General features: G+C 43.5%; 8 protein-coding genes, 11 non-coding genes and 1 pseudogene across 20 annotated transcripts; 14 read left to right on the top strand and 6 right to left on the bottom strand.

Annotated features, from left to right (window-relative positions):
- Window positions 1-3,353: 3,353 nt before the first annotated feature.
- Window positions 3,354-8,803, top strand: LOC100839518 (ribonucleoside-diphosphate reductase large subunit). Its single transcript, XM_003570287.4, has 17 exons — window positions 3,354-3,885; window positions 4,011-4,072; window positions 4,145-4,232; window positions 4,811-5,074; window positions 5,154-5,394; window positions 5,467-5,543; window positions 5,736-5,906; window positions 5,981-6,073; window positions 6,189-6,338; window positions 6,433-6,519; window positions 6,596-6,760; window positions 6,840-6,959; window positions 7,368-7,570; window positions 7,650-7,799; window positions 7,881-8,028; window positions 8,208-8,291; window positions 8,406-8,803. Exons 1-17 carry the CDS (start codon window positions 3,658-3,660, stop codon window positions 8,505-8,507), a joined length of 2,433 nt encoding a protein of 810 aa, XP_003570335.1. The 5' UTR covers window positions 3,354-3,657; the 3' UTR covers window positions 8,508-8,803.
- A 120-nt stretch (window positions 8,804-8,923) lies between these two features.
- Window positions 8,924-12,742, bottom strand: LOC106866421. The gene is made up of 4 exons (XM_014900587.2): window positions 12,618-12,742; window positions 11,684-12,563; window positions 10,498-10,650; window positions 8,924-9,487 (listed from the first exon to the last, which is right to left on the bottom strand). The coding sequence occupies exons 1-4, from the start codon at window positions 12,740-12,742 to the stop codon at window positions 9,095-9,097; spliced, it is 1,551 nt and encodes a 516-aa protein (XP_014756073.1). The 3' UTR covers window positions 8,924-9,094.
- A 1,073-nt stretch (window positions 12,743-13,815) lies between these two features.
- On the top strand, window positions 13,816-21,912 carry LOC100841335 (chaperone protein DnaJ). The gene is made up of 11 exons (XM_003570293.4): window positions 13,816-14,230; window positions 15,502-15,570; window positions 16,703-16,795; window positions 16,956-17,077; window positions 17,564-17,759; window positions 18,232-18,407; window positions 19,226-19,355; window positions 20,275-20,435; window positions 20,559-20,638; window positions 20,802-20,901; window positions 21,497-21,912. Exons 1-11 carry the CDS (start codon window positions 13,943-13,945, stop codon window positions 21,540-21,542), a joined length of 1,461 nt encoding a protein of 486 aa, XP_003570341.1. The 5' UTR covers window positions 13,816-13,942; the 3' UTR covers window positions 21,543-21,912.
- Window positions 21,913-21,948: 36 nt separating this feature from the next.
- On the bottom strand, window positions 21,949-23,044 carry LOC100832056. The gene is made up of 2 exons (XM_003572864.4): window positions 22,702-23,044; window positions 21,949-22,361 (listed from the first exon to the last, which is right to left on the bottom strand). The coding sequence occupies exons 1-2, from the start codon at window positions 22,882-22,884 to the stop codon at window positions 22,170-22,172; spliced, it is 375 nt and encodes a 124-aa protein (XP_003572912.1). The 5' UTR covers window positions 22,885-23,044; the 3' UTR covers window positions 21,949-22,169.
- Window positions 23,045-23,046: 2 nt separating this feature from the next.
- Window positions 23,047-25,174, top strand: LOC100846610 (cytochrome c oxidase subunit 5C). Of its 2 annotated transcripts, none has more exons than XM_003570311.4 (2): window positions 23,047-23,176; window positions 24,665-25,174. In XM_003570311.4, the coding sequence occupies exon 2, from the start codon at window positions 24,696-24,698 to the stop codon at window positions 24,885-24,887; it is 192 nt and encodes a 63-aa protein (XP_003570359.1). In that variant the 5' UTR covers window positions 23,047-23,176; window positions 24,665-24,695; the 3' UTR covers window positions 24,888-25,174. The 2 variants fall into 2 exon arrangements, with proteins under 2 accessions (XP_003570359.1, XP_010235932.1); XM_010237630.2 differs by having other exon boundaries at window positions 23,048-23,176; window positions 24,689-25,174.
- A 1,149-nt stretch (window positions 25,175-26,323) lies between these two features.
- On the bottom strand, window positions 26,324-27,054 carry LOC100844075 (histone H2B.3). Its single transcript, XM_003570302.4, has one exon. The coding sequence runs from the start codon at window positions 26,945-26,947 to the stop codon at window positions 26,486-26,488; it is 462 nt and encodes a 153-aa protein (XP_003570350.1). The 5' UTR covers window positions 26,948-27,054; the 3' UTR covers window positions 26,324-26,485.
- Window positions 27,055-33,168: 6,114 nt separating this feature from the next.
- LOC100842240 lies at window positions 33,169-35,915 on the bottom strand (annotated as a pseudogene).
- A 284-nt stretch (window positions 35,916-36,199) lies between these two features.
- On the bottom strand, window positions 36,200-39,069 carry LOC100841945 (18S rRNA (guanine-N(7))-methyltransferase RID2). The gene is made up of 9 exons (XM_003570295.4): window positions 38,859-39,069; window positions 38,697-38,772; window positions 38,444-38,527; window positions 38,293-38,348; window positions 37,720-37,776; window positions 37,561-37,610; window positions 37,329-37,481; window positions 37,089-37,227; window positions 36,200-36,643 (listed from the first exon to the last, which is right to left on the bottom strand). The coding sequence occupies exons 1-9, from the start codon at window positions 38,952-38,954 to the stop codon at window positions 36,479-36,481; spliced, it is 876 nt and encodes a 291-aa protein (XP_003570343.1). The 5' UTR covers window positions 38,955-39,069; the 3' UTR covers window positions 36,200-36,478.
- Window positions 39,070-39,199: 130 nt separating this feature from the next.
- LOC100846307 (40S ribosomal protein S30) lies at window positions 39,200-39,787 on the top strand. The gene is made up of 2 exons (XM_003570310.4): window positions 39,200-39,322; window positions 39,399-39,787. Exons 1-2 carry the CDS (start codon window positions 39,319-39,321, stop codon window positions 39,581-39,583), a joined length of 189 nt encoding a protein of 62 aa, XP_003570358.1. The 5' UTR covers window positions 39,200-39,318; the 3' UTR covers window positions 39,584-39,787.
- Window positions 39,788-40,169: 382 nt separating this feature from the next.
- LOC112272108 lies at window positions 40,170-40,274 on the top strand. Its single transcript, XR_002965805.1, has one exon. It is a non-coding gene; the product is annotated as a small nucleolar RNA Z107/R87 (small nucleolar RNA).
- Window positions 40,275-40,348: 74 nt separating this feature from the next.
- LOC112272159 lies at window positions 40,349-40,445 on the top strand. Its single transcript, XR_002965853.1, has one exon. It is a non-coding gene; the product is annotated as a small nucleolar RNA R30/Z108 (small nucleolar RNA).
- Window positions 40,446-40,621: 176 nt separating this feature from the next.
- On the top strand, window positions 40,622-40,716 carry LOC112272102. The gene has a single exon (XR_002965798.1). It is a non-coding gene; the product is annotated as a small nucleolar RNA snoR31/Z110/Z27 (small nucleolar RNA).
- Window positions 40,717-41,098: 382 nt separating this feature from the next.
- Window positions 41,099-41,245, top strand: LOC112272121. The gene has a single exon (XR_002965817.1). It is a non-coding gene; the product is annotated as a small nucleolar RNA snoR2/U65 (small nucleolar RNA).
- Window positions 41,246-41,302: 57 nt separating this feature from the next.
- Window positions 41,303-41,423, top strand: LOC112272151. Its single transcript, XR_002965846.1, has one exon. It is a non-coding gene; the product is annotated as a small nucleolar RNA SNORD14 (small nucleolar RNA).
- Window positions 41,424-41,497: 74 nt separating this feature from the next.
- On the top strand, window positions 41,498-41,618 carry LOC112272150. Its single transcript, XR_002965845.1, has one exon. It is a non-coding gene; the product is annotated as a small nucleolar RNA SNORD14 (small nucleolar RNA).
- A 44-nt stretch (window positions 41,619-41,662) lies between these two features.
- On the top strand, window positions 41,663-41,783 carry LOC112272149. Its single transcript, XR_002965844.1, has one exon. It is a non-coding gene; the product is annotated as a small nucleolar RNA SNORD14 (small nucleolar RNA).
- Window positions 41,784-41,951: 168 nt separating this feature from the next.
- LOC112272162 lies at window positions 41,952-42,047 on the top strand. The gene has a single exon (XR_002965856.1). It is a non-coding gene; the product is annotated as a small nucleolar RNA SNORD96 family (small nucleolar RNA).
- A 118-nt stretch (window positions 42,048-42,165) lies between these two features.
- LOC112272163 lies at window positions 42,166-42,256 on the top strand. The gene has a single exon (XR_002965857.1). It is a non-coding gene; the product is annotated as a small nucleolar RNA SNORD96 family (small nucleolar RNA).
- A 3,284-nt stretch (window positions 42,257-45,540) lies between these two features.
- On the top strand, window positions 45,541-45,693 carry MIR396C (microRNA MIR396c). The gene has a single exon (NR_126876.1). It is a non-coding gene; the product is annotated as a microRNA MIR396c (primary transcript).
- A 5,101-nt stretch (window positions 45,694-50,794) lies between these two features.
- MIR396E (microRNA MIR396e) lies at window positions 50,795-50,995 on the bottom strand. The gene has a single exon (NR_126883.1). It is a non-coding gene; the product is annotated as a microRNA MIR396e (primary transcript).
- Window positions 50,996-52,421: the final 1,426 nt, after the last annotated feature.

The following is a 52,421-nucleotide window of genomic DNA, read 5'->3' as shown; positions in this document are numbered from 1 at the left end:
AGGAGCTGAAGTCGTGCTTCGTTCTTCCTTGAGAACAGCTTCACCAATGTGTCCCAAGCCTCCTTCGGTGTCTTTGCATCTCTGATGTGCTCCACTAGGTCCTCCTCAATCGTCGTCTTTAGCACGAACATAGCTTTGCCTACCTTGATGTGCCACTTCCGCAAAGCTTCTGCATTCTCTGGAGGAGTTGTCTCGGTGCCCGCAATGACCTCCCATAGGTCATGACCTTGCAAATAGGACTCCATGCAGGTCTGCCAATAGCCATAGTTATGACTATTAAGCCTCCACATGCCATTACCTGCGATCATGAGATCCGCCATCTCGATTGACGCCCTGCGTCCACTTCACTTGGTCCCAGACCAGTGATCTCCACAGTCCCAGACTGTGTTCCAGCAGAATCTCCCTTAGCGCCTCTCAGTGACACACCGAGCTATGTAAGCGCCCTACGCTTACCATTGCACCGGCTGATGATTCCTCCCCAAATGGTCCCGACCAATCTGCTCTGATACCAAACTTACTCTTGCTCACACCTTGTTCTCCACCTTCTTCACCTCCTTGTTCTCTACTACTAGGCATGAGGCAAGGGCCTCTATTTATAGGGCTACATGGCCATTGGATCTTTGACATGTGTCAAGATCATAGCCATTGATACAAGTATTTAAAACCTTCCACGCACTTCTACCTAAATATCTAGCTACTAAAAGCTTCCCTATTTTTAATTTATTTATCTCCTATTCTAGAGTATTCCAAAACTTGTAAACAAATCCTCATACATATCTAAATACTAGAAGGTTTTTACTTTTATTTATTTCACATTTTAGAGTATTCCATAGTAATGTCTTCTTTCTTGTAATATTGAGAACACTCTAGAAGTTTGCATTGTATTCTCCAACATAAGTACTCCTTGCTCTTGTCTGTTGGAGCTCCTTTGCTGAATAGTGTGATTAATTAGGAGTAAGTCTGAACCTGAACTTGTCAACAATGACAATATTTCAACATTCAATGAGTGACACTTCACACTTGTATTTTATTTTCAGCCGGGGAAGACGACGCTAGCCCTGAAGGAACCAGACCCATTCAGCTGAAAACTCAAGTCAAAAGCGAGCTAAAGGGGGAGGATCCCAGACTCGTTGAGGTAATATTTTTCAATGCCTTGGTTCGTTTCTGTATCAGCACTTGTTAAATCAGAAGACTTTCAACCTGATTTGTGTGTTTCTTTAGAAGTAGGTGTAGATTTATCCTTCACAACTTCTGTTGCTTCCTGTTATTACCATGAACTGTTACTATATTGTTGTGCACTTTGTTTCTTCTTTGGCAATTGAAGAAAGAAATGCTTTGGAATCGTGCGCTGGCCACCAGTGCAGTATGTTTATTTACCTTGTAGCTGTGGGGGATACTTTGCTTGATGATTTCCTTGTGACGGCATGGAACAATGCGTGCAAAGATTTGAACTTTCGGTAGTAAAAAAAGCTGTATTCTTTGGGATCCCTTTTTATCACGCTCTGTTCTGTATTTACTGTCTTTTATGTACCTGTTTGTGCAAAGTTAGTTTTTGACAATGGAGCTCCTGGAGCGTTTAGAGTGGTGCAGGTCGTGCTGTTCTTCTTCTTTTTCTTCTGAGTGGTTTGAGGTTCCATGTATGGAGAAGATGTGATTGATTTCCTGCTGGGCAATGATATATCAGATGTTCAAATTATGGATGCATTTCAGGTTAATCATCTTTTATCTTTGCTGGTGCTTCAGGTACAGCTGCTGTGACATTCAGAGAGGGAATAGAAGATGGCTCAACGTGATCTTTACAGTTCACAGAGTTTGGGAGACAAAAAAAGTCTTTGCTCATTGTTCTTGTAAATATCTGAATGATGAATGTTGCAATCTGAATGGCTACTGTACTCTCCTATTTATCATGGCTTGAAATATGAATGCTTAATATTGTGGAAGACGGGACTTGCACAGTACACCATCCAGCGTTTTTATCTGGTAATTATTTGTGAGGTTGGTTATATATTTGGAGTTTTGGACTGCTGGGAATTTTGTGATTTGCATGTACAGAGTTCTGTAATGTGATGATTGATTGGTCGTATATCTTAGCAAAAAAAAAAGATTCGTCGTATATGAGAACATGTGATTGATTTACATGTACAGAGTTCTGACGTGTGACAGGGTCCTGGTCGGCTGAGTGTGTGCTTGTGTATTATAGTCGATTTTTTCTGTTCAAACAACTACTCTTGGCTTGATTTCTTGAAGAAGATCGACGCGGGTCAGCTAGGTGACCCTAGCCCTGAGATTTTGTAGCAGGGTGAGGGGGGTCAGCTGTAGGGTCAACCCGCCCCGCCCCATTTGCAGCCTGAGCGTTCTCCACGTAAGCAATCAAGCGTGCCGTCCGCCTCCCGGAACGAGATCCAGTGCCTTGCTTCCGACGGCTGGAAATCCTGCACGAGCGCAACAAAGGAAACAATCACGGAAAAAAAAAAAGGCTACGCGGGCTTCTCAGGAGAAACTGTGCGGCTCCGCCGCCGCCGCTGCCGCGGGAGGGTCCTCCGCCCATGGGGTCACCTACCCGTCGCCTAGAACGAGCGCACGCAGCCGCACGGTCCTCTCGGGGAAAATCGTGCGGGCTCTCTGCCGCTCTACTGCCGGTGCTGGCTCCGCCCACCTCTTGCTGCTCCTCCTGCGACCACTCCTCGATACATCTTCCATGCATCTTCCAGCAGTGGCCACCGAAATTGTTCAGAAATTTGACTGCCATCTCCCAGAAATCGTTCAATCGTTCAATTCAATACTCCAGTAGTAATATAATAAGATGATTTGCTACATCGTGGTTCATACATGATTGGAAGAAACAGAAGCTACTGCCATCTTTCAGCAGGAAGGTTCAGAAATGAAGCACATGCACATTGCAATCAGCTAATGGCCAAAGCATGTTCGATACATTCCTTTCCGCACGGACGCCTCTAGAGGACAACCAGAAATGCAGACCCTGGCCTGGAGCTCGAGGTGGGAGCATGGGGAACTTGAGGGAGTCGGCGGCGCGGGGAGAGCGGTGGCGCCGGCGCGGGGTGGATGAGGCAATCTACCGGGAACCTGCTGGCGCTCTTTCCCGCGGTTCTGTTGACGCCGTTTTGTTTAGTGGTGGCCGCCGGAGTGGGGCGAAGGATTTCCCCAAGAGAAACCTGTCTGTGCTCGGGAGGAAGACTAAGGGGAAGGAGGAAGAAGATGAAACGGTGGAAATCGCTGCTGGCCGTCCGATTTAGATGGACGGTGGATACTTGGGGGCAGGGCACGCCGTGCCCTGGCTGTGGCAGGGCACCGGATCCCAGTCCCGTTCGCCTCCCACCAGCAACGAACCAACCCAAAAAGTGCCAAAACCTCTCCGCCCGCCCAAACAATCACGCGCGAAAAAATCCCGCCCCTCTTGCGCTTTCTCCAAAGCGGCTCCGCTCCCCCTTTCCCGTTTCAAATTTATTTGCACGCCGCAAGCGCACCGATCCCTCGAGGCCGTTCGAATCTCTCGCCGCCTCTTCCCTCTTCTCCGTTCTCCAAATTCCCAAAGCCCCAGGCGCCCGGCGCACCAACCGTCCGCCGCCCTGGTCCGTGGCCGCGACGTGTTCGACGGAACGCCCCGCCCGGGCAGCAGAAGCAACGCCGTCAGCGGAGATGTACGTGGTAAAGCGCGACGGGCGGCAGGAGGCCGTCCACTTCGACAAGATCACCGCGCGGCTCAAGAAGCTCAGCTACAGCCTCAGCCAGGACCACTGCGACCCCGTCCTCGTCGCCCAGAAGGTCTGCGCCGGCGTCTACAAGGGCGTCACCACCAGCCAGCTCGACGAGCTAGCCGCCGAGACCGCCGCTGCCATGACCGCCTCCCACCCAGACTACGCCTCGGTAAATCCCTCAGCAGACCTGATCCGTCCTCTGATTCTTTGCGTGTTGTTGCAATCAGTCGACTGCCTGCACGTTTTCGGTGATTATTAACTGGTTTTTGGCGTTTCCTTGTGCTCGCTCTGAAGCTTGCGGCGAGGATCGCGGTCTCCAACCTGCACAAGAATACCATGAAGTCCTTCTCAGACACGTACGTGGTTCCCTTTTGGGTATAATTTTGATGATCCATGTCGTGACGTGGCTGTTTGGTCTCTGGATGCAGGGTGAAAGTCATGTATACACATTTCAACGAGAGGTCTGGGTTGATGGCTCCTCTGATCGCTGATGATGTCTATGAGATCATCATGAAGGTGTGATGCGGCTAGCAATGTCTTTTATGGGAACAAGTGTTGTGCTTGCTTTCCATTTTTTATATTATTACATAATTTGTGCAATTGCACCATATGTAGTCATAAGGCGATTGTAGGTAACATGTATTATGCTTAAGATGATCATCTAGCACAATTATGAACTGTTTAGTTTAGTTATTCTGGTTGTGTTATCTATATAGTAGTAGAGTTTTATAGAATAATACAACTAGCTAGTTCTCCATCTGATCTCCACTTAATCGTTCATGTGTAGTGTTGCAACTTTATGTAGTCCTTTATTTCATATCTGTCTGCATATTGTAGCTTCTGTTCTCCTTAATTTTTATTTGTTTTAAGCTGATTATGTGATGATCTTAGCATGTCAATATTGTAGTTCTTGTGTTTTGTTGTCCTGTAGTAATGCTATCTTGCCCTGTTGCTTTATTTGCTGCTCTGTGGAATGATATATTTCTTCATATGCTTCATTCTATATATTAGTGTATCTCTGCATTTTACTTTTGTTTTTTGTACACAATATTACAATTTGATTTGTGCAATTTCTGATTGCTGTATCATTTCAGAATGCTACTCGGTTGGACAGTGAGATAATTTATGACAGAGACTTTGACTACGATTATTTTGGTTTTAAGACGCTTGAGAGGTCTTATTTGTTGAAAGTTGGTGGAAAGGTTGTGGAAAGGCCACAGCATATGTTAATGAGAGTTTCTGTTGGAATACACAAGGATGATATCGAGTCTGCTGTGAAAACGTACCACATGATGTCCCAGCGCTGGTTTACTCATGCTTCCCCAACCCTTTTCAACGCTGGCACCCCAAGGCCTCAAGTACTTCACCTTTTACCATAAAAGAATTCAATTTTGTTTGTTAAGTTGTGTATTTATTCTCCTATTCTGTGTGATGCAGTTAAGTAGCTGCTTTCTTATCTGCATGAAAGACGATAGTATTGAGGGAATTTATGATACTCTCTCAGAATGCGCTTCCATAAGCAAATCTGCTGGAGGAATTGGTGTCTCAATTCACAACATTAGAGCTACTGGGAGTTATATTCGAGGCACAAATGGAACTTCTAATGGAATTGTTCCCATGCTACGTGTTTTCAATGATACTGCACGCTATGTTGATCAAGGTGGAGGCAAGAGAAAAGGTCAGTAGCATCAGTTAGTCATATTTGATTTATATTACTCTTGAGGATTTCTCACAGGCTCCTAATATTTAGGGGCATTTGCTATATACTTGGAGCCTTGGCATGCTGATATTTTTGACTTTCTTGATCTAAGAAAGAACCATGGAAAGGTAAACATTCTTGAGTATAACTGTTAACTAATCACACACTTTTGGACATAGATATTTGAAACTGTTTACTAGCTTGAATTTACCTTTCCCATTTTATCACTACCACTTTGCTATAAGAATAGGAGCCTGTCGGCTGTCACTGTTATTTCTATACCAGCCAGCCATCTCAGCCTCATTATGTCAAATTTATAGGAGGAGAATCGTGCAAGGGATCTTTTCTATGCTCTCTGGATTCCTGATTTATTCATGGAAAGGGTGCAAAGAAATGAGCAATGGTCACTGTTTTGTCCCAGTGAAGCTCCAGGTTTGTCTGATTGCTGGGGGGATGAGTTTCAGAATCTGTACAAGAAGTATGAAAGAGAAGTAAGATGGATGCTGGATGCATACTTTTCTGAAGTAACTAAAAAATATTTACTAACCTAGTTATTCAATTTCAGGGTAAGGCAAAGAAAGTTGTTTCAGCACAGTCCCTCTGGTTTGGCATTTTGAAGGCACAGATAGAAACTGGAACGCCATATATGCTTTACAAGGTATATAGTTCATAAGGAAACCAGCTTGCTGCCAATTTGCAATTCTATCATAACATGCCTTTTTCTTAATACATGATCCAATCGATTGGCTTTAAAAGTACTTAATTATACGCAGGACACTTGCAATAGGAAAAGTAATCAGCAAAATCTGGGCACGATTAAGTCCTCAAACTTGTGCACAGAGATAATTGAGTTCACAAGTCCCACTGAAACTGCTGTCTGCAATCTAGCATCAATTGCTTTACCTCGTTTTGTAAGGGAAAAGGTAGGTGCTGATGGCTACTGAAATTCTTCTTTGGTTATTTATTGTAACCTGTAACTTGTTTGTATTACATGGCACCATATGTTTGATGTTTCAGGATGTTCCCATAGAGTCCCATCCAGCTAAGCTCGTTGGTAGCAATGGGTCAAAAAACAGATACTTTGACTTCGATAAATTAGCCGAGGTTTGCTTGGCTTGTCTTTACAATTTATTCTACCCCACTAGTCTGAGTGCTACTAACATAATGTTGTCATCAACAGATTACTTCAACTGTTACATGCAATCTCAACAAAATAATAGATATTAATTATTACCCCATTGAGACAGCAAGGAGGTCAAATATGAGGCACAGGCCAATTGGAATAGGAGTTCAAGGCTTAGCAGACACTTTCATTTTACTTGGCATGCCATTTGATTCACCAGAGGTACATCACAAACTAAATTTTTTTTAGTTGTTTCATTTATTACTTTACTGATATGCATTGTAATGGAATCATTTCTCAGGCCCAGCAGTTAAATAAGGATATCTTTGAGACCATTTATTATCATGCTCTGAAAGCTTCTGCCGGGCTTGCCGCAAAAGAAGGTCCTTATGAAACTTATGATGGGAGTCCAGTCAGCAAGGTTTGTCTGTAAATATGCATGCCATTTGTGTTTTAATATGCTGTGTGATTATTTTGAACTACACATCTTTTTGCATGCATTTTTTTTAGCTGACTAAAAAAATGAAAACTATTTCTGCGCTCACCATCAGTGGCAAGGAATAAGGAGAATATGCTGACCTTTGTATGGTTAACTTATCAACTATGGAGAAGTCAACAACTAATGCTTCTTTTAGCATTAATTAATTGTCTCAGTACTGCAACATTTGTATTCAATAATGATATTGTTTCTAGATGGGTTTATAAGAGATAGTGAAACTCTTGGCAATTACTGAATTAGGAATGTTCAATTGGCACTTGATTTTGTTCCTTGATAGGATTTTTATAGCCAATCTTGTGTCTAAGGTTGTCCTCAATACATTCTGTGCAGGGTATTCTTCAACCTGATATGTGGAACGTAGTGCCATCAGACAGATGGAACTGGCCAGCTATAAGGGAGATGATCTCCAATGTTGGAATAAGAAACTCTCTTCTCGTTGCTCCAATGCCAACTGCTTCTACTAGTCAAATTCTTGGCAACAATGAGTGTTTTGAACCGTATACGTCAAACATATACAGTCGAAGAGTTTTAAGGTTTGCATATCTGCTCCTTGTAGCATTGAGTTGTTGATGTTCTAATGGTTAGGCATGCATAATTACTTTTGTTTTGCAGTGGTGAGTTTGTTGTAGTGAACAAGCATCTCCTCCATGATTTGACCGAGATGGGTATCTGGTCTCCTGCTCTGAAAAACAATATTATCTATGAGGATGGTTCTGTCCAAAAGATATCTGAGATCCCAGATGATCTAAAAGCAATTTACAAGTATGTAATCTGCAATCTTATGGTGTAGCTCACAAGATGCCAGTTCATGTGTGTCAAAATGTTTCTTTATCATTGAACCAGGACTGTGTGGGAGATCAAGCAGAAAACTGTTGTTGACATGGCCGTAGATCGTGGCTGCTATATTGATCAAAGTCAGAGCCTTAACATTCACATGGATCAAGCAAACTCTGGGAAGCTAACTTCCCTCCACTTCCACGCTTGGTCCAAGGTTTCCTATTCCTTTCAACACTACCTACTCTAGCATTTCGCATTTTACTGAAAAGTTCAACAGTTAGTGTTTTGTTCATAACTTTGCATGAAAACACCTTGTTTGCGTTGCTTGTTACTTCGTAAATGCAAGTGTCTCAATAGAAACATGTTAACATCTTTTTTCCTGTCTGGTGCTAGGGCCTGAAAACCGGGATGTATTATCTAAGGACACGAGCTGCTGCTGATGCAATCAAATTCACAGTGGACACTGGTTTTCTCAAGGTGATTGGAGAATACACCATGTCCATTTGTCTGATACTTTGTATATTTTACATTGTTCTTCACTCACAACTGCTTAGACATGATTCTTACATTCGAGTAATTCTGGACGCGCAGGATAAGCAGCAGAGCAGGGAGGCAGAGGATCTCCAGGCTAAAATGGCGCAGGTTGCCTGTTCCTTGAACAACCGGGAGGACTGCTTGGCCTGTGGAAGTTAGATTCGCCTGTGTGGCAACCCTACGGCTGACCTATACAAATCTCTTACTGATGGCTTGTCGTCTGACCTGAGTATCTCCCTTATGCTAAGCTGCCTGTGCACGATGAACACTCTGCCCTGTTCTAGAAATTCACCGTTGGGTATGCAATCATGCTTAGGGCTACTCTACATGTATATATATGTGTGTGTGTGTCATCTACCTCTATGTATAATATTTGCTTGGGACAAAAAAAAATCCGTTCTTGTATGGTTTGCAGCTGGGATTATATCATATGAATGGCATATTATCCCCGACGATCTGTTCGTGTGGTTTCCTTTGTATGACCATGTTCCTAAAACGGAGTTGTTAGATAGGATCGCCGGTGCACAACTCATGAAATCTTACGTGGGTGGAGAGGGTGTGGATGTTAGTACATAGGACAAAACTATGTAACATCTTATATTTCAAAACAGCGGTAGTATATCCCAGTACCTACCAGATTTCAGTCCAACAGCAGCATGCCACGGAACGGCTGCTAACCATAAGAAACACCAAATTAACAAGCAACCAAGCAACGCAATAGCATAGTCGACCGAAACCAAACCAAATTAACCAGATCGAAGTATGGTTATCCGGGCAGACGAGGCGAGGCCACCCATAATCCTCTCCACGAGCGCCTGAGCATCGTCCCCGCCAGCTCCGGCGCCAGCCGGCCTGCACCGGGACCTGGCAAGCTTCGGCCGCCGCTCCTCGGCGGCCGCGCACGCGTTGCACCCGAGCTCCTCCACGCTCAGGGTGACTCTCTCCAGGTTCACGGCCATCCCCACGACCGTCCTCACGAAGGGTGCGTCCATGGCCACGTGGAACGCGCGGCGGATCGCCACCTCCTTGAGACCGCGGTGCGCGAACCCCGGCGACGGCGGCGGCGCAGCCTCCGAGTGGTCCGTGTCCGAGGGAGCGAGCTTCTTGTGCCAGTCGGGCTTGCACGCGTGGTTCAAGACCTGCAAGCACTTGACATGATCAAGCTAGTTGACGTAGTATCTAGTATGTACTGTATGAGCATAAGAGATGAGACTGAGACAGAATGACAGATATATATTACTTTTGGTTGATGCTTTAATTTGATCGGTCTGCTAAAATTTGGTAGCCTGTGATGTTTCGAGTTTTGCTTTCCTAGTAGCAAATAATTGATTGCGGATAGAATTTTGTCAATCAACCTCAGGTTACTTTTACAATTCTTGTCATGCATAATTTTGAAAGTAAATTTCACAAAATAATACTCCTTCCATCTCATATTAAGTGACGAAATATTACATGTATTTACACGCTTTTTAGGTATAGATACATTCGCAAATTTGATTCACTTAATATGAGACGGAGGGAGTAGTTTTTTTGGAGACCACATGTATCACCGAACCACACCTGCCACTCGTGTCATGGAACCACGGTTTTTTAGGCAACTCTTCACAAGTAGCCCAATCTCGTTGTTAAGATTGTCTGACGAGATTCCTGACAGGTGGGTCTCACGTGTCAGGTGCCACATCGGAAACGACCCGACCATGACACGATTAGGGACAAGTGTGGGTTCGGTCATACGGATGCCAAAAAACTTTGTGAAATTTACTTTGATTTTGACGAACAAAGAGTCATGGAATCTCTGCTAAATTTGTCTGGCCAAAAAGTTAATAGAACATAAATTACATGAATCAAACATACCCACAATACCGGAATGCAAAAAAGGTGGAGATAGCCGGGTAGGAACCTTGATGTCAAAGTACCTCGATATAATTTGAGACTATCGTAGAATTGTTGTTTGTGTCTGTTCAGTTTTTTAAAGGAATTTCTTCAGTTTACTCAACGAAAAGACCTCTCTTTTTTTAGTGTTACTGTTTTTTCTTTTAAAAAAAACTGCAGATCCTCCCACTAAAAAACGACTAGCTAGCTAGACTGGTGCGTTGCAGAAAATCCACAATGATTAAGCAAGCAACGCATGAGCAGCGGGCACACGTACCTTGACGCGGAGAGTCTCCAGGAGTGGCGCGGCTTCGAGCAGAAAGGTTGCCCACGAGAGGTTGCAGGACGGATGGATCTTCTCCAGATGCAGCTCCTTTAGCCTGCCGAATGCTACTCTCAGGTATTTCGGAGCTTCAGGTTGCACCCAAATCTGCAACAGACGGCGAAGGGATAGTGATTTCGGAGAACGTGCATGGCAATGCACACTGAGAACGTGATGAACAATTCATGTGACTTTCTAATTTATTTATTTTTGAAAGAGAGGGTTTCTCCTCCGATTTCTTCTATTAGAAACCGCTGGTGTTACAGAGTTCAGTCAGCATCCAAGGTTTTTAAGACGAGCAGCTAATTTCTATTACATGTTTGTAGACATTTTTTAGACATAAGTACATTCATATTTGATATTTGAACAAATTTGAGTCACTTGATATGAGACGGAGGGAGTACGTCGATCTGTCATTTAGCATATCCTTCAACTTTTATTAGGCCGGGCTAAATGAATAATTTCATATGTGGTGGTCACTCATGCATATGTGGTCTTTTTTAGTTTTCAAGAATAGGAAAAAAGTTAGATCAACAAAATAGGAAACAAAAATCATAGATACATGTACTCCCTCCGTCCCATATTAAGTGACTCAATTTTTTGTGCAATAATACTTAATATGGGACGGAGGGAGTATATAGCTTATATCATCTCTTGTGCAATAATACGGGGAGGGACCGATGAGATAAATGAATAACTTCATGGTGCTTGTGACGTACAGATGATTTTGTTTCATATTGGCTATAAATTAATCGTCTCTACTCATAAAGTCTAGAGTTGATGGTCGTTCGTTCACTTTTATTTAACTATTTTCTGCTTAACCCCGATAAGTTAGACTATTCAAAGTCATGAGTTGGAGCGGCAAGCCTCCCTTTCCTAGTCTCCTATTAGTGTTTGCTTTCCAATCTCCATGAGTTTTGAGTTTTGGTTCATAACTCAAATTAATCCAGCAAAGTCATCATCAAGCTTTAATGGCATTATTGGTAATCTGACCCATAATCTAACCATGATGTTGTTGATTTATTTCTTGGCTTTCCGTAACAAAGCATGGGCATGGTGCTAGTTTCCTAATGATTTTTTTGCAGGTGTACACGGCAGTTGTGACTTATGTATGACCCATATATGTGTGCATAGTCCGTACCTTGGTAAATTCAAACGAGAGCGTGAGCAACTCTAACTGGCGCGGGATGTTGACCAGAAACTCGCTCAGCAGCCACAGATCCTCCTGGTCCTCGTACTGCTGGTAGTGCAGCGTGAGTTTCCTGAGCTCCGGCGCGTGCCCGAACGACGCCGGCGGGGCACCATCGACGAGCCGCCACCCGCAGTGGAGCTCCACGAGGCTCGGCGCCCGCACGAGGTCCACGCCCGGCACGTGGCACTCGACGCACAGCAGCGTCCTGAGCCGCGACTCGGGCGGCAGGTCGATGGCCATGGCGGCCGCCGGCTCGAAGCCGCAGAAGCGCAGGGAGAGGTGCTCGAGGGCGACGCAGCGGCGGACGAGGTCGCTCACGGCGGCCCGGTCCTCGAACCAGAGGTTCTCCACGGAGAGCCTCGTGAGCGCCCGGAACGCGCGCGGGCAGCCGCGCTGGAACCGGGCGAAGAGCGCGCCGTAGCCGAGCATCACCTCCGCCGGCTCGTCCTCCGCGTCCTTCAGGTTCGTCTTCTCCGTGAGGAGCTCGAGCTCCACGATGGCGCCGCCGGTGCCGTTGCCCCCCTTGATCCTGCCGGAGCGTTTGGCTTCCCCGACGAGCCGCCCGACGCGGCGGAGGAGCTCGTACTTGGTGAGGATCATCTTGAGCCGCAGGCTCCCGATGACGCGCACGCTGGGCGGCGCGGCGAGGAAGCTCCAGAGCGCGCCGATGAAGCCGGCCGTGGCGTGGTGCTGGTACGCCTGGAACTGCTTCTCCCAGCGGCGGCGGCCGCCTCCCCACGTCGTGTGCGTGGACACCGCGGCCGCGGGGCACCAGCCGGCGTCCGGGTAGAAGTCGCCGACGTCGAGAGAGAGGTCCGGGATCTGGTACCTAGGCAGCTACCGCCACCGGCGCGAGAGGATGCTGGTCCGGCCGGCCGTGTACACATCGCCCGCCATCACCAGCCGCGACAGCACGTCGAGGAGGACGTCGTCGGGGAGATCCCCCAGCCCGTCATCTACGTCGTCGGCGCCGGTGTCCGCGCGCTCGCAAGCCATTGATGATGCCATCTCTCGGTCTCGATCTCCCGTGTGCAGCCGTCTCGTTCGTCTCCGGTGCGGTGGCCAGCGGCTATGGCCGGTGCCTGGTAGTGTTGGATCGAGCGCGTAGGCCGGCTGTGCGAACTCATCCGGCGGCAATGTATATATACCAACACGGCGCAATCAATTAACGACGCCGTTGGTGTAAAGAATCTTCCTACGTTACGACCGACGAGTTACAATTCTGGATTTCTTTCCATTGCAAGCGATGGATTTGTATAACACTTCCGTTTGTCGTGAACTCGTGATCGCGACTTCAAAAATATACAACCATAATTTGAGTAAATTTATGTAAAAGAAAAACATAGGATCGACCATCTTTTTCCTAAAAGAAAATATGTCCCCGTATGTTTGCTACAAATTGACATGATAAAAGATTAGTGCTTGTGGAACATTCGTAGTTTCCAGCAACTACAAATACTATAGTACTTCTGATTCTAAATTGTTGTCGAAATATTACATGTATTTAGACTTTTTTAAAAAGTAGATACATCCATATTTGAGCAAATTTGAATCAAGAATTTAAGATCAGAGGGAGTATTTTGCATTGGTTGAGAGATTTGTTTTGAAAGAACAGATCACTTCATTAAAAAGGAAAAACACAGAGGATAAAAAAAGAGATTTCTAGCCAAATAAAATATAAATAAGTGAAACCAAAAGAACTTGTTAAGAACAACTGCAAATCACTGGTATAGAAAAATAGTCACATGGAATATACAAATAATTGATACTTCCTCCGTCCAGTCAAAATTTGGATATGTCTAGATACAGGATTTTTCTTAGAAGGCATAATCAGTAGACTTGTCAAGAACAACTGCAAATCACTAGTAGAAAAAAAACTTGTCTCGAAAAATATGATGGTTCGGAAACAACCACACGTAAGAACTTTCGCGTCGTGGGCCGCGGGCCGTACGCGCGATTTGTCGGGCTGGAATCGCGTACGGACACCGAACAAAAGAACAAAAGCCTAGGAAGGCCCTGGATTCGAACGGACACTGACAGCCGGGGCCCATCCCATTCACACATCGTCCCTTCCCCTGCCATCGCAGCTGCACAGCTGTCTTGCCTCCTGCGCTCAGGCGAGACGCGGACCAACGCCCAGCACACGCGCCCGCGCCCGCGGGACAAGCAGGGTTCTAGAAGGGTGCCGACCCTCGGGGAGAGGCGCTAATGGCGCTCGCGTTCTCCACGGTCCCGTTCGCGCCCTCCAATCCGGCGCCTTCCTCCCGCTCTGCCGCCGCCGCCGCTCTCCGCCCTCACGGGGTCCACTTCGCCGCCGCCGGTAGGAGCGGCGGCTTAGGGATCCCGCTCGCCTGCGCGGCGCCGAGAAATCGTAGGCAGCGGCGCGGTGTCCGCCTGGTGGTGTGGGCGTCGGCTGACTACTACGCAACGCTGGGCGTGCAGCGCTCCGCGAACATCAAGGACATCAAGGCCGCGTACCGGAAGCTCGCGCGCCAGGTGTTCGACGCTTATCCCCCTCTCAGTAGAGCCTCAATTTACTCGTTTTATTGGACCATCATACTATTTATTTAAGAATAGTGCCATTGAGCTTGGAGCACATAACTGGAGTTCGTGGAGTCACGCATGGATGTGTGTTGTTTAGATTGGATAAAGCGTTGAGAAATGCGGGGGTTTTTTGCGAGCAAGAAATGCGTTGTTGTTAACTGCACATAGCGTCATAGCCTGGGCGATATTACAAACTGTTGCTAGACATCCAAGTAGATAACCGTTTTCCCTGTCTTGTAAAAATTGTAATCCATATTGGTGTTTGTGAATACTGGATAATATGGTAGAGGTGTGCACGTAGTTTTTATGCAATACTCCATTGTTTTCAGTCTCATTTTTGCTATATTATCAGTAGCTTCTGGAACTTCATAGTTGCAACTAGCATTGTAGACCAGTCCAATCCTCTGTTGATTATTAACCAATGTGTTGTACATTCGTTGTTCGTGTGTGCTGGGTTAATTTCACTTGCACATCCAAGGTTTTTATGGTTGGAGTGTAGAATAATTGTCCTAATTTCTCTGTATCTTTGATACTTGAGGAGAAGTTAGACACCTAGTTTGCTTTTAATATGTGAAGTCCCCTTAGTACTGTAAATAACACCATTAAGGTTCTGTAGTTTTTTGGATAGGATGCATCTGTCTTATAGAGGTCAATGATGCATTGTGCATAGAGCCTGAATCCATTAACACATGAGGGAGGTCAAAAGTACAGTCAAGTGAGTCTTGATCTAATTTAGAAGAATTAGTTGCAGACTTGCAGTTACTGGACACATGATCGCATCGTGGTGTTTCATTTCCACTGCTCCTGCAATATTGACACCCATATACACTGAGGTTAACACTTAACACCTACACAGAGGCAATATTGTGCCATGTAGGAGCCACCAGCATCATTGCTAATTGTTGCCATGCTAGAGCATGGGTCACATATTGAGGCTATTTTCGTGCAGCTAGGCCTAGATTATACAAGGGTAATGGACCTGTAACATGCTTCCTAATAGGTCTACAAGGTTTTCATTCATAGCTTTTTCTTAGAACATAATTAAGTTTCTGTTTACCAATTTGAATGTGTGATTTACCACTTCACCAAGTAACGTGGTTTTGCTCTATTAACAGGTTTCTAACACATTTTTCAAATTGCTCTAGCGCCCTCACATTATATGCATAACAGAAAGAGAACCATAAATATGTTGTAACAATTTGCTTTTCATCTTTACTTCGTAGTATCATCCTGATGTCAATAAAGAACCTGGCGCAACTGACAAGTTCAAAGAGATAAGCTCAGCATATGAGGTATGCACTATATAGTCCCATAAGGCATAAATATGTTTGCTCCAATGTTCCTTTACTGTTCTGACTATCTTGAGGATAAGTTTTCTTTTTATGAGGACGAGGATAAGTTATATGGCTTGTAGCCTGTATGACAGAAGGACTCTTCTGGAAATGGGCCTAAAATACCCCTTCCTTGTTCCTAACAGGCCCTCAGGTCTTAATTCATAGCTGGCTTTCCTTGTAAAAAGTTCAATAGATGAGTTATCACCTTACCAGCTGACAGTTTTTCAGCTTTTACTTTACAACCTACCAAACTAATGTATTTATGATTAGAAAAACTCCCAGAAACCAGTTTGCACAAAACCTAAACCACTATTCTTAGTAATGGAGTAGTGGGTGGTTGCATCAAGCCCTTCGTTTATATTTGTGCTTTCCACCTTTAGTGAGAGAGAGGTGCTCTTACAAATACATTGAAATATGTGTTTTCCATGTGATATTTTACAATTACGTACTGAGTATAGAATCTTCCTCAGAAGCATGTTGATTTATTTATTTTCTTAATTGTTGCCACACTATATTTTGACTCAGATAATGATGTTAACATTGTCAGGTAGACTAATTGAGTACCTTCCTGAGTTCACATTTCCTTAAATATGATAGAAACAGTAGGCGGCTGGGAGTTGGGGGGGGGGGGGGGGGTATTTGTTTGAGATGACATATATGACTTGGATGCTAAAATAGCGGGTTGGCAAGCTCTGCACTCGGAAAATGGGGTGTAGTCTTCTGCTCACCCAGGCTACAAGTATTGGTTGATGTGGAAAAATTATATGTCTTATCTGTTCAATTTCTCCTGTCTTAAGATATGGACCCCCAAAACTTACTAACATCTATCGCTTCATGGGACTGACACTACGGTATGAATATCTCCACTCGCTCTAATAATGTACGTGTATTATACCAAGCTCTGTATGCTCAACCTATTGGTAATCAACTTGGATATCTGCATCCAGTTTCATTTTTATCATTCATATACTTATGGTTCCTTTGCCTTGCTCCAATATTTACTAGATTTCATCAAGAAAAAAAACCTTGTTTTTGGTTCGCCATCGTCTTTTATTGCCTGATCTGGAGTACCGAATCTCATTACCGCCAGGTGCTATCAGATGAGAAGAAAAGGGCGTTGTATGATCAATACGGTGAAGCTGGAGTTAAGAGTGCGGTTGGAGGATCTGCGGGAGCTTATACGGTGCTGCTTTTCAACTCTTTGTTCTAGCATTTGAATGTGGTTATATGTATGTTAACTCGAGTTCCTTGGCTTATAAGTACTAGGTGTTACTATGTGCAACTTCGTCTGTGTGTCTTTTCTTCTTAAACAAGCCCTAAGTTCCTCCCTTGTCTCTATGCAGAGTAATCCATTTGATCTGTTTGAGACATTCTTTGGAGCAAACATGGGTGGCTTTTCTGGCATGGACCAGAATGCATTTAGGACACGCAGGAGGAGCACTACTGTTCAGGGTGAAGACATCAGGTTTGTTATAAGACATGTTGAAGTGAAAAGGGGTCCACCGATTAGACAGTAAATGAATAACAGCTAATTATTATGGTCGCTGATTAACATGAACACATCCGCATACTTTTAAGGTCTAGCATTATTTGCCTGAAAGTAATACTTAAGCATTTATGTCGTGATACTGCATGGGATAAGAGGTTACCTGGACACCACTGTATATTACTAGCATGAAGTTATGTTTTGGATGTATTGTTTTTGTGGCAAGTCATCTGTAAATGTTTCCCTATCCCCCTTTTGTTCTTTGCATTTTTTACACACAATTAATATCAAATATCGTGGTTATTGGTGATTCTGGCATACTGCTTGGTCTTATGATCATGGATAGTTTCAGGAAGGGTATCGTTCCACCAGATTCGTGTACAACCATTTTATGTAGCTATATTTTGTAACATGTTTTTATAGATCTAGTGAAATTTCTAGACTTACACATATTTATTCCACCAGATATGACGTGAACCTGGGGTTTTCGGAGGCAATATTTGGAACAGAGAAAGATATCATATTATCCCATTTGGAGACTTGTGATACTTGTAGTGGTTCTGGTTCAAAGGCTGGCTCAAAGACAAGAATATGTTCCACATGTGGTGGGCGAGGGCAAGTAATGCGAACTGAGCAAACACCATTTGGTCTATTCTCCCAGGTAATATAGGAGCTTACATGTTTGAACCATTTGTGCTGTTATTCCAGAGTTTCACCATCAAGACATACTGGCTTGGCTAGTATGCGACTGCTTTTAATGTGCAACAATGAATAGGTTGTGGCCTATATTTCATTGGAAGCTGGCATTATTGGGCACTATAACTAAGGAAAATAATCATTAGGGAAAATAAGGGAAGATATGAAGCAATAAATTGAAAATGAGATGTCATGGAACTAAATTAAAAAGGAGTCATAGGGTATGAACAAGTTCATTTCTGTTGAACAAACAAAAAGGACTGAAAATGTAAAATGTGCTTTATCTAAGGTTGTGGAGGCTCGGGGTTTTATTCCATTACAGAGTCCAAAAATAATTATGATTAATTGATTATATATTTGAGTTTTGTTTAATCTGATTATTTGTGGTAATTTTGGGATCGTTACATTAAGAGCTTCTAGTTTTTCTTATTTTGTAGGTTTCTATTTGCCCCACTTGCGCAGGTGAGGGTGAGGTCATTTCAGAGTATTGCAGGAAATGCTCTGGAGAGGGGCGTGTTCGTGTCAGAAAGGAGATCAAAGTAAAAATTCCTCCTGGAGTTAGTAAAGGTAGCACTCTCCGTGTACGCGGTGAAGGTGATGCAGGACCAAAAGGGTAAGCAAAACATTTTTCGCTTTTTCTGAAGTTCCAACCGTACTTCCAACAGTTCAAAATATTGCAAGTGATCATTGTGGTCCTAGAGGTAATACATGGATGTTCTGTATTGTGCTACTTGATTGCTATGCATACTTTTATTTGTAGCATATGTGCATATTTATGGAATTGACTATCATAAAACACTATCATAAAACACGGTACATGGGGGCATGGAGTAACTCCAAAGGCATGTACATAAGATGCACGGATCATTCTTGCTTTGCTTTATTGTGTTTCTGTTTTGCGTGGCGAGTGGAAGTTGGGGGTCACCGCCTCACCGGTTAGCACCAGAAAGTTTTCTGGATTTTAGGTCTTTGCGCATGTGTTTTTTGCAGATAATGTTTTGGTGCATCAAGTGCATACAGCAATACACATGTGTTTTTTGCAGATAATGTTTTGGTGCATCAAGTGCATACAGCAATACACATGTGTTTTTTGCAGATAATGTTTTGGTGCATCAAGTGCATACAGTAACTTTAGATTTGTGCTTATTTTATTTTGTTTTTTAGAGATGTATTGCAGTAAATTATGAATCATGATTGGACTGCAGTTCAGAATAATTTGCAGAAAATGTTCAGATCTCTATTTGGGTACGTGTATTGTGTGCGACTGTGCGGGCAAGCATGCACATGTGTTTGTATGTTTGTGTGCATTGCTTTAGCTTTCATACAGTTGTTTTAGCGCCTCATTTTCTGCCTTTCAAGTTTATATCTTACCTCATTGTGTGGTTATTCAAACAAATCCATGGTCAAACCCTTTTTTTCTTTTTGAAATAGAGGGCCTCCTGGAGATCTTTTTGTTTGCCTTGACATAGAAGAGCCATCAGATATTAAAAGGGATGGTATCAACTTGTATTCAACTGTGTCGATAAGCTACATTGAAGCTATTTTGGGTACTGTTGAAAAGGTATATCGTTTTTCTTTAGGAGTATCTTTCTTATATGATCATCAATTGTGACAATTGGTTTTTTCACTGCTTTCTTCAGCAAACAACTATGCTGTCGAATCTATTAAGCTTCTCACTTCATTTGTTAACTGGTGATGGGAAACTAACTCATCAAGCAAGAATTGAGATAAATACCTTACTAAAATAGCTCGGTTGCTTTATTCCAGTTCTGATGTAATCAGAAAAACTTCAATTAGTGTATGCTTGGAGTTTCAGTGTTGCTTGTGCAACTGATATTTGCCCTATTTTCCTGCTTAATGTGCACTGTGGAAACCAATAAATTAGCTGACAGCCTGGCACACAGTAATCATCAAGCAGAAGAGTCAATAGTGTTTTATTAACTTGTATGATTAAATAGATTAACTATGTCTAGGGCTATGTTCTATTCTTAGTCTTATTGGAATGGGTTTCCTTTTATCTACTAAAACAATTTACTCAATTACGCAAAATTCTGATAATTGTAAATGAAATTAAAGGTATTACCTGACGTTAGTTTCCTAAAAAAAAAACTACCTGATGTTAGTTTGTCATTACACCAACTTAAGTCTTAAGCTACCAGATACTTTTGACCTTAACTTGATGCCACATTGCATAGAAAGCAAGTCTATACTAGTCATTATCTGTTAACCATGTTGACTTGAGCCACGACCAATGCTAGTCACTGTTATGCGAGGCCTGGACAAATTTGTTTTGCTTGATCTGATTTAAGACTTTGGTTCCATGGAGGCTCAGAGCAAGGTGGCATGTTGTTAGATGTTTCTTTTAAGTATGAGCATATTGTAGTTCTATATATAGGCTGTTCATGATATTTAGGCGACTGCTCATTATGTTAAATCGTGGTTTTGTGTAACCATTCCTTTGAAAATCTTGTTGCGAGCAGGTCAGAACTGTTGATGGAACTAGTGAACTTCGAATACCTCCAGGCACCCAACCTGGTGATGTAGTGGTCCTAGCGAAACAAGGTGTCCCGTCGTTGAATAGGCCATCTATACGTGGTGATCATCTATTCACTATTAAGGTCAATATACCCAAACGTGTAAGGTACAACAAAACAATACTTTCTGTCTTGGAGCCTACTTTTTTAGCCTATATTGATACTCCAGAGCTACATAGACACTGAACCCTTACCCCCCATAAATTACTATAAATTGGTGTTTCTTTCAGTGGACGCGAAAGGGAGTTACTTGAGGAGCTTGCATCGTTGACTAATGGTGGTTTTGCCCGTGCACCTGTGAAGCCAAAGCGTAAGCATGCACACACATTTTATGTATAGATTACATTTCCTTTTGCCTTTCCCTCTTTTCTGCAAACAATCCATTTCCATTTTGGATTGTTACTGCCAGAAGTTGGTGTCCTATCATCACCTCTTGATCAGGAAGGATACTAAGAACCACATCTCTGTTGCAGCTATACATCAAGAGAGTGGAAGCAGTGTTGCTCAAGAACAATCGGATCAACCTGCTGAAGGGGAGGGTGACTGGTTTCAGAAACTTACAGATTTTGCTGGGTAAATACTGAACTTAATTTCGTTTCAATGCAATTGCTAATATACGGTGTTTGGGCATGTTTGTGTTTCATCATTGCTAGAAGGCCGTATAATATCCTTGAAAGCCCTGATGATAATTGTCCTTTATCCTTATATATTCCTGTCGATCTTCTCTCCTTACATGTTTTCTGAAAAAAATGTGTTAATGTGGAAGTCCATGTCAACAAGTTTTTCATTATACCGAACTTATTGGTGATTTACTTTGTCTAAAGCTGGTTTCTGGTGCTCGAAAAACATAAAGGTAATGAAGTAAAATTGTTGCCATAGGCTTATGCACAAGAACTTTACTAGGTATTGTTTAATTATGTTGGTTGTTCTCGCTTGTACTTTTGATGCTGGTATGTTAAACCATTAAAAATCCAAATATAAGCAAACAACAAAACAAGGATAAGTACTTTGTAGAGGTCTGCAGCCTTCTCGCTTTGTAGTTTGACCAAAACCATGACTAAACCTTCAAATGTTTTTGATTGATCTGGTTCTGATATCACTTGCGTTTGTGGTATCTTTTGTATTGTACTCTCATGGGTGACCAAGTTCCTTGTTGAATCTTTTTCAGATCCATTGCCAGTGGGGCAGCCAAGTGGCTGAAAGACAACCTGTAGCCTGTAAATATTTACTGCAGAATGCATTATCTTCAACATCCTGGTGTCGAATCTGCAAATCTTCAATTCATCCGAGATGTTGCACGTGTTTTGTTGGAGAGGTTCAACTTTTATAGGCTGCAAAGCGGCAGACGGAGAGTTTGAGTTCTGTTAACTAATTTTATTGACACCAATTCTATTTTTGGCATTCCTTGTAAAGCATGAGTTTTGCGGTAGTTGCAGTCATTCCCGGGAGCATGTAATAGGTCTCGGAGCCATGGCCGCTGATATTAAGGACTGAAGCTACAACCACTGTAAATACATATATTTTTGCTGTAAGACATCTTGATACACCAGGCATTGGTTTGTTCGTTAACCTGAATTCAAAATAGACGGGCACCCTGTCGTAAAGCTTACAACAGTTCAATATCTCAGATGCATTTTTATTTCTCAACAAAAGGAAGCTTCCGTCTCCTGTCCTCCGTTTGCTGAGGCATAGGCCATTGTCACAAGTGCGTTGCTCGCACTCTATTATTTTCTGAATCGAGCATATTTTGCCCTCATCTTACAAGGTACGAGTAAAAAATGGAACTTAATAAAGACACAACATATCATCCGAAGCTTACACAAGACCTCCTGATTCTCATCCTATTCCTCCGTGTCGCTCCCACTGAGCTTGAGCAAGATGAGGACGGCGGCTACTACAGGCAGGGACACCATGAGCAGCGCCTGCACGATGTTGGGCCGTGTGATGTCAGGGAGCAGCACGCTTCCGTACTTTATAGCCGCCGCGCCGCCGACGGATCCGAGGCCCAGTTTCCATAGATAACTGGAGTCATCCTGGTTATAAATATAACACATGAAAAGGGGAATCGATTCAGAAACAAAGCAATCTTCGCATGCATGAACCAAGAATCCACTGGTGGGAGTACAGGGAGACTGATGAGTGGATGACATTAGCCGAAAGCCTTCAGTTGGTGCGTACCATGGAAGCATGAAAACTATATTCAGTTTTGAATGAAATGTAGGAGGATGTGCGAATCGGTAGTGTTCTCGTGGCACTGAAGTGGAGCTTAGGGAATGGCTGCTGAAGACTTTGAGCAGAACATTCGCCGCTTCAGCTATCTATGCTCGCTTAATCTAGATTTCGAGCTTGGAGAAGCGGATGGATTTGACTGACCTGCGGGGTTTGCCGCTCCTTGCCCGGCTCCGCCCCCTTGGCGGGGCTGCGGGAGCAACGAGCGCGACCGATGCTCCTCGTCCCACGGGGCTCCCGCCGGCAGCTCACGCGGGAGCGCGGCGGAGCAACGCCGGAACTGGAGGTGGCCGTCGCGGAAGGCGACGAGGCAACCGCGATCGCCATGGGAACAACAGATGAGCTTCACCCACGCGTGCGCGCCGGTCTTCCGCGTTATCCAGAACCGAGACGCCTCTTCTGATCTCGCGGGAAGAAGGGGAAATTCCACTTTACTCCCCTCGGGCGAAATTATTCTCTCGAATCGAGCGGACCGGAGCCGTCCGTGAATTCGAACCCTTATAAGGGCATTTCCGCAAGAAAAGCCAACCGCAACAAATCGAAGGCTCTCTTCTCGCGGTCGCGATTCGCGAAGGCTCAGGCGGTCTTTCTCTCTTCCTCTCCTCCGGCTGCTGCTAAGGTCAGACCCTCTCCTCTCCCTCACCGCCCCCTTATCCTTCGGTTCAGTCCCTCGTGTCTTCTCTTCCGCGCACGATTCGACTTCCAGGCACTTTCTCGCGGATTCTAGGTTAGGTTGTTGGAGGACCGATTGGGGGGTCTGGTTTTCTGGTGCCGGTGGATCAGATTCGCGTGGTCGATCCATTTCGGTGGGTTTGTTTATAGAAATTATTCTTTTTAGGCATTGAGGGGGGCAGGACGCGAAGAAAAATACGTCGCCCGTGTGATTCACTAGGGGATTCGATTCGTCAGGAATTAGGAATTAGGATGGCCGCGTCGTTCTAATCAGCGGTACCTTTCTGGTGCATTTTTTTTATTTATTAATCATTTCTGTTATTTGAGGGTTATGCGATTTAGATATAGGAAATGCGTGGCGAAGATAGACAGTTCGCTGGCTCGCCGCAATAAGATGTGAAGATGGGTGTGACCCTGAGTAGGGGAATTAGGAAGTAACCTTTGCCATGGAACCATTGCTTTTGCCTGTGGATGCATCCGTGGTTAATGTAATGTGACATTGTATGTTGGAAGCCATTGGGTGAATGGCTCTTCTATGTGGGGGACTGCACACTGCAGTTGTAGAATGGTTGTGGTTCTCTGTTGCTTTCTGCATTGCATGATATATGCAGCATATGCTCGATCACCTTCCATCCTCCCTTTCACATCTCAACTTAGGCTTTCTTAGATTGTGGAACATTTATGAAGGGTTTAAAAGTCGATCGAACGGCTCACATCATCGACAGAGATTTTTTTTTTCTCAGACGACCGAGCCCTAGCAAAACTGTCAATTTATTTATTGAGTAATATGTATCCTGTTCCTAATGGTATTTTGTGACTTGTGTAGCTTCTCATACATGTAACCTTTGCTTTGTCATTTGCATTTGGTACTGTGGTGCGAGAGCTTTCTTTATTATTCAAATTATTTGACAGTTTTGTGGTAGCCATAGTTTATCTCTGCATCAGTTTGCACATTACAATTGTACTTTCAATTTCTCTTTTATTGTCTTGCTCCGCGTACCACTGAGAAGATTTGTCAAACATCATGGAGTTTGTCCTGTATCCTGCTGATATGGAGCTCCCTGTAGACATCTACTTTAATTTCTTGAATTAGCTTAGTCAAAATTGTATGTTGGCTAGTTTTATGTCCTTCCAGTATCCCGAAGCAAAAAAATTCCTTTGCTTGATGAAGATGCGAACTGGGTTCAAGAGAATCCACCCCTGATGCAAACTTATCATATGTGCAAGTTTTCTCAAATTCTTGTAGTTACACCTTTAAAGTTTGCATGACTTGCCATATGTGCAAGTTCTCTCAAATTACCTTTGAACATGTGATAAAACATGTAGATGTTTTATGCACATACCTGCAATTATCTTGAGGATCTTGCTACCTTGGTGATGATATGTTGTTGTCTCCATGTTGCTCCCACAAAATCAGCTCACTTCACTTCTGCAGGCATTTGGCATCTGAGCTCAACAGCAAGCAAATGGCAGGTGGCAGGGTTGCACATGCTACCCTCAAGGGGCCGAGCGTGGTGAAGGAGATCTTCATCGGATTGACCCTAGGGCTGGTTGCCGGCGGTATGTGGAAGATGCATCACTGGAACGAGCAGAGGAAGACTCGATCCTTCTACGACATGCTGGAAAAGGGGCAGATCAGCGTCGTCGTCAAGGAGTAGTTTTGCCATGCTGAATCCGAAGTTCTGTATCTAAAGTCTTCTGTTGTTCCCTTTTTTGTCAGTAATTTCCAGTACTCTACTCTCCGGGCAGCATGACAAAGTGATTGTTGTGGAGATTGTGACGAAAATAAGCACCACCATTTGAAAAAATTGTATCTTGTTGAATTTGATCTGTCCTTGTTCTTTGACATCTGAAATATGTCCATTTCATATCTGTCATGAACAAACTCAGGGGATTTGGATGTCTTCTTGCTGACATTAATATTAATTTAGATTTCCTTCGGCGAGTCCGCGAGTGAGCTCACCCTTTTGATTCAATGTTTGCTATTATTACTATCATCATGCATGCATGGATCAAAGCAGCATAATTCTGAATATAATGTTTATTTTCTTGCGGGGACAGTATAATGTTCCTTTGACATATTGAAGGTGACAAGACAGGACGAAACAGAGCTGCTTCAGAAGGTGGGTAGATCTTCCTAATCAGCTATGTCTAAGCACCCAAAGGAAAATGCAATACTGCACTGGAATTGTCAAATGACTAGTTTTCAAATGTTTCCGTAGTTTGCTGGTGTAAGTACTAGAACTGCTTTTATGGCATGGTTCTCTTGAACAACTGAACCGGGATAATTTCTCAGGGTAATCTATGTACTGGAAAGCACCAAACTAATGTTGGATTGAGTAGATAGGTGGATGATAGAATGATATATATACTCTTATGGATCGCAGGCCTAGGAATTGTTCCTCCTGAAGCTCCTAAATATCCTAATACTGGTTACATACATGTTTTGGAAAGGCGTCTATTTTGCTGATATATTCTCAAGGAGTGCAAACTACTGCTGTCTGCTACTAGAATCTGGAGTATCCTTCATAAGCATCTAGAATCTGGAGTGCTGCTTCTTTGTGAAGTCTGTTCTCACCTTCAAGCTCAGCTCCTCAGGAGATACCTTTCTGTATTAGTCTTTTAAGTGTGTTGTTCTTCATTGATCTTAGTATTGCTTACATCTTCGCATGTGCTTATCTGGGTGTGTGGTAATGTTTGTTATTCTGACGTTTCTGAGGTTGCACTTGGGAATATGAATGAGCTGCTACATGGCAATTACAATGCCAATAACTTGCCGAAGGAAAAATCAAGGTCTGTTGTTGATGATGTTGATGCAAAGTCGTTTCTATCTCTAATTCAAATGCTCCTTCGCTGGTACAAAAGTTTTTGCCTACTTGTTAGTCTGCTAGGTATGCAGCTGGTACCAAATCCAAAATGAAACTACTAGCCAGAGGGGTCGTTGCAGGGCAGCACGTTTACAGTGGACCAGATCAGAATGCGTTTCGCCTTTCATGTTTCCTTCAACTACAAGAGATTGTAGAAAATGCTTGAGAAATTATTTTTGAATTTTCTCGGCGTCAAACTAGATTCAAAAGGATTAGGGAGCACATACTCATATTGAGAACTTGTATCATTAATTTCATAATACCGGACCTACAAACTAGCCAACCTTGAAGCAATCCAGATCAAGTACTAACACACAACTACTAGTACTACATGATAACCAGAGACTAAACAGCAATAAACAAGCGGCACCAGCCGGAGCAGAGCAAGCCTAAGAGGAAGTGAACTTGGTGACGGCCTTGGTGCCCTCGGAGACGGCGTGCTTGGCGAGCTCGCCGGGGAGGACGAGGCGGACGGAGGTCTGGATCTCCCTGGAGGTGATGGTGGGCTTCTTGTTGTACCTCGCGAGCTTGGCCGACTCCCCGGCCAGCTTCTCGAAGATGTCGTTGATGAAGGAGTTCATGATGGACATGGCCTTGGAGGAGATGCCGATGTCCGGGTGCACCTGCTTGAGCACCTTGAAGATGTAGATCTTGTAGGTCTCGACGCTCTTCTTGGCCTTCTTCTTGCCCTTCTTCCCCTCGCCGCCCTCCTTGGCCGCCGTCTTCCCGGCCGGCAGCCGCTTCTCCGCCTTTGGCTTCTTCCCGGCCGGGGCCTTCTCGGCCTTCTCCGCCGCGGGCTCCTCCTCCACGGGCTTCTTCGCCGCCGGCTTCTTCTCTGCCTTGGGGGCCATGGATGCTTCTCGGCTGCTGATTCGAGGAGAGAGGGTGGGGATTCGCTGGGAGATGGGGAGGAACTGGTGGGGAATTTGCAGATGCGTTGTGAGGAGAAAGAGGAGGCTGCGGCGGAGAATTTATAGATGGGAGGAGGTGGGCGCTGATTGGTGGAGGGGTGGGAGGCGCGGATCGGTGACCTGGAGCGCTACGAGCCGTCCGCGGTTTCGAAGATGCGAGATTGTGGGCGGGAACGGGGGCGCGGTGGTGGGGCCTTCGCGCCAGAGGGTGGGAACCTGGTTTCAGTTTCGCGGCTGCTTTTGGTGTGTTCCCTCCCTTTTCTTTTCGGTTTGCTTGCGAAGGCGCGTAATCTCCCCGTAAAATTTCAACAATGATTAGACGGGCTTTTTTTTCCACAAAAACGATAATTAGACGGGCCGATAATTAGACGGGCTGGTAGTACAATGTTATAAGTGATTTGACTGGATTTGTATTCTAGATGCTTTATGATCCGGGAGTACAAAATAAATCTGAAACACACAAGTTGATCTCTACATTGGAAAAAACAGACCCGGTGTATGTTTGCACATTTCGAGTTATGGTGTACCAAAACACGCAAGTTGACCCATGCACCCGCTTACAAAGACTTTACCGTCGGCTAAAAAATAATGGACTGAACTATCTGGCGACGTGCCTTAGAGAGTTTAGCGTGCGGCGTCCGTTATGAGGTTTGCGGCGCCCGATAAGAACGCGCGGGCGCGGGGTGAGCGGGCACGACCACGCGGGGCGAGTGGGCGCGGCCCAGCTGGGCTGTTTTAATCGTTGCAGCCAGTTCATGGGAAGTTGATTGATGTTTGAGCGTTTTTGTACTAGGTGATTTCGTAGATTCAAAAAAATTTATAGCTCAACCCAGGTGTCCAATTCACAATCCGTCTTCACCGCTAGATTCGTATCGATGACTGCTTCAAAATCAGATCTTATTCAAATATTTCTCAACAAAAAAATTCGGACCCTTTCGTGACCATGTTAATATCACCGTTTACCAAGTTATAATCACTAGTTTATCAGGTCATAATCACTAATTTATCAGATCAATATAACTTGTTTATCAGGTTATAGTCACTAGTTTATCAGGGCATAATCACTAGTTTATCAAATTATCAGGTTATAGTCACTCGTTTACCGGCCAAACACACGACGGCTCCCCAGGATCCGTTCCCCATGGCAAAATTTGGAGATAAAAAACCATCCAAGATATTGACGTAATTAACATGGACTTTTAACACACAAGCATCAGCCATCACCTCAACATGTTTAGAAGCTAGAAAAACTTTATCAACACCCGCATGTTCCATGATCTTCCCCAACCCCCACCACAGATTAGCACCACACACACAAGCAACGCAGAACACACATGATTTACCAGGTTAATTACCATCTAATTAAGTCTGCTTATCAGGTTACATGTGCCTAATTACCAGATTAATTAAGCATGTTTATCAGATTAATCGATCGCGCCTAATTACCAGGTTTGTTAAGCCTGTTTATCAGATTAATCGTGCCTAATTACCAGGTTAATTAAGCATGTTTATCAGATTAATCGTGCATAATTATCAGGTTAATTAAGCATGTTTATCAGATTAATCGTGCATAATTATCAGGTTAATTAAGCGTGTTTACGGGTTAACTGTGCATAATTACCAGATTAATTAAGCATGTTTACCGGGTTAACCGTGCCTAATTACCAGGTTAACCAGCAGTTACCAGGTTAACAACATACATGATGACTTGTGGTAAAACGACAAGGATAAATCAAGATGCAATTGTTGGCACAAGCCAAAATGCCAAACACACTTGATGGAACATGTCCAAAGATGCGCTCTATATTTCATAGAACAAAGACACGCATTTACACCCACAAGACAAAAATGTAGCCACACCGATGATCTCATCATATTTCGCGTCGCCATCTAGACCGGCGACCGTCTCCTCCGGGACAGGTTAAAAGTGCATGTTGCCCCATGTGTGGTTTTGATAATTAATGACAAACCCTATGGACTAATGTTTTAGTTGAGATATATTTGAAGGAATGTTTCATAGGCAATGAATGAAGACCGCTTGGTTAATTCAATGATAAATGTCATGAAGATAAAGATATATAATGAGAGTTGACAATTTAATGTGTGGTTTTGGTATCCGATGACAATCCATTTGGATAAGTGTTTGCATTGAGCTTTATGTGAAGGAATGCTAGTATATCAAATATTGTCAAGAAGAAGAAAGTGAAGTTCCCGTGAAGGATTAATATCTTGAGAGAATGATTACAAGATAAGGATTCATTATATGGTTTCATGATAATGTTTTGTTGAGCTCATGAGTTGAGTCATGGTTAACCAAGTCATGGAGCAAGTAATCGAGTGAAGAATCCATTTGGTGTCTCAAGATTTTGTGTTAGAAGATGAAGAGGACTAAAGTGACATTCATGATATCATAAAGATGGAGTAAAGCAAAGATGAAGGTTGACCAAGAATAAGTGCAAATATTGGATTCAAGTTGGCCAACTCACAACCGTAATTATGTACCACATGAGATCTAGTGGTATGGTAATCATTTGTCAATTGCGCTTTGTGAATTAACCCATAAACTATGTATTTGGTATATCTATATGTGGGTTAGGTGAAACTCATGGGTTTGGATCAAAAAGATAGATTTCATATAGCCCATGAAAGATGAGATCAAGTGGTGATGATTCATCAAGGTTGAGAAGAGCAGGATCAAGAAAAGCACTTTGAGGATTATATACATGAATCATATGGTAAGCAATTGCATATTGCACTTATGGACTAACCAATATTATGTCTATGTTATTTGGTTGATGGTTAGGTGATACATATGGGCGAGTTTTGAAGAAACAATCTTATATAGCCCATATGGAGACGGTCATCAAGATTGACAAAGGGCAAGCTCAATGTAAGCATCCCAAGAAGATACATGCTTGAAGCTTGCCATCCATTTGGTGATAATGGACATGTGAAGATGAGCTTAAAGTGAAGGTCTCCCACATTGAAGTATGGGGCAGCAAATTGAGTATCTTCACCAAGTGACCGTGATCAAGCAAAGGATTCCAACTTGAGACGAGCATTAACGCCTACATCAACCTAAATTGGATTGCTCAAGGCAAAGGTATATTCTAGCTAGGTTTTTCTAGTTTTACCGGTCTCAAAGAGTTTGGTGGGAGACGGGTTTATAGGTTCGATAGCCATTCTATCAAGAAGGGCTTTCGGGCACATTGCTTCAACTCGTCGTGCGTAGAGTGCTCAAACCTTTGCATATTTTGCATCATCTTTTTTGGTTGATCTTTGTTGGATTTCTGTGTGAGTTCATAGAGCTCGTTGTTATCTTCGAAACAAGTCCAAGTTCATCGAAATCGGAGTTCGTATGCAAAAGTTATTGCCGTTTTCGTGTGAGTGGTTCTGCAGCTTTTTGTAGGCCGGAACTTCCATGAAAATTCCGGGCGAACCTCTGGGTGAGTTCAGAAGCGTTTTTCCTGTTCGATTTTCTGGTCCGGATTTCGTCCGGAACCTCCGGGAGCCCTCCGGACTGTGGAATCTGGCCCTAACGGGCAAATTCGGCGGAACCCCTATATAAGGGGCTTCTTCCCCAACGGGAAGGTAAGCTCTTGGACCCGAAAAATCCCCATTCCTTTGAGCTTTCTTCACCTCCCCCAAGCCCCAAATCCTCCATCAAATTGAAGAGAGTTTGTAGATCTATTTGGAGGAATCATTTGTTGACTTCCTCCTTCATTCCTCCTATCTAATTTCTCCAATCCATTTGTTGCTTTGGGTGAGATTTGGGAGAGAGGGATTTGAGCATTCTTGTGTTCTTGCTTTGCATTTGGTGCATTGGTTTGAGCTCTCCACCTTCATTATTTCAAGTGAGAGTCCGTGAGCTTGTTACTCTTGGAGGTTCTCCTCCTAGACGGCTTAGTGTTTGTTGCCCCGGTGACCTCTTCGTGAAGATTGTAAAGAGGTCCGAGGTTCTCCTTTGTGATGCTTTGTGAAGTGGTTGTGGAGCTTGCCATCTCCGGAGTGGAGGAAGAAGCTAGCCATCTTAGTGATTGAGCTCTTACTTTGTTGTGAGAGGCTTAAGAAGTTGGATGTGCCCTTTTCACGGCTATTCGGGTTACCTCTTGTGGTGCCCGCACCTCTCCAACGGTGATTAGCTTCCTAGGAAATGAACATCGGGATAAATCATCGTCTCCGCGTGTCTCGGGTATTTTTAAACCGAGTTCATTCACTTGTGCTTTAATTTGTGATAACCATCGTGCTTGAAGTCATATATTATCTTATATGTGCTTTGTGCTATCTTATATATCTTGTGCTAGCTTATTGATTAATATAAGTGCTCATCTTGTTATTGCTTAAGTTGTTGGTGCACTATAGTTGAGCCTAACATATTTAAGATTTGTGATTAAAAATATCTGACTAGTTTAATTCCGCATATATATAACCAGATACCGCGCCGGCCCCGCACCTCATCCATCTCCGCCGCCGCCCCGTGCTTGCTCCAGCAGCGCCGTCGCGCCTGCTCCCGCTCCGCCGCGACCTCCCGCCTGCTGCAGCGCCGCCACGGCCCACACCTCATCCCGCTCCGCCGCGCCTGATCCCGCTCCATCGCGTCCCCGCGCCTGTCTCGCTCTGCCGTGGCCTCGCGCCTGCTGCAGCGCCACCGCCGCCCTCCTCCACCCCCATCAGGTGGGAGATCCAGCCGCGCGCGACTCAGATGAGGCGTCCGCAAGACAGCGATGGCGAAGACCTCCTGCGGGAGAAGAGGAGAGGAGGAGAAATATCGTGAGGGAGAAAAGAGTTTTGGCCACCAGATCGCCCTCGCGTGCGGATCTTGACGCGCGCCGTACCGTAAGACAGCGGTGGGCACGTCTGCCCATTAGATTGTCCCAAAAATAATTTAGCCTCACGACTGGACTCATGACTACAACTAGAAATTCACAAGAGGGCTTATTTATTTATTTATTTATTGCTGGAAAGCAAGAGGGCCTATTGCGGGAGAACCACTGACCAAAATATACTGGATTACTTCCTCCGACGCTAAATTCTTGTCGATGTTTAGTTCAAGTTTACCTTGTCATTGTTCTAGTTCAAAATTTAACAACGACAAGAATTTAGAATTGGAGAGAGTACTCCATCACTAACAATTCAAGGATGACTATTGTTGCGGTGCTGCCATCACTAACAATTCAGGGATGAGCATCGGATCACAATCCATTCGATTGAATGTCATCGAACCAAATTAACACACGCTCCCATATTGTTGTCCAAGTCAGTCACAAAACGGCCATATTTTTTTTTTGACAAAACGGCAACAGTGCTGCATTTCATTGATTAAGATAGAACAAAAGAGTTATTTACAACTCCAAGAAGGAGAACAAAAACAGAAAACAGAAAACAGGCTAGGAAAGATCTTCGGGAAGGCGAACCTTGTGAAACCAACAACTCTCAATCATGTAAAGGAGGCAACCGCCTTGCAACTAGCAAGCTTCCAGGTCAGGAGCTCGTCGAAGGCAAGATCACAGAGATTGGCAATGGAAGAATGCTGTGATTGAAACACCCTCTGGTTTCACTCGAGCTAAATATGCCACCAACCCAGCATGATTGTGACACCGAGACGATCTCGATGCAAATTGGAGGTGCATCATTGAGCTTCATCAAACGACCACTCGGAAAGGAGAAGGAAAGACTGATGAGGCATGGAGTTAACGTGGAAATTGACTTTCCGCAGGAGCAACGTCCAGAACTGAGTGGCGAAGGAGCAATTAGCAAACAGGTGGGTGGCAATCTCCGGCGAGGTTCGCCACATCTGTCATATAGGATTAGCATTGATACCTTTTAAAATGAGGCGATGTGCAGTGAGGCATCTTTGAAGAGCAACTGTCCAAGAGAAAAACTTCACTTTAGCTGGGATTTGAATTTTACAAATAAGGACAGCCTGCATGGAGAAGTTCATCCAAGGAAATTGGATATAATATGCAGATGCAACCGAATAAGATCAATAAATTGCACCAAGACTTCATGAGTGGGCTGACGCTTGATGTTTCGGATCCAACATTGATTATGGAGCGCAATTTTTTTGACACAAGAGTCTCGAGCGCTGGAACGATCGAAAAGAGCTGGGAATAGGGAAAGGACCAAGTAGATCGACGATCTCAAAACTCCACAGAGAAAGATGGCCAAGTAGCACTTTGTTTTCCTGGCTTATTTTGTCTTTAAAAAGCGGCATGTATAAATAGAAAGAAAGATACAGAGTAGTAAGATAGGAATCATTGGAGACACCTAAAGGAGGAGAAAATAAGAGAAATGTTAACCCACCTTCAAGCAATCCCGATCCAGTACGAGGACTACTACTCCATGATAACAAGAGACCAAACAACACACGAAACACATTTCATCTACTCTGTATGTTTATAGGCCCTCCATGATAACTATTTAAGCAAAACATTCATGCCGCCTCTGATCTGATTTGCTACAACTAGACTAACCACAAACCGTGGCATAGGCATTTCAACAGCTACTGACTTAGAAGCGGCTCTTCCGCTTCCGTCCTGTGTATTTCGTGTCTGCTGGTACATCGTGCCCTCTGTTTCTCATCTGCTCCTTTTTCCTCAAGAGCCAGTCCTTGTCTCTCCCGTTCTTGTTCACCTTTTGCCTCTTCCTCATACGGTTCCTTCCGTATGTGCCGACCTGCATTGGAAAAGGATAATATATTGCGAGTAGAACACACCAAGGCATCGTCATATGTTAAGACAATAAAAAATGACAAGGGCCTATAAATTAGAGAACTTAACAAGTTTGATCTAAGTTCAGTCTTAATAAAAAACAACCACTTAGCCCACTGTCCAGAAGCGTATACAAAAATAACATAGCATACGTTATGACTTATGACTGGTAAAGAAGCTCAAGGTAAAAACAAACAAACAAACAGAATGAAGCAATATAACAAGTGACTGTGACCGAGAGCAGTAAATAGCTTCAAAATGTATAATCAAGAAACATGTCTTGTTAAGACTGAGCTTACTGTTTGGTCATCAATGCTCTCATCATCGTCATCACTGCACATCTCACCATTTTGACCTTTCCCCTTTGCAAGGGATGTATGAACAGAAGGTGAGCTACAAGTCAGGACAAGGTAGGACTTCTTTGCTTTTGAACTGCCAGAAGAAAGGCATCCGCATAAGTGCACAGCATACAACAGAAATGAATTATTTCTATAAGAGCGTTCATACACCATTAATCTGAGACAATGACTTGCCTATGAGACCAATCAACAACTACTCCACCAGCAAATCCAGCTTTCATGGCAAAAGACATGAGCATTTCACTCTGCTCCATATTATCAGCATAAAATTGCAGAACAGCTCTTCCTCCCCTTGCTAAGCATCGATATAGTGATCCGAAGAATGCCCTGAAAATTATGCACACATCATTGTTAAGACCTGGTTGCAGACAACCTAAGAGAAACAGCACAAACCAACTTCGCATACTTCAACCGCAATCTTGGTTCATGATCAGACTTGTCAGCGTTGCATAACCACTGTACATGTATATGTATAGAGTCAATAAAGGCACAGTTGTGAACCAATTACAAATGATATATTTTTTTTAACACAGTGACTTAGTTGCAGAAGCAAAAACAAAAAAAGTTACTGGAATATTACTTGAACTGCCGAAATACTAATTGCACCATCAATAACGCCTGGGCGCAAGCCTAAACCCTGTAACACGAGTTAATAATAAATACAATAGTTCAAAGTAATACAAGTTATGGTGAAGCAATTGTGAAGAGGTTGCTGTAGTCGTATTAAGCAAAGGTTGCAAAAGGTGATAAAATTAATAATTTGCATAAAACTCGGAATGTGCAACAAAAAGAATACCATTCAGTAGCTAAAGCCAGTTCTTTAATGTTCAGGTTTTGGATTCCTGTCCCTTATTTCCTACCAGTACTACACAAAGGTTTGTAAGACACTAAGCCCCACTTACTTTTAAGGCGACATCAGGGTTGATTTTGAGAACTATCATGCTAAACACAAGTCACGTGCAGTATTATCACTACCAGGATGTCCTCCAGCACTTGTTATCATACAACTAACTGTACTAACCAGAGCTATATTAGACAACTAGACAGGTCTCTACTGGGTGCTCACGAGTTACTCCATTATGACATAAAAATATGGAACTGAAATTTCCTGACCAAATCATACTTTACCTCGCCCATATCTGCGAGTAGGAGATCACCCTCTGTTTCACGCTCTAGAGCAACATCTGCAAGGGGGTAAGGAAAATAAACTCAAGTAATTAATACAGCAAGATGCACATAAGAGCAATGAATAAGGCGATTCCTCACCAAGCATCGACTTTGAAATATCACAGCCAATCCAGTGGTGGCCATACTCTGTCAATGCTCGCCACTCAATCCAGTACCACACCCTGCGATTCACAACATACAAACTATAATTGTAGCAACACGTGATGGATCAACGAAGTAGCAAGGGACGCGAGAACCGAGAAGGGATTGGAAGCGGGATAGAACTGACCGATGTCGAGGAGCATCTTGGGGACGCCATCGTCGGGGAGCGCGAGAAGCTCCAGCGCTCTCTCGGAAATCCTCGCCTGATACGAAAAAGGAAGAAGAAGATCAGACACCACCACAAGCAGAGCTGAGAGCTCTCACAACAAACACACACACATGGCGTTCGCTTGCCTGAATTTCGATGACACGGGAGGAGGTAGTGTACTTGCGCGCCTCCGACTCGTTGTAGAATATCTCCGGCGGCGCCTGCGCCTCCGGTCGCGGCATCTCCGCTCCCCCCGCTGCGCGCCGCCGGCTAGATCGGTCGTCTGCCAATTTGCCAAAACGCCGTGCTTCTGAGAGTGTTCTCTCGGGGTCGGTTGGGAAGGTTTCCTCTTAATATCGGGTCCTACATGATCCATGCACCGGCTTATAAAACCTACCGTGTCATGATGACTCATGAATTGACTAGAAGCTCGAAAAAGTGTGTCTTTGCTTTTGGTTGAAGGATTTGCCATGATCGATTATGTTCATTGTCCTCGTGAATTAAAGGTAGCACATGACTTAGTTAATCTAGCGAAATCTTCCTTTGCTACATCTTCTCTTATGGTGAATGATGTAACTATCTTAACTAAGCAGTAAGAGCTATATCACTGTAAAAAAAGAATAAACAGCAAACAGCACTAAATCCATGCAAGCATGATGCACCGAAAACTGCATCCACCCGGTATATAAGTTGTGCACAGATCCAATCCATGCGAACATTCAGTAAACAACAATGACATAATATCCTTGAAAAATTATAACGAACATCATAGCACTGTCAAAACTCAAAACTGCTGCTCTCTGTGTTGTACAAAGGAAACACATTCCTTAACTATTTAAGTACAACATTCATGTTGGCTCTGATCTGATTTGCTACAACTAAACAACCCACGAAGTGTGGAATAGGCACGCCAACAACTACTGACTTAGAAGCGGCTCTTCCGCTTCCGCCCTGTGTATTTCGTGTCTGCTGGTACATCACGCCCTCTCTTTCTCATCTGCTCCTTTTTCCTCAAGAGCCAGTCCTTGCCTCTATTGTTCTTGTTCACCTTCTGCCTCTTCTTCATCCTGTCCCTTCCGTATGTGCCAACCTGCATTGTATTTTTTTTTTAGTATTGCCAGTAGAACAAACCAATGCATCATCATATGTAATGACAAAGGATATGATATGGGCTTACAAATTAGAAACATAACAAGACAAGTATGATCTAAGTTCGGTCTTGATAAAAAACAATCACTTAGCTCCCTGTGTTCAATAGTGTACATAATAATAACATACCATACATTATACTCACTCCGTCCCATATTAAGTGACTCAAATTTGCCCAAATATGGATGTATCTATGCTTAAAAAGCGTCTAGATACATGTAATAGAAAATCACTTAATATGGGACAGAGGAAGTAACTGGTAAAGAAGCTTAAGACAAGAGACAAGAGACTGAGAATGATAGCAATAGACAAGAGACTGAGAATGATAGCACTAATAGTTTCAAAACGTATAAACAAGAAACATGTCTTGTTAAGAGTGAGCTTACTGTTTGGTCATCATCACTGTCATCATCGTCATCGTCATCACTGCACGCCTCACCATCTTGACCCTTCCCCTTTGGAAGGGATGTATTAACAGAAGGTGCACCACAAGTGAGGACAAGGTAGGATTTCTTTGCTTTTGAACTGTCAGAAGAAAGGCATCCGCATAAGTGTACACCATATGGCAGACATGAATTCTATAAGAGCGTTCATACACCGTTGCTCTGGGGCAATGAAATCCTTACCTATGAGGCCAGTCAATAACTACTCCACCAGCGAATCCAGCCCTCATGGCAAAAGACACGAGCATTTCACTCTGCTTCACATTATCAGCATAAAATTGCAGAACAGCTCTTGCTCCCCTTGCTAAGCATCTATATAGTGATCCAAAGAATGCCCTGAAAATCATGCACACATCAATGTTTTGTCATGTTTGTAGACAACCTAAGAGATACAGTACAAACCAACTTCACATACTTTAACCGCAATCTTGGTTCATGGGAAGACTTGTCAGCATTACATAACCACTGTACATGCATAAATATATAGTCAATAAAAGGGACGATTGTGAACCAAGTACAAATGAGATAAACACGGCGGGTTAGTTGCAGAAGCAAAGACAAACTTAAAAATTACCTGAACTGCTGAAATACTAATAGCACCATCAATGACTCCTGGCCGCAATCCTAAGCCCTGTAATATGAGTTAATATAAATATAAATAAATAGTTCAAAGTAATAGTCCCTCCGATCAATTATGGATCAGAGGGAGTACAAGTTAAGGAGAAGCGACTGTGAATAGGTTAATGTAGTTGTATCAAGCAAAGATTTCAAAGGTGAAAAAATATTCATAATTTGCATGGAACTCGGAATGTGCAATAAAAAGAATATCATTCAGTAGCAAAAACCCGCACTTTGATGTTCAGGTCCGTTGGAATCATTCCCTAATTTCCTACTCCAGAAAGGTTTGTAAGACGGACCCACATACTTTTAAGGTGTCAATCAGGGTTGATTTTGAGAACTATCATGCTGAACGCAAGTCACGTGCACTATTACCATTACTAGGATGTTTTCTAGCACTTCCTATCATACAACTATTCGTAATAACCAGAACTATAATAGACAACTGGACAAGACGGTCCCTGCAAGCTTATGAGTCATTATGACATAAAATGTGAAACTGAAATTTCTTGACCAAATCATTCTTTACCTCGCCCATATCTGCGAGGAGGAGGTCTCCCTCTGTTTCACGCTCTAGAGCAACATCTGCATGGGGATACAACAATGAACCTCTGAAAAAGAAATCCAAGTGATACACCAAGATGCACATAAGAGAAAGGAGTAAGGCGAGAGTTCCTCACCGAGCATCGACTTTGAAATATCACAGCCAATCCAGTGGTGGCCATGCTCTGTCAATGTCTCGCCACTGAGTCCAGAACCACACCCTGCGATTCACAACATACAAACTACAATTGTAACGCGAGAAATCTCCTAAACAAACATACTCATTTTCTGGTGGAAGCAACGCTTTGCAAGTGCTCTGCGGTACAGAGACGTGATGGATGAGCAAGCGACGAGAAGGGACTGGAAGCCGGATAGAGGGGAGAAGCTGACCGATGTCGAGGAGCATCTTGGGGACGCCATCGTCGGGGAGCGCGAGTAGCTCCAGCGCCCTCTCGGAAATCCTCGCCTGGTATGAGAAGAATACTAAGAAGATTAGACACCACCACAAGCAGAGCTGAGAGCTCTCCCAACAAACACATGGCGTTCGCTTGCCTGGATTTCGATGATACGGGAGGAAGTGGTGTACTTGCGCGCCTCCACCTCGTTGTAGAATATCTCCGGCGGCGCCTGTACCTCCGGCCGCGGCATCTCCTCTCCCCCGCTGCGCGCCGCCGCCAAGCTAGTTCGTGTGCCTTCGCCTTCGCCGCCGCCAATTGCCAACGCCGCGCTTGTGCGAGGGTTCTGGTCGCTCGGGTCGGACTCGGAGAGGGTTTCCTCACAACACGGTCCTCAAATGGGCCGTAAATTATCGAGGCCGACATGGATCATATGTTCCCGGCCCAATAGCATAAAATTTACTCGGGCTATTCAGCCCACAGCCCAAACAAAACCCTCGCCACGATCCTATAAATTCTCCTATCCGTCTAGGGCTCCGTCAACCACATCAGACGCATCCCACGCCGCAGCTCAAGCGCTTCGTCGTCCTGTCGCCCCAGCACCCGCCGCCGTCGCCATGGGTAACCATCTCACCTTCTCCTCGATCTCTACTCGTATTGCGGTTCTCCGTTCTGACGCTCTTGCCTCTGCCGGCAGGTAAGGTTCACGGATCGTTGGCTCGCGCTGGTAAGGTGCGCGGGCAGACGCCCAAGGTCGCGAAGCAGGACAAGAAGAAGCAGCCCCGCGGCCGCGCCCACAAGCGCATCCAGTACAACCGCCGCTTCGTCACCGCCGTCGTCGGCTTCGGCAAGAAGCGCGGCCCCAACTCCTCGGAGAAGTAGATCTAGACCCCGCCCGGCCTCTTGATCCCCTTTTTGTGCACTACTAGTTTTGTTCCTTTCCAGTATGGAAGCTTTCCAGTACTGATGATGATGCATCTTAAGACATGATTAATGATCTGTATCTCTCTGTGGGTGGTAATGGAATCCCTCATGAAGTAAGCACCGTTTAGATTACTATTACTTGATGTTCTGCTTATGGTTGCAGTTTTGTTGCCTGAAAATTGTTTCTACGTGTTCGATTGTTTACTTATTGACGGTCACAGTGGTTAATATCGGAATTCCATGTAGTTAGGTTTGGTTTTTTTGTGTACAATGTGCTACTAGTGTCGTTGTTTAGGCCATATTGCTATTTATCTGGCATTTTGGCAAGCTGGTTGATTGCTAGAGCACTTAATCTGAAGCAACAGTCAACCTATGATTAGTTTTGCTATTTTCTGGCATTAGACGTCTATGACAATTTTAGAACCGAATTATGAAGCAATGACATTCATAGTTTATGTCGCTAATGGTTTGCTCATGTTGCTGTTGCATTACAAAATAACAATATTTTCTGTACTTCATTTCAATTGTTTTCGTTGCTTCTGGTGATGGCAGTGACGACTTGGTAATATTCGAGCTCAACAGACCAAACCACAGGTCTAGCCTTTAGAGTTTGATCTGTATGCCGATAATCCCGCTGAACCGAGCCATCAGTTTTCTCTGTCTTCCTTTTCTTCGCTTTAATGTTTCCATCGCTTCCTTTATTTGGTTGATTGTTTTGGAGGAGGCTGTTGCGATGAGGACAACAAGCTCCCTCTTCTGAAAGCATTGAGGATACTGCTGGCAGAATCGAACCAAATACCTTGTTGTCACCACTGAGTAACAATTGGTCTTCCTCCAATCTTATCATGTTTTTCCTTTTGCTTCTTCTTGCCTTGTTATCATTTCATGGGATTATGAAAATGTAATAGGTGCTATGTTGAATGTTTTGCAGCTTTATTCTGTATCAGTAACATTTTAAAATAAGTATTTTCTTGTTAGATTTACCTGATTTTTTCCAGTATCATGGGATGAAACCTTAACAATCTTAGGACACCTTCTGACACAGTGTTGTTATCCTGTGAATGAGAAGGCATTTATTTTCTGATGATACTTAACATTTCCACCTTGGTCTCATTGCATCATTTTGTTAGTCTTATTTTCTTGTTTTCAGAAATTTAACAATCTAAATCTTTGGCCCAATCTTTGTTGCTTCTTCTGCCTTAATAACTATGCTACATCTTGGAACTACCATCTGATATATCTCGTGACGACATTGGTTGCGGGTTTCTGAGGCCTGTTTCAGTATTTGTCTTGTGCAATCTTCTTTGATCTTTTGGCTGAGAATACTGGAGAATTAGTTTTGTGTTAATGGAAAGCCCAGTCCATAGGAAGTGCTGCTTTGGGCCATAAACTGCAGTTGGCTTCTCTCCGCATACCTTCTATGATTTTTCTGGTTGCGAATGCTCCTTGCAGTTGTTTATTTACCTGTAGATGAGCCTGATAGTCCTTCACCGGTAGCTACCAGCATTAACCGTTGATTCTATGATTGGGCCAAGAAAGAGTCATTGTCGTTTCACAATTGATCAGATCCTGTGACTAGTGTTCAGTTGGTCAACAGAGCTGGTTGTTGTGATTACATATGCTCTTATCATATCTAACCAAATAGCTGTAATACTTTGTTGTGCACTGTGAGAAGTATGGCGATGATGATACCTTTAAGGCTTGTTTCTCAAAACATTCGCAGTTGCCGCCTAAGAGCTTTCGCCTTGCCTGGCTTGAGAGCTGATGCTGCTAATTCCTTCCTTGGATGTCTGAGCCTGTGTTAATTTTTCTTAGTTGAAATTGTAGAAATTTGATGTTGACTTCCACAGTTTTTCCAGTCTTCTCTTGCATTGCAAATGATGATAAAATCATGGCTTGTTTCTCAGAACATTTGCAGTTGCTGCCTAAGAGCTTTCGCCCTGCCAGGCTTGAGAGCTAATGCTGCTAGATCCTTCCTTGGATGTCTGATGCCATACAAGACAGTCACATTTCCCTGCCACATTTGATGTTTAATCTGCCCTGTGATGATTGATTTAAGGCTTGTTTCTCAAAACATTCGCAGATGCCGCCTAAGAGCTTTCGCCCAGCCAGGCTTGAGAGCTTATGCTGCTAGATCCTTCCTTGGATGTCTGAGGGCAAACTAGATCTACCGTGATCGCTAGTGTATAATGATACATTTTATCTTTTTGCTTTTGTTTTATGCTAGCCTGTTCTGTAATGTCTTCTGCTATCTTGGGCCAATGCCTGTTGTTGTTCCCTTCTGTTTTTTTTCTTTGCTGTGTTTATTGGGGTTGGTGAACTTGCGGGACAATGATGAAAAACACGAACAAAATACACCATCTTTCGGGACTGATTGGCACGCTTTGCGTGCCATGCTGTCAAATCTGCAATTCTGATGTCCATCCTACCAAATTTCCCCTAATTAACAATTTTGTTATGTTTTTGTGTAGTTTCAGTTTGTTTTGAGCGAGCAGTTGAATTGTTAGAAAGAGTTGGTAATAATATGTCATTTGTAAGTTATGCCAGTGATGAAAATCTTTAAATCATACCATCTTTCGGGACTGATTGGTTGCTATGCAGCCATGCTGTCATTCTGCAATTCTGAGGCAAGTTAAATTATTAGAAGCGTTTGTATTGTTCTTACAGATCATCCATTGCTTTTTTTTGCTTTTGGGCGATCAAAACCTTTTGGGACGCCATGAAAGCTACCAAAAACTTAAGGTCGAAATCTGCTATTCACTTTTTTTTTGTTGATTTGGGTTTCTTTATCAATAGCTGGGGTATTATCAAGTCAACGTGTCCATTTTGTTGAGTTCTCAATCAAAGTCAGAATTCTTTGTTTTTGAAGAATGAAAGACTGTTGAGGCATTAGTCGAGTATCTGTTACATGATTATGTTATTGATTGTGCCCCTGATGAGTTCATCTATGTATCTTCCTCGCTGTGACTAATCATGAGAAGTAGATCGTCAGAAAACTTTTCCGATGTGGACCATGTTGCTATAATAAAGCATTGAGTGTATGGAATGTATGTTTCTACAACTTCCGTCCGATCCATATTAACTGACTTTCTATTGCATGTAGGCATAGATACATTCATATTTTGGCCCAAAATTTGAGTCACTTAATATTGACGGACTGAGTATAATATAGCATTGGGTGTATGGAATGTGCTGTTATGAGTATCACTGCATGCAGAGCACTTCTGTGTTATAATCTCCAGCAATGTTTTGTGCATCAGGCAAGCAGTTCATCCTAAGACATGGATGGTACATCTTAGAACAACAGTCAGGCTGAGAATAATAAATTATTTTGTCTCCATTTTGCACCTTGCTGAAGTCTGTCGATGTTGCTAACTACTCCAGTATAGATTATGAAGTTGTGGATGACAAAAATTTAGCACACGATGGCTTCTGATTTGCAATTGTTGCTATGTGTCCTTTGTAAAGTTCAAACGGTACAACTGAAGTTAGAACTTAGTTCTTGTTGCTCTCCGTGTCCTCTTTGAATCACATCAATTTTAAGTTAATGTCTATTCAAAAACATAGAAATATGAAAAACATATTATCAATGTATGGCTGCTACATAAGAAATAAGATGAAAAGAGACGAGAGGGAACACACATTTGGAATTTTAAAGGAAAATTTCAATTGTTAGGCCTCATGTATGCAGTGCGGACAATGACCACGATCACTGGTCTGTCCTAATCCTAATTGGGCGAGAGGGTCCACCATTGCAGCTGGGGACACAAAAGAATAGAGGACTGTGTAATACTCCCTCCATTTCACAAAGAATGTTTTGCACGCATTTCAAAATTTTGCTTTGACTAACAATTAGACTAATGATTTGAGGCTTGTGTTACAAAAATTATATCATTGGATTCGTATTTTAAAAATCTTTCCAACGATATAAAATTTGTAACATATAATCTACATACAATTGGTCTAATCGTTGGTCAAAGTTCGACCTCGAAAAGCGTGGATGTCATTCTTTGTGAAATGGGGGGAGTAGAAGAGAGCTAGTGTGTTGCCTTTCACCATTTGTTTGTCCTTTTTGAAAGCCTTTTTATGTACAAAAATAAAGGCCATCACATGTTGTCATACAGCAGCCTGAAGCAACGGTTCCTGTTATATTGGACGAAGCTCCTATAGAGGTACTTATAACTAGAAGTGGCCACATCTAACTTACGGTTGATACTATTTCATGGAAATTACTGAGGAGATGCTATTAGTTCTGTACCACGTTTAATTGTTTCCTCCATGGTAGCGACCTCACTCCCAAATCCGATGCTCACAACAACTCCATAGATATGCTTACAAACGATCAACCTTCATCGCAGTTGTTTCCATGACGAGCAACTTTAACACCACAACCAGCTCACAACCTTTTTTCATAGCCACACCCCAAACAGACAACGCCTTAGCCTGGAGTACTCACCACAAAGAGTGGTGTAAGGGTTTTAGACTTCCGTACCCTAAGTAAATAATCCCGATCATAAGATATGTGGCATCCTATCAATTGGTGAACTAATATGAGGCATATGATCTAATTCCACAAAATATGAGGCATATATCATCAAATGCACAAAGCAAAGATGACGCATATGACTAGTTAATTGTCATTAACCAATGGCATAGGTCATCCACTCCCTCCCCTTATTTTCACTTCGCCTCCACCCCCCACCCCCCACCCCCCCTACCTCAATGCTAGATAATATGTTACCAAAATTTGTGTATTCTATTTGTGTAACATCCCGGCGTCACTCCAATCTCAAGAGTGTCCACACATAACAATACTAGCTTTTATAGCGCACTTTGTGCTAACTCGTGCGTTGTCCAAGAAAATTCTCGGGTGGTCACCATCCCTAAATTGTTCTAGCCAAGCACACTTAAGTGAGAGGTCCTTTGGTGATGAGCTACCGAAAATAAGACGCATCTTATTGGTATAGTTAATATATCGATCCTAATAAGCCATAAGCCACTATGTCTCAATTTGTAGAGTTACCATTAATTATTTAGCCATTTTGGTTTAATTAGTACAAGATCTTATACAAATGGGATAGATCACACGTCATGTTTACTGATCAAATAAAGGTTGGTGGTCTGTCGTGTCACATTTTCTTATGGAGCTTCATTTAATCAAGAGATGGCAAAATAGAGCTAACGAGCCATCGCAACAATATGTCGTTCTCTATGTCCAGTCTGGGAGCTAATGATTGTGGTCAGCCAATCAAGTTATCATTGCACGTTTGGGCTTATTTCACCACATTTATTGAGGCTAACGTGGATGGAATTCAGCAAACCTTCCTACATTATCTCTGGTTCAGCCAATGTTCTAATAATAGATTAAAAGGCCTAAGGACAACTGACATCTCGCCCTCTCTGCACTTCACACCGTGCTCGTGTCCCTGTCTAAGAAATGTATATTCTTAACTTTTTGTGTAATTACATCATATGCCACCGCTCCAGTGTTTTCGAAAAGTCACATCTTCTACCAATGCCCTGATCCCCATATCGGCCTCTCTCTCTCTCTCAACTAGGGTTCGACTGTTGCAACCGCCACCATCGGCTCCGCCTCGTACGCCGCCGCATCCCCTCTCGTTCTTTCTAAATGCATTGGATGGCGAGCGTAGGGTGAAGATCACCCTTGCTCTGACATTTTCCTGTGCACTTGAGTGTAGACATCGAAGGAGGAGGTTTTCCACATATTCTCCTTGGGATTGGGGACTCCTCAGCCTCTCCACCAACCACCCCCCGTGCCGCTCTCATCACGGTGCTATAAAATAGCGCCCTCCCCTTCTTCTCCTCCCTCTTCTTCCCCAACCGCTACCCCCCTGAAGCCGTCCTGGGTTCTGAATCTTACTGCGGCTCTGATCTGATCGCCGATGGTGTTCGGTCGGTAGCAAATCGCATGGCCCTCTCTGTGATCTTCCACAGCTTTCTTGAACTGCTCGGATCTGCCTAATTAGATCACGGCTTGGGTTTGCACGAGAGGGCAGTTCAATAAAGCTGTGGGAAATTTCAGAGAGAGGCCAATTGATCGGCACATATGCATCGGGAGATCAGCATTCTGCATCACATGAAGGTACATGTATCTAGGTATGCAGCTGGTAGAGATCGATGAATTTATGCAGCCCAGTTTGTACATGTCAAATTTATCAATCGATGACATGCATGTGAGGGCTGTTACCTCGTGGAAATATCAGATTCATTCGTGTCACCGTTTCTTGCCATGCTTCCTAATTCCCCGGTCAATTGTCACAGTTCTTTGTTTCTTGTCATGTTTGTTAATTCCCAATTCTTACATAGTACAGTAGTTCTTCCTCAGGTTTCAGTTCTCGTTGTTTGTCATGTTTGTTAAGTCCCAATTGCTATGGTGGTCTGTGTTGCTTGAAATTTGTTAAATTAGTATACATGTTCTTGTTTCGACAGCCTTGCTTCAGAATGCTTGATCGATCCGTAACTAAATTCAGTTGCCAAATTAACAACTGTCTACTGTTTGAAAATTGTCCATTTTGCATGCTCGCTGCAGAATGCATCCACGATATATACAAGCATGGTAGATTACAGTTTTCTGGAAAAATAATACAGTAATAATAATGTTACCCCTTATCCCTTTCATCGGAAGATAACATAGTTTCATTAAGTATAAATTAAAAAGCTTGATTGACGTGTTGCTGTGCGTGCAATCGACCAGAAAATCTTTTGGGCGTGAAAAGGGGAGGAAAAGACGGTGCCCTGCAAAGGAGGGCATACATGATACATGCATGAAACCTCAAATCAACACCCAGTACTTGTTCCCCCTTTGCCGTCTGCCACGGAGAGCCCAATTATACCTCTGACTTCTCTCACCTTTGTTGTACCTCGTTGCCCAAGCTGCCACCCTACTCCATGATGTGACCCTTATTCCTGCATACAAGAATTGCTCTCATCACTTTTCTCTCTCTCTCTCTCTCATTTTTTATATTAAATTTAGTGAAAAATATTTATGGAAAATTCTTCTAGCAATCAAACAACCAACCTAAAGAGAAAAATTCTTCCAATCCTGATTTTTCTACTTTGAAAATCGTTTGAATCAAAGAGAAGCTTTAATTACCTCCCTGCCTAGACCCTAGGCTTACACCAGCAGTACCACATCACATGCATGTGTCCAACAGTGTGAGCTGCCGGCCGGTGAGGGCAGTAGCTAGCGGCTGGCCGGGCAGGCAGCAGTACCTAGTATAGGCTAGCTAGGTCAAGGTGATGGAAGATGGATCCATGGGGAATTCCTCACTCACTCAACAACAGCCGTGCAGTGCTGCTGGCTGGCTGGCGTTTGCCATTGTTTCTTGTTTGCTGCTGCTGCGATGCATCTTTTTAGCTTGCGTGTGCTTTTGATCGAGTGTGGTGTTGGGCAAGCACTGACATGCATATATGGCTTCGATCTTACCCCTCAGCAGTTGGCCAGTTGGGCTTCTTGGCCTGTTGTACGTGTCCTGGGCCGGATTCACACGCGCGCGCGCACGGCCGATCAGACAGGGGAGGGGATGTACGTGTGTCTCTGCTGGCGATATGATCGGTCAGGTGGTGTTATGCCTCTGGATCGATGCATCTTGTCATGTATGCACTCGAGCTCTTCTTGCTAGCTAGCTCTTCAAGAACAGTACAGTAGGAAAGTCTTCATCCAAGGAGACGAAATTATAGAAGAACTGAAGAAGTCTGGATTGATTATTTGTGTTGATAAAACATTGCATGAGAGAAGAAAAGGTTAGATTTTCGGCGTCAACAATATAATTGCTCCGGTTCCATCTTTTTCAGAATTGGCACCGGCCTCACACTGTTGAATGGGGGTGCCAAATGACAATTAGGGCACCCCTATTTGGCATACATTGTGGAGGTATATATATATATATATATATGTTATTTGGTACAGAAAAATGAAAGAGGTTTTACATGTTCGAATATATGATCATAAACACCTAAGCCTGCTGCTGTCTTACTGTAACTAATTGTGGTGTCATAATACATGGCATTTTTCTCGAAAAAAAATAATGACAAAGTTTACGGTATATAAGGGCCTCCACAATGTGTCAAAACCAAATTTGCTTAGTAAGCATTACTTAGCACCGGTGCCAAATTTGCTAGTTCTCTCCAACGTAGCCAAAACCAACCCAAATTCTTTGCCAACAGGTTTTTCTCCCCCAATTTCTCATCTCCTTCCTCTTTTCACTCTTCTCTCTCCGTATTGTTTACTGTTTTTTCTAATTTGACACTGGATCATCTACTTGCTCCAGTTCCAACTTTTTGTAATTTGACAACGGGTTCACAGTGAAGGTATGCGGTGCCAAATGTCAAATTAGCCATTTGGCACCTCTAGTTGGCACACATTGCGAAGGCCCTGATACTACTCCATTCGTCCAAATGGAGTATCAAGCAAGGACAGTTTAGACTTCTCATATGTGAGTCGAGGTATAAACTCGCAACTCCGGTCAGAACTCAGAAATCACAACCCATCCTGTTTTTGCTGATAGATTATAATCTTGCCCCTGTTTGTTTATGATACTCCGAGCGTCCATATTATAGTTTATCTAGACCCTTTTGTCAAAGAAAATGTATGGCCAATATTTTTTTTACAGTACTTATAAGCACAGTTAATTAATCTAACCTGATCACACCAGGTATGTTCAGTCATCTTGATTGACGTGCATGTCTGGATTTTGCAACTTGCGATCACACCGTAGAATTCCTCACAGCGTTAGACTATATGTCTCCTCCTCCTGAATTTACTGTAATCTTCATTTTGTACTGATTTTGTACTCGCTTGTTATGACTTGAGGGCCGAGGCTGTAAAACGTTTTCAGCTGTACGTTTGCTAATGTTCTGATAGCTAACGTGTGTCACAGAGAGGGGGTCCGATCGAGTGGTGTGTGTTTCACTGGAGAGATTGATTCCTTTCTTACAAGCGCAGCCATCTCCTTCCTGACTTGCCTTGCAGTGAAAACCAAATCATTCCTGCATGCCTGGGCTTTCCGCTAGCATGAGAGAGATCTCCACAGTGTCAGGGGCCGCGGTAAATCGTCTGCCCCGCCCAACACTGAACGGCCAGCCTACCTGCCAGGCTGCTACACACTACGCGTGGGCCCGGGCAGATGTGGGACCGCGGTGTCAGCACCCCTTGGTTGGCATGTGCTGATGTGCAGTCCTTGTTGCTTGCATTGGAACTTGGAAGTGTTTGATGTGATGGTGATGGAAGCATCGGGGATGCCTATTATTCTGCGGTTGTGCATTGAGATCGATAAAGCTGGACAGACGGGAAAGAGAGGATGTGCAGTGAGAAGCATAGGGTGTTCGATCTGCTGTGACTCTGCCTTCATCGAGTAATTCACCGAAATACTAGATACGGAGTATGATCGAAGAAACGGAAACACACAGGGTCTCGGCTAAAATTAGGAGCTACTTCCTGCTCCGTTCCATATTAATTGTTAAAATATTATATATATTTAGACGTTTTTTAAACATAAATACATACATATTTGGACAATTAATTAATATGGATCGTTCCGTTGTTAAATCGTTCAAGTTTCACCTTTTACAACTTGACATGGTTTCATAATTCTAGTGAAAAGGGAGCAAAGACCGATCTTACACAAAGGTTGCGCAAACCTTAAAGGTTTTGAAGAACTGCTAATGTTGCCCATCGTAATAGATGGGAAGCTTAAATCGTTGTGGCGGAGGACAAACTTTTCACAAGACAGGTCGCGAAAACGTTGATTCATCGCCACATTGTCGGGTAAGAGATCGCGGCACAAAATAACAAAACAAGAGATCAAATCACCGGCAAAACCAATATTGACGCCAGTATTCCCGCCACCACAACCAAGGAAGGCAAAGCATCGGATGATAACCCATTACTTCCTCCAATTCTAAATTGTTGTCGAAATATTACATGTATCTAAACGCTTTTTAAGAATATATACATTCATATTTGGACAAATTTGAGTTAAGAATTTAGAACCAAGAGTAATATTTAAGACCAATGATTTTTAAGACAAAAACACTGCTCCTCAAGAATTTAGGAACAGAGAAAGTAGTATTTAAGACCGATGATTTTTAAGACAAAAACACTGCTCCCCAATGTCACTCAGGACATGAATAGAGCTGTGAGAGTCACGTAGACCGTGGACCCATGATCGACGTCCGCGACAGTAGTCAGCGACAAAGGGGACCCACGGAAAGAGGACTTCTAGTTCTTTGGCTATAGTTCTGTATCACTTTATTTTCTTCTTTTTTTTAGAGAGCGAAACTGTAGCCAGGTGTTAGTTTTCTTTTTTAGCGATGTAGCCAGGTGTTGTGATCGGCCAGTGTGCGGCCTGCTGGGTCTAGCTAGAGGCCGTGATGTTTATGATCCGCTTGAAGGTGGGCTTTGGGCTGTGTCCTATACTCCTATGATTCCTCTTGTGGCCGGTGGAGTAGCACCTATACGTGCCGTATAAGCCCGTATTGGTGTTCCTCATTCAGCTGGTGATTCTATATTCTAAAAAAAATGCTGGTGATTTAAACAAAACATTGAAGCACTGAACGCCCTTACCAAAAGAGCCCCCCCAAAAAAAACGATTCCTGCACAGAGTCAACTTTTACCATGGATGCACAGGCGGTAATTTTTGTGATGAGAAATCTGAACGAGATCTTTCACTTTGCTGCAAATGAATTTCTGCAATGGGAAAATTTACAATCTGTCCTTTAAGTCAAGTCTGTTGAAAGTTATATATGAGAAAGATTGGCAAGTATACATAAGTTAAAGTGTAAATTATGAGCGACACACGCACCCTTTGACTTCTACACACTTACGAATTGAACTCATGCAAAAAAAGAAGAGGAAAAGAAAACGAAGAAGGAAGAATAGACCTTATAAAATGAAACGAATAACTGAAGAAGCGTGATCCGATCTGGCCATAAAATCAAGAGAGTAGACAGCGCGCGCGCGCACGGATCGAGCCAAACACCGATATACTACTTGAAGGAACCGACCAAGATTTTTAAGATAGATTATTGTTCCAACAACTAATGAAGTAATTAAGATCAGTAGTTCACTTACACGTTTACATGCATGGGAGATTAATTAGCACGCATTCACTCGGATATCTTCCCCAGCAATCGAAATACAGCTAATCGATGAACTGAATTCAATCAAAGTCCTGGTTATGCCATTTCTTCCCACAGCTTTCTTGACCCTCCTCTTCCCTGCTCTCCCAGCTGCTACCAGTGGAGATCGACGGGAGATCAAGAGGGCGAGAGAGCTACAGGCCGCAGTCCGGGAAGGGAAGTTCAAGAAAGCTGTGGAAAGGAATGGCATGGACTAACTACTTGCTCGAGGAGAGATCGATGTACACCTGCTGGCTGGCTAGGTACGATCCAAGAGAGATCGATCAGCTGCCTTGCTGGCTATTATTGTCGAGTGTCAATCTCTCCATGCCATCTGCTTCTCTTCCTCCTCCCTTATATAACCCGGCCAAGTCACACTAGCTGGCCAGCTAGGCCTTCTTGCTGCCTACTGTACACATCTACAAACTCATGGTAAAGAGAGAGAGGCATTATTTGCCCAAGATTATATGCATGGATGCATGGGAGTTTTTTAATTAGAAAACTAATTAGACGAGGTTAATTGCATGCATACTGAAAAAAAGGTTAATTAATTATGTTTGGACAGCTTTGCTGCATCTCCCTTCTTGGACCACCTTTTGCCTGTTGTCGTTCTGTATATCCTAGAAGACGCGTTTAACATCTAGCCGCGCGCCTCAAGTGTCTCCTAGCTTCCTTCTTCTTGCCCGCCTGGGCGCCTGGCTACGTCGTTTGCTTTATTACTAACACTGGTGCTACAGGGGCCCCGCCTGGTGGGAACCAAGAGGAAGTCGATCTGCACCTGCACACTCTGCATGAATGCATGCACTGTGCCAGAACTTGGCCGGAAGCTGCAGGCCAAGAGAGCAGCAAGCTGCATGGGGGTAGATCCGTAGAGGGGCAAGCATACATGTATACATTTATACATGCAGGGGTTAATAAAAAAGTACATCTTCCTCCTCCGTTTCATAATTCTTGTCTCAAACTTGTCCAAATATGGATGTATCTATTTCTAAAAAATGTCTAGACACATATAATATTTCAACAAAAATTATGAAATGGATGGAGTAGACCGTGAAAATTCAAGATGACCATCGTTCTATTGATCGACTTTGTACGTACTGTGTTGTACGTAGGATATATTGCATAGGTATATATTTACGTGCGCATTATTGTTTTGTGTGTGTGTGTGTATATACAAACTGTACATGGCATTATTGCAGTTAATATTATATACAATTAGGATCGAATTTTATGTAGAACCAGCTATATTATATATACGTACAAACATATACTGCAGTGCCCGCTGGGTCGTACGTGTAGTACCCTTTGTCGTGTGCTGTTGTAAAGGACCAGTCCCTGCATGCATGGATCGCAGCCTCACACAGCTTTTGGTCGATCTGACGAATTAATTCTTGGAAGAGCTAGCTGATCGGATCCATTGGCTAACTAGTTAGCTAACACACACATGCACTGCCTGCGTATCCAGCCTGTCCCAGATCATGTATGGATCCATACCCCGGAACAAACGTACGACACGTACGTACGATCTACGTACTGTGTATGCATGCGTACGCAACGGCCAAGATCGAGATCTCCGGACAGATCGATGGCCATATGCATTGCCTGCCTCTGCCTGGGCGCAGATCTGGATCTCATTGATCACTCAACGCTCTATCAA

The sequence above is a fragment of the Brachypodium distachyon genome, chromosome 3 (genome assembly GCF_000005505.3).
Source record: "Brachypodium distachyon strain Bd21 chromosome 3, Brachypodium_distachyon_v3.0, whole genome shotgun sequence".
Classification (NCBI taxonomy): Eukaryota; Viridiplantae; Streptophyta; class Magnoliopsida; order Poales; family Poaceae; genus Brachypodium; species Brachypodium distachyon.
This window is presented reverse-complemented; position numbering and strand designations above follow the sequence as displayed.

What these genes read in the sequence shown, in the direction of transcription:
- LOC100839518 (XM_003570287.4), top strand. Translation starts at nt 3,658, where the DNA reads ATGTACGTGGTAAAGCGCGACGGGCGGCAGGAGGCCGTCCACTTCGAC. An exon ending in CTGGCACCCCAAGGCCTCAA is followed by an intron (nt 5,075 to 5,153) that starts GTACTTCACCTT and finishes TGTGTGATGCAG; the next exon opens with TTAAGTAGCTGCTTTCTTAT. An exon ending in CTCGTTTTGTAAGGGAAAAG is followed by an intron (nt 6,339 to 6,432) that starts GTAGGTGCTGAT and finishes TTGATGTTTCAG; the next exon opens with GATGTTCCCATAGAGTCCCA.
- LOC106866421 (XM_014900587.2), bottom strand. Translation starts at nt 12,742, where the DNA reads ATGGCATCATCAATGGCTTGCGAGCGCGCGGACACCGGCGCCGACGAC. An exon ending in CTGGTGATGGCGGGCGATGT is followed by an intron (nt 12,564 to 12,617) that starts GTACACGGCCGG and finishes GTAGCTGCCTAG; the next exon opens with GTACCAGATCCCGGACCTCT. An exon ending in TGGAGACTCTCCGCGTCAAG is followed by an intron (nt 9,488 to 10,497) that starts GTACGTGTGCCC and finishes AAGTGCTTGCAG; the next exon opens with GTCTTGAACCACGCGTGCAA.
- LOC100841335 (XM_003570293.4), top strand. Translation starts at nt 13,943, where the DNA reads ATGGCGCTCGCGTTCTCCACGGTCCCGTTCGCGCCCTCCAATCCGGCG. An exon ending in CATTTGGTCTATTCTCCCAG is followed by an intron (nt 17,760 to 18,231) that starts GTAATATAGGAG and finishes CTTATTTTGTAG; the next exon opens with GTTTCTATTTGCCCCACTTG. An exon ending in AAACTTACAGATTTTGCTGG is followed by an intron (nt 20,902 to 21,496) that starts GTAAATACTGAA and finishes AATCTTTTTCAG; the next exon opens with ATCCATTGCCAGTGGGGCAG.
- LOC100832056 (XM_003572864.4), bottom strand. Translation starts at nt 22,884, where the DNA reads ATGGCGATCGCGGTTGCCTCGTCGCCTTCCGCGACGGCCACCTCCAGT. An exon ending in AGGAGCGGCAAACCCCGCAG is followed by an intron (nt 22,362 to 22,701) that starts GTCAGTCAAATC and finishes ATTTATAACCAG; the next exon opens with GATGACTCCAGTTATCTATG.
- LOC100846610 (XM_003570311.4), top strand. Translation starts at nt 24,696, where the DNA reads ATGGCAGGTGGCAGGGTTGCACATGCTACCCTCAAGGGGCCGAGCGTG.
- LOC100844075 (XM_003570302.4), bottom strand. Translation starts at nt 26,947, where the DNA reads ATGGCCCCCAAGGCAGAGAAGAAGCCGGCGGCGAAGAAGCCCGTGGAG.
- LOC100841945 (XM_003570295.4), bottom strand. Translation starts at nt 38,954, where the DNA reads ATGCCGCGGCCGGAGGTACAGGCGCCGCCGGAGATATTCTACAACGAG. An exon ending in GTTATTGACTGGCCTCATAG is followed by an intron (nt 37,228 to 37,328) that starts GTAAGGATTTCA and finishes TTCTTCTGACAG; the next exon opens with TTCAAAAGCAAAGAAATCCT. An exon ending in ACAGTGATGATGACCAAACA is followed by an intron (nt 36,644 to 37,088) that starts GTAAGCTCACTC and finishes AATACAATGCAG; the next exon opens with GTTGGCACATACGGAAGGGA.